The sequence below is a fragment of the Pseudonaja textilis genome, chromosome Z, assembly GCF_049901715.1.
Source record: "Pseudonaja textilis isolate UNSWEBS1 chromosome Z, rPseTex1.2, whole genome shotgun sequence".
Taxonomy (NCBI): domain Eukaryota; kingdom Metazoa; phylum Chordata; class Lepidosauria; order Squamata; family Elapidae; genus Pseudonaja; species Pseudonaja textilis.
Genome location: NC_142008.1, coordinates 38,372,469 through 38,444,518, shown reverse-complemented (window position 1 = coordinate 38,444,518; position 72,050 = coordinate 38,372,469). Strand labels below are relative to the sequence as shown.

Below are 72,050 nucleotides of genomic sequence, written 5' to 3'. Positions count from 1 at the left end.
AGTAACTATGTTACTTTAATTTATAACAGTGGAATCTCTGAATGTGGCCTGTAATAAATATGTATGGAGTAATAAAAGTTAAAATTTAGTTTGGGATTTTGATGAGAATTTCTCTAATAAAGACATATTTCCTTATTGTTGAAAAATATTGTATATAACAAGAGCATGGAACTCTCAGCCCACACTGGAAACTTTCAGACAGGCCCTTTCCTCACCCCAATTGCAATCCTTTTGAAGTGGAAAAGGTGACATTCTTACTTCCCTTTTCAAGAAACACAGTCCTAGTGGTAAAATTCAGAAGAGGAAGGGATTTAGCTTTCTCCAAAATCTTTTAATGTATCATGCCTGTTGTGCTGTGCTGTGCTGAAATTCACTTTGTAATTTCTCAAGGTTTTTTCTTTTGCAAAAGAGGCTGCTGTTTTTCTACTGTATTCTCAAAGTTGTCAAACATTTCTTTCAAACACTTTTCTTGCTGTATTACAGGGTTTATTTTGCTGAAGGAAGCTGCTCCTGATGTTGTTATGCACATTTTCCAGTTTAAAAAAACCCAAGGCAAGTTTCTTCATGTCATCTTTTATTGGGATTTAATGGAAACATTAGAAACTAGGAAAAATGCAACCTCCTGGACAAGAGATTGTACAATGAAAGACAGAACATTTAACATAATTCTTACTTGCCTCTAAACAATTTTAAAAGCAAAATATTTCAGACAAATTTATGTGAAATTCTTACTGAATAAATAATTAAAATTAAATAAGAATTGGGATAAAAACACACAAGATAATTTTTACTGAATATTTGAAATAAAATGTATAAGCAAGTACAAAAAAGAAAATTGAAATAATAAAAATATCATACAAGTAAACAAAAGATTTAAGACATCACAGATATAGTTTTCTAATATATTTTGGAAGTTAACCCACCCCTCTCCTAGGAAAATGAAATATTTTAGGATATACTAAAAAGGCAGAATTTCCCCTAAAAAGAAAAGTAGAAACTAAGAGGCAGAAACTCAGCCCCCCACCTTTGCTAATGGACCATTACTCTGGCCTGGGCCAGTCTATTTTACATAACAAAGCCCTCTACCTATCTCACCACATGGCCTGGGAGGATTGCATCAGCCAGCGCTCAGGTGAAGCCATGTGGTCCAGACAAAGTCTACAAAGTTAGCTAAGATCCCTATCCCTGGGAATCTGACAGCCAATGGGATACATTTCTTACATAGGAACAGGGATCACTAAGGTGGGGCCCAACAGTGGATATAAAACTAAGGGTCTCTCAGCATCTTGGTCCTTTTTTTCTTTCACCCAACATCTTGAAGCATGTGATTGTCCTTTTCACTTTGGAGCTCCAACACATGTGAACCTGTCCACCATTAAACCATCTTTCCAAACAGACTCCATGTTTCCAGTTGGAACTGAACCCAGAAGGATAATTCTTCCAACAACATGAATTAATTATAGGTAGTTAAGTATATTGTATATATTACATATTAAAGCACTAAACAACTACGAATTGTTCTTGATTATGTCAATGACAGTCAGCGACAGCTTATTTCAACCACATAGGCAAGATTTTCTCCAAAATGATTTTCCTTTCAGTCACATGGTTTTTCCAACAGTGTACCCACAACAACCAAGTCCATCCATCTTATTGCTCTTCTTCTGTTTCTTTCTAGTTTTCCCAACATTAGAGCTTTCTTCAAACAACTAGATCTTTATATAATGTCACCTAAGTATAATAAATTGAGCACTGGGCACTTGTGCCTTTTATTGTTATGTATTTTATTGTTAAAGCTTGCAGGAATTTTGCATTTTCATATATGAGTAGGGCAATCAGCATAGCAGAGGTTATTATTATATTTCTTCTAATTTTAAAACCATATTAATCTTTTCTCAGTCCCCTTAATATATTTCAGCATATAGGTTGAAAAAATAAGTTGAGAGCATACTTCTCTCACTCCATTGATATCTTGGAGCCAGACTGTTTCACCATGTTCTTTTCCAGCTATAGTTTCCTGACCTGTAATATATGCTGTAGGTTTTGCATGAGGACAATGAGATACTCTGGAGTTCTCATTTTTATAAGGAAGTTCCGTAGCCTGGAGTGATGGAAACAATCAAAGACCCTTTATAATGAATAAATACTGACTTGGGAGATCTTTTCTTTTTTTAATTATCCTGAAATGGAATTTACTTAAGTAAAGAGTACAAGACCAAGGAGAAATTGCCACTTCTTTGTACAATGATTATTGATCTTTAATGACAAAAGAAGAAGGACCATGAATAAATAGAAAGGCAGAGATTCTTACACATTTTGCAGTTGAAGAGTTAGGGAATCTGAGTAATCTGATTCATTACAAGTTCTTTACGATGTAAGACAGGGGTTAAACAAAAGAAAACATATTTTTCTATTTTAAAATAAAAGCTGTGCCTCTTCACTAGACAAAGGTGCAGAGGATTCAATTGTTAAAGAGGGTGGATCATTGAGATAAGGGAGGGGGGTGGTACTTGATAATGGAATGCCTGTGCTTCTCCCCATTTTAACAGAAGTTCCTTGTTAAAGCTAAAGCCCCCTAGATTACTTTAGATGGAGAGGTGAGGGCTTTTCCATTGTTTTAGCTATGATGGGATTAAGAGGGCTTTCCTGACAATTGGCAAATAATTGTTCTGGAGTTGGAAAGAAATCAAGCAGTATATTTGGGCTGATCCTATTTTTAATTACATTAAAGTAAAAATAAAGTAAAGTAAAAGTTTTCAACTTTATTTTTTTTTTTCCTATTCCAATCCAGTGTGCATAATATTTTGTGTTTCTAGCTTTTTAAAGAAAAGACATTTAGCATCTCCTTTTCCATGTTGGGCTTAATCTACATTGGAGCATCCTGAGCATTATTTGGTAGCATGTGAAATAAGGAATAGAATACTGAACATAGAATAAAGGACCTTGAAGGTCTTCTAATCCAACCCTCAAACAGGATACCCTACCCCATCCTGGAAAAAATGACTATCCAAACTCTTCTTGAAAACCGCCAGCGGAGCACCACAACTTCTGGAGACAAACTGTTACACCAGTGGTTCCCAAACTTTTTCAGTCCACTGCCCACTTGGTGCTACAAACTCATCCTCAGTGCCCCCCACTCGGGTGGGATTCAAATTTCTGTGGGCGTGACCTAATTTGAGGGTGTGGCTTGCTGGCCACGTGACTGGGTGGGTGTGGCCAGGTGATTGGCAAACCAAATACAAGTGGTCCTCACTTAATGGCCAGTTGTTTAGCAAGTGTTCCAATTTATGACTAGCCTTCCCAGAGCTACTTGACCTGTTTTGGAGTTTTGACAGCCATGCACACACTCCCTTCTAACCCTTCTAACCCTGCTGGAGCAGGTCATTGGACTAGAATTGGAAAAGCATCTCTGATTAGATTCTAGTAGTGAATAGATTCTAATCAGAGATGCTCTGCTGATTCTTGTTGATTTGTTTTATTTGTATTTCTTTATTTTATGTTGCTGAATTGCATTGACATGTGTGTCCCTTCTTGTGCACAGCCCAGAAGCTTTTGTGATTCTTTGCAGCAAAAATTACCAACCACTGGCTTTGCTCTACTTTTCAAACGTGCCGCCACTGCCACGTTCTAGGTGCCGGCCCTGCAGGTTCACCCCATTGAGCCCACTGCACTGGAGGGACCTGCCCAAGCAAGTCTGAGGGGAGCAGTGCAGCAAGTCAATAGGGTGAGCTTGAGTGAAAGAGGGAGAGAAAGAGAGAGGGAAGAAAGAGAAAAGGGAAAGAAAGAAAAAGGGACAGACAAAGAGGGGGGGATAGAAGTAAGGGACAGAAAGAAAAAGAAATGAGGGAGGGAGGAGAAAGATAATGAGATATCTATTCTAGTCCAATCACCTGCTCCAGAAGGGCTAGAAGGGACCATGTGTGTTCTCCTTGTAATTTACCAGTACATTTTGGTTCTGCCTTCTTCAGAATTGGCACTGTAATACATTGGGGAAAAGTAATTTTTTAGGGTGGAAGTCTCTCTCTCTCCCTCCCTCCCTCCCCTCTCTGAGGGGCCAGCGCCTTGAACGCATCTGTGGCAGCATGTTGGGAAAGTAGAGCTTCCCAACGTGCCACTGCTGCTGCATTCGAGGTGCTGGCTCTGGAGAGGTGCAACAGTCAGTGGGGTGAGCCTGTGGGGCTGGCGCCAATGCCTCCCTGCCACCTCTTACTGGCTCCCTGCCAGCCCCCTTGCCTCTTAGCATCCCCCTAAGGCAGGGGTGGGCAATTAATTTCTGTCGGGGGCCACATGGAAAATCAGATCTGTGTTTGAGGGCCGAACCAATTTTATAAAAGGCCATTATAAAGGGCCCATTATAAAATGCAGCAAATTACATATAAGATATTATTTATATATATATAAATAATATAATATAATATAATATAATATAATATAATATAATATAATATAATATAATATAATATAATATAATATAATATAAATAAAAACACAACATTAAAACAGCATTCTGCACAAACAGAAAAATATCCACCATCCTAAGAAACCCCAAAGACAAAATCGAATTAGAAAACCAAGGAGTATACGAAATCCCCTGCACTGCCTGCCCCACCACATACATTGGACAAACTAACAGAAGAATAAGTGCACGCATCGAAGAACATAAGAACTCAATCAAAAAAGAAGAAACGACTTCTTCCCTGGTCCAACATCTCAAAGCCACAGGACACGAGATTGACTTTAAAAATACCAGAACTATCGCCAAAACCGAACACTTCAACAGCAGAATAATCAGAGAAGCCATAGAGATAGAAAAACGCCCACACAGCATGAACAAACGAGATGACACCTCCCGCCTACCAGCCATTTGGAAACCCGCCCTCATGAACAGACGAGTACCCAACATGAAGAATGACACCAGACGCACACCCAGGAGAGCCACACAAGATGCCACCACCACACTTCCACGTAGAAAACAGACTCACACCCACTCAGAAGATGAGACACGACCACGGACCAGAAGCCGCACTACAGCTGCATCACTATCCACTTCAAACCCCTCCGAGCCATACATGAAGCAAACCGACACCCACTATGAAGATGCAGCACGACCACGAACTCGAAGCCAAACAGCAAGATCACAGCTCACCAACTCAAATCCCCCAGCAACTAAGACTAACCTGAGCACAACCAAGCCCCCACCTGAACAGAACATGCCTCCAGCCAATCAGAACATGGCCAACCCCCAACCAATCAGAAAACAGCCAAACCCCAACCAATCAGAACACATCCCCACCCAATCAGAACACAGCCAAGCCCCCACCCAATCAAGTCACACCCCACTAGCAGTTAAAAGGAAGAAGCAGCTGCAAGCTCACATCACTCTGAGAAGCACAGAGCCGAAGACAGAAGCCTGAAGATGATGAATGAGACTTCATCGAAACGTTGCCTAGATACTGCCAATCTTACGCGGGAGAAAACCTGAATAACCAAAGATAGATATATATTTTCTGAGAACCTATTCTTATATATAATTTGCTGCATTTTATAATGGGCCCTTTATAATATATATATATATATATTATATATATAATATAATATTATATAAGAAAAAATAACACCGCGGCTGCTCCTGCTACTACTTTCCACGCTTTCCAAACACGAGTCCCAGGAGGCAACAAACAGCAAACCGGGCTCAGGGGCATCCAAGCCCACCTAAAGCTAGGCCGCTGCTGGTGGAGCCTTGCCCTGCCTTGGTGCCCGTTTCCCGGCTCAGCGGTCCTGCTTGGGCGGCACTTTAAAAGCCCTCCTCCTCACATACGCGCCCAATGAGCCGTTCACGACGGCGGATCCCAGCAACCAAGCAACTTCCCAGCAACTTGCGGCTTGCTTTTTCCTCTCGGGCGCTCGCGCCTGGCCCTGAGCCGCATGGCAGAGGGGAAGCCCGGAGCGCTGCCGGGTTGCCTCCTCCAAGCAGCCCGCCCGCCTGCCGGGTGGAACCCTTCCCACTCCTCAGCGGGAAGACGCACCCACCTGCAAACTTTGCCTGTGCAAAGTTTAAGCCTGGAAGCCCGGAAACCCGAGCAACTTCCCAGCAACTTTCGGCTTCCTTTTAACTCGCGGACGCTCGCGCCTGGCCCTGAGCCGTGCGTCGGAGGGAAGCCCGGAGCGCTGCCGGGTCGCCTCCTCCAAGCAGCACACCCGCCCGCTGGGCTTCCCCTCTGCCGCGCGGCTCGGGGCCAGGCGCGACGCCCGCGAGGAAAAAGGAAGAGTTCTGCCCGGAGGGCGGGCGGGCTGCTTGGAGGAGCGACCCGGCGGCGCTCAGGTTTCCCCTCCGCCATGCGGCTCAGGGCCAGGCGCGAGCTCCCGCGAGGAAAAAAGGACGCCGCAAGTTGCTGGGAAGTTGCTCGGGTGCTGGGAGCCGCGGTCATGGTGAGAGGCTCGTCGGGCACGTACGCGAGGAGGAGGGCTTTTAAAGTGCCGCCCGAGCAGGACCGCCGAGCCGGGAAACCAGGCACCAGCAGCGGCCTAGCTTTAGGTGGCTCCAAGCAGCCCGCTCCAAGCAGCCCGCCCGCCCACCGGGCGGAACCCTTCCGCTCCTTGACGGGAAGACGCTCCCACCTGCAAACTTTGCCTTTGCAAAGTTTAAGCCTGGAACCCCGGAAAAAAAGGGGGATCAGTGGGGAATCACCTTCGGAGAGGTCGCACTCGAAAGTGATTTCGAACTCCCAGCCGAGGCCTTTGCAAAGTTCTTCTTTTCTTTCCTACCCTGAGAGCGCTCCGCACTGTTTTTCAGCTTTGGGGGCCACGCAGTGCAGGGCAATACGCCACGCCCAGTGTTTTTTTTTTCAGGGGCAGGCCGGATTGGACAGACCAACGGGCCAGATGTGGCCCACGGGCCGTAGTTTGCCCACCCCTGCCCTAAGGCATCCCACCTACCCCCAGGGAGTGGTACCACCCATTTTGGGAACCACAGTGTTACACTGTTGAATTGTTTTCACTGACAGATTTCTCCTTAATTCTAGATTGAATCTCTCCTTGATAAACTGTAATTTTATAGCCACTTTTATTTGCCTAACTAGCCTCTGCTTCAAGCAATTTATGATTATGTGCTGTTTGGAAGACCCAGTCTGGTTTGAACCAAATGATTCTTTTCTAACAATATCTTGCACAGATTTTAAGCCTTTTTTTAAATATTGGAATGTAGATTTATCTCTTCCTATTTATCACTAAAGGTAGTCCTTAAGTTATGATTCATTTAGTGACTATTCAAAGTTACAACACTAAAAAAAGTGATTTATGACTGTTTTTCACATTTATGACCATCCACATAGTCATGTGATCAAAGTTTGTACACTTCGCAACTGATTCATATTTAAGGTGGTTGCAGTGTCCTGGGGTCATGTGATCATCTTTTATGACCTTCTGACAAGCAACGACAATGGGGAAGCTAGATTCACTTAACAACTATGTTACTAACTTAAAAACTACAGTGGTTCACTTAACAACTGGGGCAAGAAAGGTTGTAAAATGGGGCAAAATTGACTTAACAAGTATTTCACTTAGCAACAGAAATTTTGGACTCAGTTGTGATCATAAATCAAGGATTACCTGCATACCATTTTCCAGATTTGTCACATAGCTTGGTTAAAATCTTTTCAGCTACTGCTTGCCTTATTCCTATGGATATTCTACCAGTTTTTGTAGCCTTATAAATTAAATAAATATAATAATTAAAATATATTTAAACATCTCAATTTTCCATTCTAATAGTTCTTTTTTTTTTAAATAATTTTTTTTTATTTTTTAATAACAAGATAAACATAAACATACATAACAAAATAAACATAAACATACCACAAAAAACATAAAAAGATCCTTCTTCATAAATTTACATACAGTGCATCGATTGGTTTACCACTTTTTTTTGTGCATCCATTTCCTAGTCACCAGTATAATTATATTACATAATAGCTCATATTATCAATCAATAATTGTATAACCTAATATCATCACTAAAAAAAAAAAAATCATTTATAATTTTGTTAATTCATATTTTAATGAGATAACTATAGTTTGCTTAATTTATTTTGCAATAAATCATATCATACCAAATCTACCTTAATAATGTTTTATAAAGATAATATTAAGAAAAAAAAATTTTTTTATGCTAAATCTGAATATTCTATCATTATGTTTTATTATCTAACCATTGATAAAAAAGATCCCAAACTTCATAAAATTGTTTATCTTCTTGTTCTCTGATTTCAAATGTCAATTTGCTCATTTCAGCACAATCCAATATTTTCTTAATAATTTCTTCTTCTGATGGAATTTTCTCACTCTTCCAGTTCTTAGCAAATACAATCCTAGCCGCTGTTAATATATTTACAATCAAATACTTCAAATTTTTATTATATATATCCGGTAAGATTCCCAATAAAAAAATCTCTGGTTTCAAGTCTATATGTGTCTTTGTCATTTTTCCAACCATGTGCGAATTTTAGTCCAATATTTTCTAGCGTCCTCACAAGTCCACCACATATGGTAGTATGAGCCAGGTATCTGATGACATTTCCAACATTTTTCAGATTTGTTCTTAAACATTCTTGCAATTCTTGTCGGGGGAAATGCCACCTGTAAAACATCTTATACAAGTTTTCTTTATAAGCTGTTGACATTGTCATTTTATAATTTTGAGACCACAATTTTTGCCAATTCTCCAAATCAATCCCATATCCAAAATTCTTCCCCCAAACAATCATCGTTTCTTTAACTTGTTCCTCCTCTAATAAAATTTCCAACAAATAAGTGTATAATTTTTTAATCATTTTTTCATCAGTACCTGTCAAGATCCTGTCTAGATCAGTCAATTTATCATAAAATCCCTCCGCTTTAGAATCTATAAGATACCTTGAATGTATTTGCGCATATGAAAACCAATTCATCTTTATGCCTTGTTCTTCTAGTTTTTGCATTGTTTTAAGTTCACTCTTTTCATCCAATATTTCCCCATATCTAACTGTTTGTTCCTTCTCATATATTATAAGATAAGAAAAAGCTTCAATAGTTGATAACCAGACTGGGATTTTCAAATAACATTTTCTCTTAATTTTCTCCCAATTCAACCATAAAGACTCCCTTATATAATGCCTTCTAAAATAGCCCCACGATTTGGTTCCCTTATACCACAGAAAAGCATGCCATCCCAGTAATAAATCATGCCCCTCTAGAGTCAACAATCTAGTCTTTCTTAATGTTATCCAATCCTTAACCCACATTAAATTTGCAGCTTGGTAATACAACTCCCAATTCGGAGGCCAAAACCTCCTCTAATTCTAGCATCTTGCAGGAGTTTTAATTTTATTCTGGCTTTCTTACCTTGCCATATGAACTTCAACACAATTTTATTTAATTCTTCAAAGTAATCTTTACCAAGCCTGATTGGTATGGTTTGGAATAAATATAAAATTCTGGGTAAAATATTCATCTTGATTGTTGATATTCTACCTATCAATGACAATTGTAGATTTTCCCATTTTTTCAAATCAGATGCTATCTGTTGTTTAAGTTTGATATAGTTATTCTCTTTCAATGTAGTACATCTTGGCGTCAAATATATCCCCAGATATTTGACCTTATTCGTAACTTGAATTTTCAATAAATCTGCCAGTTCATCTCTTTGTTTTAATAACATATTCTTTGTCAAGATCTTTGTTTTATCTTTGTTTATTTTCAAACCGGCCATCTCACCATAAATCTCTATCTTTTCCAGTAGCTTTAAAGCTGTTCCTAGAGGATCTTCCAAAATAAAAACCAAATCATCCGCAAAGGCTTGCAATTTAAATTCCTCCTTCTTAATTTTCATTCCTTTTATATTTGGATCCTCTCTAATGTTTCTATTCAGCACTTCCAAAGTCAATACAAATAACAAAGGTGATAATGGGCAACCTTGTCTTGTGCCTTTTCTTATATTAATAGAATCTGTAAAATCTCCCTCTATCATCACTCTCGCCGTTTGTTTGTCATATATGGCTTCTATTGCTTGAATAAATTTTCTAGCAAAGCCCATCTGTTCAATAACAAAAACATGAATCTCCAATTCACATTATCAAATGCTTTTGGGCATCTAAAAATACCAAAGCCATTTGTTTTTCAGGGTGTGCCTCGTAATATTCCAAAGTGTCCAGAATTACCCTCATATTATCCCTAATTTGTCTCCTTGGCAGGAATCCATTCTGGTCAGGATGAATAAAGTTATTTAGATATCTTTTGAGCCTTTCTGCCAAGATGGAAGCAAAGATTTTGTAATCTGCATTCAGTAAAGAAATAGGTCTATAGTTCTTAATTTGTGATGGATCAGCCCCTTCTTTTGGAATAAGTGTGATATAAGCTTCTGACCATGTTTTAGGTATTTTCTTATTTAACATGGCTTCATTCATAACTTCTAACAATGGAATGCTCAACGATTCTTGTAATGTTTTATAAAATTCTGCTGGGAGCCCATCTGGGCCTGGTGCTTTTCCATTATTCTGCCTACTAAGTGCTTCCGTTAGTTCCATCATTGTTATGGTACTTTCTAACATTTTTCAGTCTCTTCAGGTATCTTGGGTAGGTTAGCATTTTGTAGATAAAGCTTAATTCTTTCCTCATCAAAATCCTCCTGTTTATATAATTGTCCATAAAAGTCTTGGATAATTATCTTTTTCTCCTTGTTACCATAACAAATTTGACCTTTATCATCTATTAACTGTACTATTCTCCTAGATTCTTTCTCCTTTCTCAATTTGTATGCTAGCCACCTACCTGGTTTATTTGCATCTTCAAAATAGTTCTGTTTAGCACTTCTAATTTTTGTGCCAACTCCTCTTTCTCCGCCTGACCCATCTTATGTTTAATTATATCCATTTTGAATTTAATATCTTTTTTCTGTGGCATATTCTGCAATTCTTTTTCCAGTTTTTTATAATCATCTTCTAAAGCTTTAATAGTTTGCCTCTTCCTAATATTTTTTCATTCTAATAGTTCTGTTAAGATATCAAAGTATCCTTTTATTACAAATAGCATGAATACTTTATATCACATCCTTCTAAAGTAGGGCTAGACAACTTTTGTAGCCTGATGGGTGAATTTAAAATGTAGATTTTATGCTTGTTTCCTTACTGAAATTTGTGTTAGGACTACCATATTCATGAATTGGATGCCATGCTGGTGCAGCCAGTCACAAAATAGTATTTCACTGAATGGAAACTAATGAAACTATTCTCCACTATCTCTTTAAACATAACTTCTCCTTTGAATGATCTCTACTTTTGCCATTTTTTTTTTGCCACATTCCCTTTAAGCCACAACCACTCTCACGAATAACCTCTTTTAACAACTTTCTTTTGTTACATTTAAAGCCTACACACATACAGGGTTACAAACACCATACATTTAACTTATCTCTTTTATTTTGAAAGAAAGATTTTTCCAGCACGGCAGCTTCACATTTAATATTATTATTTTTGAAAGATAAAAAAGGCAATGACTCAGGAACTAGCAAGGAAAGCATCCATGTGTGTGCTTAATATGGAATTCTACATCAATATTTCAAACACTGAAACATATTAATCTCTTTTTTATATTTGCCCAAATAATCTCATCTATTGCAGTATACAACTATAAAGCTAATTTATACTGATCGAAATCAGTAGATTACAGTGGCTCATTTCCTCGGTTTATATCTTCTATCTATGTTGGTTGCAGCAGCTCTCTACAATTTTCAGCAGAGATTTTACTTACTTCTTGCAGCTTGTCTTTTTCATGGGAGATAATTCAACTTGACATTTCATATGTTTTTCTGTTTGCCAGAAGAGAATGAACTAATAAAGTAATTTATGAAAACAAAAATGTTTTCTTACTTTGAAACTTATATCTCATATACCAGTTGAGATGATCAGATATTCAAACACACTATAATAGAGTGAAACCTGCAAACTGAAGATGGAGTGGAGGAACCTGTGTAGTTCAGCATTTAGTTTTGGATGTCTTTTTAGAAGTGTAACCATGTCAATCTATTTTGGGAAGAACAATGGCAAATTATACAGCTAAGGTTAGACTAAGGATTAGTAATAAAATGGGCTGGGATGAGAGAACAGTTTATGAACCTTGAACTTATTTGATAAAGCAGAATAGAAATGTATAAAATAAATCAAAGAAGAAATCCTCAAATGTTTAGTCCACAGCTAAAGCATCAGATTAAAAAGTAATTCTTCATAACTCGAATCACTTTTTGAAGCAACTCAGTTAATCGTCACAAGCCAACAGCATCTTTAGAAAAAAAATAGAAAGACAATTATAACAATTCTCTAGAACAGTTAGAAAGCATAATGAATTTCCAACTGAATTAATCATGGTTACCTGAATCATGGATTACTGAATTAATTTAATATGCCAGCAGCATAAATTAATAACACTGGTTATCTTTATACAGTAACCATGCTCAATTATCATATAACACGACCCAGCCAATATGACAAATGTTGAAGAATCGGAACTGCAATAATACAGACTTACAATAATTTTTATCATGCCATTGAAGACTGCCATCTCTGAGTAAGCATCAATGCTGCTCACAGAAACAACAGTCATATTCTCTTGCTTTTCGTTTCAGCAAGTATATTAAGATTACTGAAGTAACATTTACCGTATTTTTTTGCACTATAAGATGCTCCAGACCATAAGATGCACCTAGCTTTTGGAGAGGAAAACAAGAAAAAAAATCTGCCTCTGCCTCCCAGCATCCATTGGTATTCAACTAGCTAGCTGTCCTTGCAGCAAACAGCCTGGTCAGCTTCAGCACATTATTGCAGCTTGATTTAGCACGAGTAGCTGATTGGTGGTTGGATCTGGCTCCTGGAATACCGCCGTTCCAGACTGCAGGGATCATCGCCACCCATTGCTGCTGTTGCTGCCAAACACTGCCTCTATGCATCCTGTTTTCGACCTCTGCACTCCCCATTTTTTTGCCTCTGCATGTCCTGCTTTTGGCTTGCTGTGCCAGAATGGTTTTTTCTTCATCCTGATTGGTTGGGAGTCTTGGTCTGTGTTTATTGGTCTTGGAGTTTACTGTGTTCTGCTTGATTGGTGTTTCTAATATCTTCTATCTGTTTTGTGGATCTTTTTGTGTCTTGATTGGCTGGCAACATTGTGTTCCTTTATTGGAGGCCTTTAGTGCAGCTTGGCTCCGAGTAAATGGACGGCTATCATTTGTTAGGAAGCTAGGTTTCATCTGGGTGCCTGGTTGGGGTATGTTTGAGCTGGAGGTATCGGGGGGATCTGTTTGTGCCCAGGTGTTTGCCTGGCTAGTGGTGTGGAGATTTTAAACTCCCAGACCAATAAACACAGACCAAGACTCCCAACCAATCAGAATGAAGAAAAAACCATTCTGGCACAGCAGTAGGCTGCCCCAAATTTAAAACTGAAACGGCTATGATAGTCTGACTCATAGACGAACACAATACAGAAGCCTGATGATGGCAGATGAGATTCTGCCGAAACGTTGCTACAACTTTAAAAGCACAACTACAATGGCGTGGGAAAATACCCAAACAAAGCTGCATACCATACATGTAAGTACCCGCAAAAACTTAAGCATATATATATATATTAAATAAAATAAAATTTTGAAAAATTTTAAATAAAATAAAATTTTGAAATCATATGTGTGATTTATGATCATATCCTGTATTTTTGCTGAGGGGTGACCCCAAGCATGTGAGTCCAATATGACCAAACAAAACAAAAAGCATGTTTCCAAAACAAAGAAGCATCTAAGTCAGGGATGTTAAATTCCTGGCCTGCAGGTTGGATGCATCACGTGCTGGCCACACCCACACATTTTAGCAAAGGGGGAAAAGTCCCGATACATCACGTGACACCAACGTGATGTGAGTCTGACACCCCTGATCTAAGTCAACATTCTTCAATCCCATTGTGTTTAATTATACCCCAAGCAACCAAATTAAAATTTAATTTTAATAGTTTAAAAAGTATGTCCTAGGTCTCCAACTCGGGCTGCCTACCAGCTGACAAGCTCAATGTCTGCTGAGCCATTGCATCCTCATTTAACTTGTGTTAACAAACATGTTAAAGTGGGTGGCATAATACAATAGATACTGAGCATTTGAATTGTTGATAGGCCTTTGACAAAATATCACATCAATATAGCCAAAAGCACAATTGCTGCCATCGATTGAGATTTATTAAGAAAAATTGGACTACGTTGGAAATTCTCACACTGCTGAGATGAGGGAGTTTTTTCCTATGCTTTGGGAGCATACTCTTTAACTTGCATGTAAATGACCTCAATTGAGGATTTAAAGTGAGGTAGCTATTATGCATTTATACATATCCATCAAGCTACTCATTTTTTAATATACATTTTATGCAAAAAGTACAAGTTAGAGAAATATAGTTGGATCTTAATTAGTATGATTAATGAATCTCACAAAATGGTTGCATTATTCCTATTTGCATTATTCAGTGATATAACGATTAATTCTCAGTGAGGGAAATGGACAATAAAAACTTTTAAACATAACTTTTTGTATGTATATGGAATATTTAAGTAAAGGATAATAAGAATATACTTTTAAATTTGTTAACAAAGTCACAAAGTAGTTATAAAGTAAAATAAAAACCAAAAAACTATACCATGGATCTTTAATATCTTTTGTTGTTTTCTAATGTAAAGAGCCTCTTTTTAAACTTTCTTCTGATGGAATCCTTTTCTATTTTGCATACAGAAAAATTAGCATGTAAAATCCCAATGAAAACTTTACATATGCTAATCTTGGTTGCCAACCCGCTAAAGTCACATTGAACCTGAATTTTTGTTCACTTTGAATACAACCTGGTATCAATGAACAATTCATAGTAAATTGAACATTGCTTTATTAAAATTCACACTAATCATGACCTGCCTGTACTAAGGTGAAGAAATTATAAACATGAGATAATACAATGTATTTCTCATCCTAAATTCCATACATCCATACTCTTTTCACATATTGCCTTTTGTGCCATTCCATTTTAAGTGAGTATACTGTACACCATGCATTAGCTTTAGTAGCTGTCCAGGACATGTTGTTCAAGTGTTGCAGGAAGAGATATACAGAATCTCTTTAGAATGGTGTGTGTGTGTGTGTGTATACACATACATCATTTCAGAGAGATTTTATATATCTCTTCCTGTAACACCATTGAGCAATAGCATTGAGTAATGTATGTGTGTGTGTGTGTGTCTCCTCCATGTTCCTTTTTTAAAGCTACCATAGAAAAACAGAATAAGAATTGATAGGGACCCTGGAGGTCTTCTACTTCAACTCACTACTCAAGCTGGAGATCCCATGCCATTTCGGACAAAGTTGTCTAATCTCTTCCCAAAAATCTGCCATACACAACTTCTGAAATTCCACTAATTGTTCTAAATGTCAGGAATTTTTTTTTCATATTTCTAAGTTGGATTTCCCCTTAATTAGTTGCCATTCTTTGCTTCTTGCCCTTCCTTCAGTTGCTTTGGAGAGTTGGTTGATCCTATTTTCTTTGTGGCAGCCCCTTAAATATTGGAAGATCAATTGTTATTCCTAGTCCTTTTTTAAACTAGAGAAGCCCCATTCACATAACTGTCGATTTTAGCTTCCATTCCTAATTTGTTGCTATTTCTGTAGTCTTTTTAAAAAAATTTTTTTGGTATCATGGCAACCGTATGCAATATTCCAACTGTGATCTTAGCAAGGCATTATAAAGCAGTACTTCATGATCTTGAGTCTATCCCTCTATTGATGCAGCCTAAGACTATTGGCCTTTTTGGTGGCTGCAGCGCACAGCTGGCTCATATTTAAGTGTTGCTCCACTTAGAGACAAAGATTCTAGATATGTTACTGCTCTTCAGTCAGCTACCACTTATTCTATACCTTTACTTTTTAAGTAAGTATAAAGCCTTACTTTTCTATTGAATTTCATTTTTTGATACATCCCAGTGTTCAAGTCTATCAAGATCTTTTTCTATCTTGTAAAGTAATAGCTTTAAATTTCTTATAAAGTAGTAGCTATTACTTTATCTTCTGGAGTGTTGGCTATTCTTACAAGTTGGGTGTCATCTGCAAATTTGTTTAATTCCCCTTCTAACCTATCTAATAATCTATGAAGATGTTGAAGACTAAGAACCTTGAGATACCCCTCTTCCGTTCATGTAGATAGTTTCATTAAGAACTACATATTGAGTGGTTGATCAGCCAGTATGAATCCATCTGTTGGTGATGCTGTTTAACCTACATTTTTCTATTTCACCAAGTAGTAGGTTGAGGTCTACTGTAACAAATACCTTACTAAAGTCCAAGTAAATTATGTCCACATCATTTTGCTAGTCCACTAATTTAGTCACTTTGTCAAAAACTGCAAAAAGATTTGTCTGGCATGATCTGTTTTTGACAAACCCATGTTGGTTTCCGATTATAACTTTGCTTGCCTTTAGGTGTTCAGATTCATTGCTTATCTTTTCCAGGATCTTCCCAGGCATTGATGTCAGGCTGATTGGTCTATGGTTTCGGTCTTTTTCTCTTTTTTGAAGATTGAAACGATGTCAGCTCTTCTCTCTGGTATTTCCTGGTGCTCCAGGATCTTTGAAAGATTGTGTTCAGTGGTTCTGAGATCACGTCTGCCAGCTCCTTCAGAACCCTGGGATGTAATCCATCTAGACCTGTTGATTTTAATTCGTCCAGAGTGGATAAGTATTCTATTACTATTTTCTTGACTATTTTGACTTGTATTTTTAATGTCCTTTACAGTACTGTTTTGATAAATTGAATATGGATATAGAAGAGTTATGGAGGCCACTATATAAATAAAAATTTAATAAACTTTTGACAAAAATATAAGCAGAAACACAAATACTAAACAAAATAGAAATCAGCAAAACACGAAAAAAATTGAAGGGAACCTCAACAGGTATCAGGAAATAGGTTTATTGAAAGGCAATCAACTGACTTCATGTTTAGAGCTCCTGTCTTTTTCACTGTGGTATCATATTTTACAGTAATTCTCAGAAATGAGATGAATTGTAATTATTCCGTTGATTTTAAATCAAAACTTATTATGGTGAACAATAATCCATTCTATTAATCCAGCATGTGCATGGAATCACTGAACTATATTAGAAACCAAATAATCTGACAATTACATCTTACATGACAAGATTCTTTACTGCTCACCCAAACAGAATATAATCAAATAAATGCTATTTGCATGCAGCTGTATTTAAAAATTAATCACACGTTTAGTAACCCTATTTGGAGGATCAAATTGTAAATTTAACAATTGACCATGTGAGAGTCCTCTTTTTTGCAGTTCCATGCCTCAAGTTTGCTATTTACATAAATTTATCAGGCAATCAGTAATTTTATTTGGAATGTATATTGGGATTAGGGCTAATGGCTCCTAAAGAAGTCAAGATTAAGATATCAATAAATTATTAACTTGTAAAGCAGAGGTGTCAAAACACGATGACACGTCATCACATGAAGTGGCAACTTCCCCCCTCCTTTGCTAAACCGGGGATTGGCATGACCACCGTGTGACGCATCCAGCCTGCAAGTTTTGACACCACTGTTATAAAGCATCTGATATACAGTTTAAGGGATTAATTCAGGATTTGATTACTCAACCACATATTTTGGGTACTATAAATGTGATAACCAAGTCTGCATACTAGTCATAAAAAAATTAATTAGTCAATGCACCATGTAAGTGTTTTATGTTCATTTTATTATTTTGCTAATTCTGGTAAACAACTTATAAACATCTATGGGAGAAAACTATAAATTTCATGTTAACTGCCTATAAAAATGGTGTTTTTTGTTTTGCAAAAAAGCAAAACTGTCTCTATCCTTTACTGGGTATTTTCCAAACCAAAATAGCTTTCAAAACCTCTTAACTTCCTGTAGTTTGGTAAAGAAAGCACAAGAATATGAAACTATTTTATTGATAGCTGTTCAGCAGTATATACAATAAAATACAATATGCACTTTCAAATCAAAAACAAAATTTTCACTTGGTCCCCTTTGAACCAATTTGCCACAAATACTAAATAAAATGGTTTTACAGACTATATGACGGGAAAAATGCATGCACATTTTTTTGTATAGAGCTACAAAACACTTGTAAATCTGAATAAGTTGCCATTAAGGATCACTATTAACTACCAAATTTTATAAAACATTTGATGTAATATGCAGAAGGCAGTATCAAATGTTTTCTTGTAATAGACAAAGTGAATAGCACTTTTGCTTTCTTCCTTATGCAAAACATATTAAAGTAACCAAACTTATCTCAATAGGATTTAAGTTTTCCACATGTATTAAGTCAAATATCATACATATATTAAGAAAAAGGGGGAAGGAAAAAATAAAATCCAAACAATTATTGTGCTTCATCCTCTGGGCAAGAATGCCAAGTTAATCGTTCTTCATAAAAAGCAATTACAATCTGAGGACATTTCACATTAGCTTCCTTAGCTAATACCAGGTCAGCTTCATCTGAGTCTTTCCTGTTTTAAGAAAGAATGTCCAATTAATATATTTAAAACTATTTCTAATGTCCATTGAAGACACCCTTGAGTCACATAGCCCTATTTCTGTCCTACTATTAGTCTTTACAATTTATTTATTTAATAAATTTGTACAGCTGCCCATCTCACAAAAAACGATTGGGTGATATACAATAATCCTTCCCCTTTAGCCTTATCATTAGCAGCATTTATGACATTTATAATCCACTATTATCCCTAAGCTTTGGTGATCTTATTACTTTAACTAAGCATATGTATAAATTACATATAAATCATGTATTATAAGTCAGTGATACTATGTGGAACAGCTTTTCATTTTTTTAGTTAGAACTCCCTCTAATCATGGCTCGATTGCATGAAATTAAAAACACCACTTGTTTCTCTGGAGTGCTAATCACAAGTACTAACATTTTGCGAATACTGCAGTTTAAATCTGTGCATTTCTATTTCAAATTTCAGGGAAGCAGATTTGAATGTATAAGAGATGCTTTGAAATGTACAACAGCTCCTATGAAATAAGTATTTAAATAATTAAAAACAGTCATGTCTTTTTATATCAATGCTATAGTCTAAAAAAGATGTTGCCTCAATGATTTCAATTTTTATATATTTCAAAGCATCTGCTTTGATGAAATATCAGCTCTGATATTATTTATATAAATAAGACAATTACAAAAGTTTTAAGAACTCCTACTCTAATCATTCAAAATCTGTTAGTCTGTGATGGCTGAGGTATGGCTGATAGCTAACTTTGACTAGATTCTAAATCAATAGGAGTAAAATGGTAATTTATGAGTGGTTACCAATTTTTAAAGATTTAATGAGAATTAATCACTACACAGGGATGTAATGTGCTCCCCCAAAGTAGAAAGAAATTAGGCTTTTGTTGTGTACATCCAGGTTCTTGTATGCCTTACATAAGAACAAAATAATTTTAATATCTATGGACATATATAGTAATATTACAAGTCAGATTGTTTACCTATGATAAAGTTATAATACGTTTTCTGATTTCTTAAGTAGTATGGTGTAATTTACTAAACACTAAAAAAGAAAAACCAACCTAAAAGTATCCCTTAAATGTTATTGGCTAGTTTGTAGTAACAGAAAAAAATAATATTTCTTAAGTTTAATCAAAGCCACATTGTAAACCAAACATTCTAGTGTACTGCTCACCATTTCATAAGGAACATAAGTTCTCCACTGCTATCTGTGGCTCCAATTATTCGCTCAGGATCAAGACCTCGTGCAAATCCCCTGGGTTTATCAACCTGTTGAAGTAAAGAGAGAATTGTAAATCCTTCCATTATTTTCTGATTTATGGGGGAAAAAAATCAGCACATGATCTATCAATACATTCAGAACAGTATAAAATAGAGCTAGCCTATGGACCACATACATTTCTCAAAAATGACTTGCAATTTGCTGCAGATCCTGCCCCAAGTTTTAAGCATCCTGTTGACCAGCTTTTTATTATTTTCATCTTTTAGAGAAGTTCAATATTACCATTCCCACTATCATTCTAGGACTGAGGTATCCTAGTTTCAAATCCTTTCCCAAGAAATTTTCCAGGAATGAAACGACAGTAAGTTAATGGTAATAAAGTATCTTCAGAGACAGGATTGCTGAAGAAAAAACTGGGAACACGGAGAGGGATCTGGCATATGTGTATGTAAAAGAGGATTAAATTTGTAAAGTAGAAGTGCATTATGCCTGTGACATATAACTGTTAAGAATGATCCATGAAAATTGAGCCTTTAACAAGGAGTTAAGATATAACTATTCCTGGTGTACATGGTCCTCCCTTGCCTTTTCTCTATTCAGATCTGAATGTCTGTTTAATGTTTTCATTAACTTACAGAATCCCTCTTTTTCTTTGATTTGCTGTCCTCAGATTCACTATCTGAAAGGGATTTCCTTTTGGTACCTTCTGTTTTTTCTTTACCAGCTTTCTGAGAATTCAGAAAAGCTTCTATTAACTCTGGACAATCCAAATTTTCTTCAGGCTCCCATGTGTTATCAGCACTAAAAAAACAATTTGGTAAGAATAAAAAGTAAAAATCTGAAGGTCTACAAGTCATAGTTACACATGAAATCCAGATTATCTGCTTAATTCCTAAAACAATTCAGTTGTCAAGACTCTGCTTTCAAAACCCATTTCTGTAGACTGGTTCCTATAATAGCTAAACCAAGTTGAAACTATACTGGATAATTATTTCAGTCAAAATGTATTAACTATGTTATAGAATGTCACATGCAATTCCCAGCCAGCGATTTTGCAGTCAACTATTATTGCTAAAACTTGATAAAGGCAATCTTCCAGATTCTGACACACATATACCATTTTCTGGAAAAAAGTGAAAAACATCTTTTACCTAGAAATCCAGAAAAATAATAATATAGCTTTAACAATATTCCTTCAATTCATTCAAAAATATAAATTGAGGCCATCTGGTTACTAAAATGTTGCTCGACTCATCTACAATCTGAACAATGCAACATATGACATGTGGCCTATAGAATACAATCAAATAACAATCCAAGAGAATTTTTAAAAATTAGTAAACAGGAAAATGAATTCTAGAGTATTTACCACTTGTTTTCTTTTCCTGAAATTGCTGCAGTATATTGTAACCCAATACTGTAAAGCATTTACAATCAACAGAAGGAAAAAGTTAGTCAATTCTTACTATTAACTTTTAAACATTTTTCTGCTGATTTGAGTAATTTTATATGCCATAAATGAGCATTATATTTTGATAGCATGAAGTCATTTTTAAATTTCCAAAACAGAATGGGTCAATACTGATAGTCTGAATATTAACATGCCTAATATATTGCCTGCTTTCTTCCCTACAGTTGAAGAGTATTCCTGGAAGAAATATTAAAGCTTTAACAGTACACACTCGAGAATAAATCCTTTGAACAAAACGATGCTGATTTCTTAGCAAACATGTTTAGGATTGCATTGTACACTGAATACTTGCAGCAGACAGATTATTCATAGGCTATATAACCAAAGCACAATCTAGTGGAAAATGCAGCATTTACCACAACTCTACCAATATTAAGCAGGGAAGCCAATTTTATATTAAAATATCCTGACTATTTTCCATACATCCAGAAGTTCCGAGTACAGTATATGAACTTGACTTTTCTTGAAATTGGTGGTAGCAATCTTTTCACACCGTATCTTTGTAGAATTCTTCAATTTAACACTTACATTGAAAATATTTTAGAAAAAAATGTATGAAGTTCCTTACTCAGTAAATCCCTTCCATTTTAAGAAGTATTCCACTTTGCCGTTAACTACACGTCGGTCCAAGACTTTTTCCACAACAAATTCTTCAGGTTCTGCTTCTTCAACTTTTTTACCTTTGCCATTCTGTTTCTTTCCCATTTTATGCTATAAAACAAAATTATTTGCACACATATATTTAATACCCCTGCTGTACCTTTATCTCAACCAAGCAAAAACTTCCATACTCTTTTCAGTACGACCTAGATTTATTTTAAACAAGAGCTTTTGAGGTTTGTACATTTCTTATCTATTTCTTATTCCAGCATCCTAAATATTTTATTCAGAATTGCTGTTAGCCGTTCCATTTTTATGGCTTGTTTAAAAAAAACTTGTTAAACAGAAGGCAAACCAAACAAATTTGGGGTTAATACTAGAAAGAGAAGTTCCTAGAGGTAGCATCCATAGATTGCCGTGCTAATAGCAATCATCAGCAGTTAAAAGTAATTTTGAAGCTTTCAATTGCTAGGTATGAAACATTTATCTTATAATTACATACATGCATCATTTTAACTTTCATTAGACATTGGATATATATTCAAGAGCAATTCTTAACAGAATTTGATTGAAACCTCTTGACTGACACAAACACCTTTTGTAAATTAAATTCCATAGAAAAGCTTTTAGCAGTCAATTATTATTAGATATCAAATTATTACATCCACATCATCCTCAAGCATTCCAACTTCAATAAACACAATTCAGCAAGATGTTATTGTCTGTAATTTGTCTAAAATCAGTTTATTATTGTAATGTTAGAAGTAGTTGAAGTTCTATTAGAAACAAATCAGAGCCTGGACACAACTTTGGATTCAAACCATAATGGATAGTTCAAAACAGATAATACAGTGACAGTATAGGGACCATACTACACCTCACAAATATATGAGAAAAACCAGATTACGAGAAACAATGCAAAGGTCCCCCAATTTCAAGTTTCATTAATTTCAATATAGAGCCGTAATCTTTTCTCTAGAGCTGTTTTCTTATGACATCTTTTGAAAATGAAGATTATCAAAATGTTTTGAAATCAATGATAGCGTCTTTAGATTCTGAGCAACTTTAATAAAGGCTAATACTAAATACTTCACTCACTAATACTAACAAAATATGTATGAGTGATCAACATTTCTAAATAAATATAAATGAAAAAAAGGTGATTGTTGCTTTGATGGGATGGCATTACAATTTTGAAAAAATTGGAATATATTTTTTATCAAAGTTACTTAAAATCTTGGGTATACCACAAAAAAATTCAAAAGTTAAAACATACAAATGGCATTTTACTATATTTTCCCATTCCCCCTCTCTCTACATAACTATATTCCCACTCCAAAACCAGTTATTGCCAGCCATATTTTAGAATTCATTTTTATGTATAGTTATGCAATTTTAATTCTATATTTATTCAAATCTATCGAATTAAACTTGTGTCAAACTGACTTTCAGTATTTGCACTCTTGGCAAAGATTTAGAGGCAACATTAGTGCTCTCTTTTCTAGACTAGGATAATATACAAAAGAATAGGCAGTTTCTATTCTTCATTCCAAAATACAATCCTATTTTCATTTAGTTGATATACCAAAAAATAAAATATACAGGATTACTAATAAAATAATCCTATTTTCTAAGTACATACAAAACGTGAGGTGTACATCATAAGTTTTGTGGAAAATACCATATTTTTCGTTGTATAAGGTTGGAAAGAAATGTCTGTGCATCGTATACAGTGAATGTTGCCGAAGCCCCGCCTACCCACCAGCCCTCACCCTTCAGCCTCTGCCTCCCAGTAATTTTTCTCCTTGCAGCAGCCTGGTCAGCTTCAGCACACCCTGATTAGCACAAGCAGCTGATTGTCGGTAGGATTGGCCTCTGATGGGGCTGAAAATGGTGGGCACGGAGGTGGCAATTGGCAATGGGATCCCTACAGCCTGAAACAGCTGATCTTCAGGAGGCCAATCCAATCGTGCTAATTGTGCTAATCAGGCAGTGCTGAAGCTGACCAGGCTATTTGCTGTTAGGACGTATTCTGAAATAGATTTTGAAATGACTAGACTTGCTTGTCAAGGAATGACTACAATGGACCTCGCTTTATCTTCCTATTTCAAACTCTCCCACCCAATAAACCACAATAATTCATGAAGAATTAACTGCAGTCCCATTTATATTCTTGTGGAATTAAAGCCCTTCAAATAAAAGGAAATTCATACTGGAACAAATTCTAAGAATCAGCTAATAGTTGGGTCCTTGCTCGGTTTTTTTCTTGCAGACATTTCATTACCCAGACTAGGTAATATCATTAGTGACAGTAAGTAGTACAGTTTGTTCGGTTTAGTGGACAGGCTAATGGACATAGACAGCTTGCCAGAATGCCAAACCAGCCAAAAGTAAAGAGCGCAACCAAAGAGAGCAATCCTGTCTATGTTGGTGAGGGGGTGGGTCTTAGACACTCTCTAGTTGGGCTATTTACTGTTGGCTGGTTTGGCAGTTCCTTGATTAGAGTATAATTTACTTGATTTATTGTCTGTTGTTAATCTTGGGAGTTAATCCATGCTCATCTGCGTGCTGATTGCTGGTGGGAAGATGTTTTGGTCTTTTTGTTCCCTTTTTGGTTTGTTGATTGGCTCTTTTGCATAATATAGATACTGCTTATGTGCTTATTGATGGCTAATTTGTCAGAGCGCCAGGCTTCTAGAAATTTCCTAATGTTTTTGGACTTTGCTTGGTCTAGAATGGTCAATTTCCAAGTTGAACCTATGGTTAAGTCTATCCATATATTGTGAAATTAAGGGGTTTTAATTATGTCTTCTGTCTGTTAGTTGATGTTCATGGATGCATTCTGCCAGTTTTCTGCCTGTTTCTCCTATGTAATGGCTATTGCAGCCATTACACTCTGTTGTAGTTGATTCTTGTTTTTTTATTCTGGGGCTGCTGTGTCTTTTAGTTTAGTTGGGATGTTTGAAGGGCTTGAGTTGGCTTGTGTGCTACACTGATCCACGGAGTTGTAGTAGTCAGTGGTTTCTGAGATATTCTTGATGTATGGCAATATTATTATTTTTTAGGCTTATGTTCCTTCTGCTGTATTGGTTTAAGTGTCAGGCACTTTTTGATCAAAGGAACAGTTTTAACTGTGACCATCCTAAACCAAGCCAAGTTCAAAAATGCTAGGGAATTTCTATGCAAAAGAGACAACCAGACAACCAAAAAGGGAACAAAGGAAAACACGTCCCCACTGGCAATCAGTTAATCAGGAATATTAACTTCAAGGTTAACACCAGAAAAACAATCAAATAAACAGTATCCCAATCAAGGAACTGCCAAAGAAGCCAACAGTAAACAGCCCAACCAAAGTACTAGAATTTAAACTGAGAGCAAACCTTACTCCTTCACTAGTAGTGATGTTACTTAATTTAGGTAATGAAATGTCTGCAAGAGAACACCCAAGTCAAAGTGCACCAAAGACCCCTCATTTCAATCCTGAGCTACATATATTCTCCTTTATCAGCTAATAGACCTTGCCCATTGATTCTCGCCATTAGTGATGCTCACTGTTCTAATATATCATTTATAGCCTTTATAATAACTTACACAACTCAGCAGGTAATCATGCTTGGCTGATCTTATTTCGGCTTAGAAACTAAGCGGAATCAGCCCTTAATACTTGAATGGGAAGCCTCTTGAGCTGTTGGCTAAATTGGGAGGTCAAAAAATATCCAAGAGAAAAGGGGAAAACCACTTCTGTCCTCTTGGAAAGAAAACTGCATGGACATTCCACTAAGTTATCAACAGAACTTGAATTGAGATTTCACCTGGGATTTACACAATTTTTGCTTTTCAATATAAGAAAAGCAAATTAGATATACAATCACACTACTGAAACTATTCCCTAATAAACCTGGATTATACACTTTCTCATGCTTTATTTTTAGTTATGCTGTGGAGGAGACATGTGGATGTATTTTTTTTGCATAGAGATGCCAAAAATAAATCTGAAGAAATATGATGGTAAAATCCTTACATATTTTAGGTGGTCAAGAACTTACCAATGTTGATTTATTGGTAGCCATTTTTATTGAAGACTTGCTGAACTTTTACTAGAAAAATGTACGACAAAAGGAATATTGTATTATGTAAAGGAAGACATCTCAATATAAATATAATTCTTTTTCTATTCAGACTAGTTACTTAAATACACAATTAACAAAGGCTGAAGTTGTGTTTCCATTATCCTAGTCATTATTTGGAGTTTGCTAAGACCTACCTTGGCTTTTCACGACCTTGTATATATCATATATGCTAATCTACTACTGAATACAAGTTTATAGGAAAACCTTATTTTCAAAACTGTAAGACAATGTGCTACACTAAAATATATTTTCAAGGGTAAGATGCAACATTGTAGAACGCTGATTTTATTTAAATATTGAATAATAATCATTGAAAGGATTTTATAGCTCCATAATATAGAATGGTGCATCATAAATATGGTAATCATAATACAATTTTAACTTAATATATAAGCCATTGGACGTCCGCAGCACCTCTAACTTCTTTATAATTTAAAATTCGGAGTGATTTTTTTTTTGCAAACCTATAAAGAACATTGAGATTCAGCAAAGTGGGGAAAAAAACCCAAGACGCAAAGCCTGGTGTCTCCCAGAGGCTATTATTGCACGGTCGTTTTAGGTCACTGAGATTCTGCCACCGTGTTTTTCTCTTTAGAATAAATGGACGCCTGATTAAGAGACGCCTGCCGTAAAGGAAAACTGTAAAGGGCGCCCTTAAGCACGAGGCACGCAAGCTAAGACCGGTGGGAAGGAAATGATCCCGGATGAGAATCCCACAAGCCAGGATGTTGGGTCCAGAAGAGGTGGAAAACACCAAACCACCTTGGATCCTTCAGGGCGACTCCCTGGCATTACCCCACTTCGATAAGCTGCGAAAACGCCTCATGCGTCGCCCCACCACCGCAGCCTTTTGAAATGCTAAAAGCCTCGGCGGTTAATCCTTTTTGAAAATTTTAAGTCCACGCCTCCAAGTCCTGCTTTGCCCGCGGCCTGGACCTGGCTGACACGCAGGAAAACGTGGGGGAGGGAAAAGCTCTGCGCTCGCTCGTGTGATGATGGTGCCTTGTTGGTTTCAGAGGTGTTTGCACTTCAGCGGTAAAAAATAAAATAAAATAAAATACCGCGCGGGTTGCCAGTCTCGGAGCTCGACCGCTCCGTCCCCGCTAGTAGGAAACCGTCGAGCAGGGGGAAGGCCCGTCAAGAAGTCGAAAGGGCCGCACTGGGAAACCCCGCGCCTCTTTTCAAGCTTGTCAATGCGCCCGGGAGAGGGAGCCGCGAGAGAGAAAATGGAGGAGAGCAAAACGAGGCCACGCCTGGGCATTTCTCAGGAGTTACATAAACTGTAAGCTCGGCACGACACAGACACACACACACACAAACATGCAAATACAGAGATCCCCCACCAGTTCTCTGCTACGTTACTATTTATCACCGAATTAGGAAAGACTTGAAGAGGGGGAAAAGGAGGGAGGAAAAGATACGGACTTCAATGGTGCCCAACGTCTCCGGTCCCCTGTAGTCTCCTGGCTCCTGGCGCGCTCTGAGGCAGCAGCGACATAAGAGGGGGCGGGGAGAAGGGGGTGGGAGGGCGGCAGAGGCAGCCCCGCCCGGAGCGGCTGCTAGTGCTGCGGCAACCTGGTCAGAGGGCGGGGCGGCGCAGCAAACGCCACCCTCTTTCGTTCCCGCCCTTCGTTGCGTCGCCAGCAGAGTCGTTGGCCGATCGGCGCACTCTTCTTGCCGCCGCCGTTGCGTACGCCGCGCCCAACCGAGTAGGTCGTCGGACAGAGGCGAGCCGGTAGGGTCGCTTCAGCAGCTGCAACGGCCAGAGACGAAAAACGTTTGCGTACTCCTTTACTTCCTTTTATTAATTGCCGGCCGAAATGCCTCGTGGAGATCGGGAGAGCGATTGGGTGAGTGAGGTAACGGACGGCGTGGTTTAGTAATGGCCGACTTCCCCAACATTCATTGTGCCCTTAACGGGTTCTTTCGCGGGCAGTGGGCGGGTAAGTCTTCCAAAGCCAGGAGGAAGAGAAAATGGCGGGCGAGGGGCGAAGGAGGAGGGGGGCTATATTCGATTCTCAACGCTTTTAAAAGCGGCGCGGAAGATTGTGGAGGGAGGCAGGCGAAGCCATGAGTGTTTAATGGCGGCCTGTTGCACGCTTGCTTTAATGTTTCCCTCAGGCGCTTATCTGGCCGCCAGATACAATAAAATGCAAAACACGGAAACAATGGACGGGCGGCTTTTTTCTCTAGTATATTTAGATGTTAAAAAAAATTCATTTATACGTTTACCGTCGATTAGCAAAAAAGGTTAAAGGGAAAGATGGAGTCTTCATTATCCTTAACATTTTGGCGCGATTATTGTTCTCCAATCGTCTGAGGCAATTTACGGGGAAAAATTGGCGATATGCTTTCGTTGCTTTTGGGTTTTCGGGAAATTATTGAAAAGGGTCCAGATGATGAATAATAATTTATTTTCACTGATTTTTCGGCTGTGCTCGAAAGCAGCCGATTGCATCCGGTTGCGAATTCTTGATGACGAGGCAATTTTTATTAATGCATTTTTGATATATTTAATTATACTACATGTTTTTATTGTATATAAATATACGCAAACAATACACTGAAGTAATTTGTATCTGCTTCATAACACTATTGTTTCCATGCATACTATCGGTCTGACGAATATGCATTTATTCAAAATTATATACACGACAAGGTTTCACGTGGTTATAGCCCTAAAATAGGGTTCTGTGAATATTTAAATACGCAGGAGTTAAGGCCGCCATTAGTGATGGAATCGTATTCTGAAACGGCATTACGCGAAACGTGTAGCTGATACAATGTGGAAATAAAGTTCGTAGGGTTGTTACGGAAACGGCTATTTGGATGGCGCGTTGGAGCCTGTTAGGGTACTAAATGCGGCACAATACGCCATTAGCGTAGGATCTAGAGATGACGCATAACTTGTTCGTTGGAACACTTGGTGGCGCAATTGGCGGGACTTGGTGTCTTACAAGGAAGACGTTAATGGAGAGGAAGGTTCTGGAAGGGCCGACGGCCGTTGAGAAAAGGAGGGAACAATTATGGCGAATTCGTTTTTTTAAATTCGATAGAGAGATGGAGTAATATTTTGTTCTACAAACGATGACGGCAGGACAAGGGACTTGGAAGTTCTAAATGAACGCATCTAGGGCGAAAGCGCAACTTTGATACCTCTTTAATACAGTACTACAAAGGAAGGGCTGTGCGCATGCGCAGAAGAGAATAAAGTACTCGTTCTCCTGGGAACGAGTCTCCTCCCCTCCCTCGGTGTTCGTCGGCGCCATTTTCTCTTACAGTCCGCTGAGGACCTCTGGTTGTCGGAACCGTCACATGGCGGAGCCATCTTCAGTTGGGAGGTCTCAAAGTTAACCGCTTCACAGGCCAACCCTACTTTTTTCAAATGGTTTCTTGTCGTTTTAGAATCACACTCAGGACTGTAGCCGGATAAATCGGTATCTACAAATTTAACATTTTAATGTCTGCTTAAGCAGGGAGTAGCATATTAATTTACGCATGATATTTAGTATCCATGTTTTAGTCTAGAAAATTATGCAATGGAATAACATTGTGAGAGTTGTTAGTCTATACTACAAATTCAGAAATCTAATTGTACTTTTTCTATCACTATAGACTCTAGTGATAGAAAAAGTACAATTAGATTTCTGAATTTTTAACTAGTAATGTTTAGTAAAACGCATAAGCTTTGTGTTTTTTATATTTGTTGGAAACATTGTTATGACAACCCTTTGATAAGAATAGTATATGCTGACATCTGAAACTTATTATTTTTGAAACATGTAGAACAAAATCTCCATTCAAAAGTTTCTAGTATGACTTCCTGTTTGATTAGAGAATGGATAATATTCTGCAACAGTTCCTTTGAATCCTTTTTCTGTTAGAATTAATGATAGTGCAAAAACAATATGGCTGAAAAGAACAGCTTAGAATATCTGTTTTAAAACAGAATTGTATTGTCTTTATTTGATTACTTACAATTCATTTTCTGAAGTGGAGGACTAACCAGTTTTCCACATCATCTTGATTACATATATAAGCAGATGCTTTAAAATTTTAGATAATAATGCCACTTAAATTTTATTCTTCGAAAATGTGATGTTAATATTCCAAATGTCAGGTTTTTTTAACTTATCTGTTAGCTACATTGTTGTTTTATTTAACCCTGTTAGTCAGAAGGGCCTACTCACACATTTTTATTCAAATATCCGTCACAAAGACCAACATTTCTCTGCCAAACCTCAAGACATTTGAATTAATAAGTTTCCTTTCAAATTAGTTACATGTTTTGGGAAGGTGATTTGGTAGATTAATAATGGCACCTTGCGATTCAAAAGTGTATAGCAAAACCAACATTAATATTAAACATATGAATATGTAGGAATTGCATTTTTTAAAATTCATTTTACTGTAACCTTTTCATAAAATGTAGGGTGTGTGTGTGTGTGTGTTACACACATGCACAACCTAAGTTTATCTTCACTAAACACCCAAGATGTAGACTATCATATAGTTTAGTTATATTGTTCAACATTTTTTTAAAAAAAAGCTAATACAGTGTATTGTGAAAGGTGTAAAACTTTGAGGTTTTTTTTTTAATCAGAGGGAAAAGGAGCAGTTCCGCAAACTATTCATTGGCGGCTTAAGCTTTGAAACAACAGAAGAAAGCTTGAGAAACTACTACGAGCAATGGGGAAAATTAACAGATTGTGTGGTAAGTTTTCTTTGTGTGGTTTTTTTTTTCTTTTGATTACTTGATTTAGGTTGTCTAGTCCTGTGGTTTGTAGGATAACAATTTCTATTTCTGCCATGTTTTGAAAATGAAGAGGATGGTAAACCAAAATAACGGTTGGTGGTTATTTTAGTATTGTGATCCCATATAGTGATTTACGAATCATGTTTTCTTTGGAGTCTGTCCACATTAAATTAAATAACTCTTAATAATTTTGGGGTTATATGCTGATGGTAGAGCACACAAAAAGCTGCATAGTATCTCCTAGATTTAGTTTAATAGTTCTGAAGAAATGTGGCTAATTAATCAAATAATATTGAGTTACTGGATAGTGTAACATTTTAATTTAGAGTAAAGTCCTTGAGATGTAAACTGCATGGATATGTCAAGGCTATGATAGCACAGAAATTCAGGGCTAATACTCTCCAATTTTCCCCACAAATACAGCCTTGCAAGATAAGTTGGCTAGAGAGGGTGACTCTGGCCCAAGATCACCCCAGTTGGTTTTTCCTGAATTTCTTTTGAGAACCATGCTTATACCCAACATTCATGTAGGCCTTTAGCACAGTTATTGAATTTACTGTTGCCTATTAGTGTAACTGTCTGATACTTTTGCCCCTATAACTTAATTAAATATGGACTTTAATATAAATTTCCGAGTACCGTATATACTCGAGTATAAGTCGACCTGAATATAAGCCGAGGCACCTAATTTTGCCACAAAAAACTGGGAAAACTTACTGACTCGAGTATAAGCCGAGTTGTTCAGCACATTTTTTGTGCTGAAAAAAAAAAAACCCATGGCTTATACTCGAGGTTCCCTCTGAAAGAAAAATGGTGTGGAGCTCCGGAGCTGGGCAGCTGCTTCCGTGTTTCCTTTGCAACTTGTAAGTAGGGGGGAAATCGGAAGCAGAAAAGTTCTTGCATGAGGATATACTGTTTTTTCTTTATTTAACTGTTTTTTTTGGGGGGGAGACCTACCGTCACGTGAGAATGCTCAGACACGAAATCTACCCACCTGAAAATAAGTGTGTGTGGGGGGATTTTAACAGAGGGAAGACATAGGGAGAAAGCAAAAGCGACGGAATTCAGGGGAAACTGAGGGGGAGACTCATCCTTGGTCCAGATGAGCCCCCTTCCCCGCTCCTAAGGAAGCAGAGGCAGCCAGCAAGAGCAGGCAAACCCCGCTTCGCGGACTCCGTCCGTCCTCACTCCCACCCACCCACCCAAAGCCACGAAGTCCCCAATGGCGCAGCCCAGAATTGCCTCCCCTCAGGGGGCAGCACACGCCCAGTGTTTCCTGAAACAAGAAGCTCCGCCGTGCAATGAATGCGCCTGGCTCTAGGCTCAGAAAACAACGCGAGCTGAGGTGGCTTCGTTTCTTCAGCCCCAGCTGCTTTCAGTCCACTCGGGAGGAGGGGAGGTGGCGGCGGCGGCTCGCGTTATTTTCTGGAGCTCTAGGCTCGCGATCTCAGAAAACAATGTGAGCCGAGGTGGCTTTGTTTCCTCAGCCCCAGCTGCTTTCAGTCCGCTCGGGAGGAGATGGTGGCGGCAGCTCGCGTTTTCTGAGATCTAGAGCCCTAGAGCTCAGAAAATAACGCGAGCCGCCGCCACCTCCTCCCGAGCAGACTGAAGCAGCTGGGGCAGGAAACGAAGCCACCTCGGCTCGCGTTGTTTCTGAGATCTAGAGCTCAGAATATAACACAAGCCGCCACCACCACCACCTCCTCCTGAGCGGACTGAAAGCAGCTGGGGCTGAGGAACGAAGCCACCTAGGCTGCGTTGTTTTCTGAGCCTAGAGCCAGGGCGCATTCATTGCACGGCGGAGCTTCTTGTTTCAGGAAACACCGGCGCCGTTGCTGCCCCTGAGGGGAGGGCGACTCTGGGCTGCGCCATTGGGGGACTCCGTGGCTTTGGGTGGGTGGGTGGGAGCGAGGACGGACGGAGTCTGTGAAGCTGGGCTTGCCTGCCCTTGCTGGCTGCCTCTGCTTCCTTAGGGGCGGGAAGGGGGCTCATCTGGACCAAGGGTGAGTCTCCCCTCAGTTTCCCTGAAGGATCTTCCGTCGCTTTTGCCTTCTCCCTATGTCTTCCGTCTGTTAAAATCCCACCCCCACACACACTTATTTTCAAGCGGATAGATTTTGCGTCTGAGCATTCTCACGTGACGGTAGGTCTCCCCCTAAAAACAGTTAAATAAAGAAAAACAATATATCCTCATGCAATAACTTTTCTGCTTCCGATACCCCCATGCTTACACGTTGCAAAGGAAACAGAAGCAGGGAAGCAGCTGCCCAGCTCTGGAGCTCCACACCATTTTTTTTTTTTTTCCCAGAGGGAATCTCACTCAAGTATAAGCCGAGGGTTTTTTTTTTTCAGCACAAAAAATGTGCTGAAAATCTCGGCTTATACTCGAGTATATACGGTAACTATTGAGAATATAATCTACACAGATTAATAGTGAATTGCAAGTGTACACAAAATATCTTTCAATCAAATGTAGATATTACTATATACATTGTTGAGTTTTCCATTTAAAACTTTTTTTCAAAAATTGAAAGTGAATCAATTATTTTTCATTTTAAAAAATGTGGAAGGTTTTATCAATTATAAATAGTATAAATGTTGGAAATGCCTGGCAATATTTCAGTAACTGAAGGAGATCGTTTTAAATTTGTTGTGTTTTAGGTAATGAGAGATCCTGCAAGCAAACGTTCACGAGGATTTGGTTTTGTAACATTTTCATCTATGGCTGAAGTTGATGCAGCAATGGCTGCCAGGCCTCATTCAATTGATGGAAGAGTAGTTGAACCAAAAAGGGCTGTAGCCAGAGAGGTAAGTTTTGAAGAGTGTGGAGCAGCATTACAGAATGCTCTTTTCTACTGTGTCCTTTTATAAAGGCAATGATTTTAAAACATTTATAATAAATGGGGCAGTGTTTTAAGCTTTTCAGATGTTGCTACATTCCAAATTGTAGATAATTACTTCATAGGAAAATAATTTCATTACATCCAATAGGTAAACTGTCCTGATCTTGAAACAAGACTGCTTTGAGATTGAAATATTTTCTATATGATTGGAATGGGAAATGTTTTTCAGATCCTTACCAATGAAACTCCTGATTTTCAAAATCCATGGAATAAATCAGTTTAAAATTTCTCTCCTATACCCAATACCAGAACCCCTTAATTTTATAACACTACTAATTGTTCTCAGGGAGAAAGATGATGTCCCTTTTTTAAAAAATTTCAATATACTATTTTTTTCAAGGAATCTGGGAAGCCTGGAGCTCATGTTACTGTAAAAAAATTATTTGTTGGTGGAATTAAAGAAGACACCGAAGAACATCACCTCAGAGACTACTTTTCAGAATACGGAAAAATTGATACAATTGAAATAATTACAGATAGACAATCTGGCAAAAAGAGGGGCTTTGGATTCGTAACTTTTGATGACCATGATCCTGTGGATAAAATTGTGTGTAAGTATCCAGAAATATTTTAAACAGGTATGTGAGTGAGACATTAAGGTTGCAGTTAAATTGTTTGTGTGTCTGTGTGTATTGCAGCCATTACCAGATGGGATTTTATTACTAAAGTAGTTTGTGTTACAGTTACTAGTTATTTTTAGTTAGTCTGAAAGCAAATTTGTTATCTTGCTACTTGCAAACTTAGGTAACAATCAGAGGCAAGTAATAGAAAAAACACTTTTAACATGAATTGGTTAGTATTCAATAAGAATGTTTCAATAAAGTAGCTATACTTAGTATTTGGAGAATTGATGGGGTGATGCCAGATTTGGTAATTAATTGACAAAAATATTAAGCTTTGCTGGACAGTGATGTTAAGTCAGAGCAGGAAAGGTGTAGAAAACTGGCTTGTGACTTCAGGCCAATATCAAGAAACTTCAGGCATTCTGGATATTCAGATAGTTCTCTACTTACAACCACAATTTAACTCCAAAATTTTGTAGCTGAGGAAAGCATTTGTTAAGTGAGTTTTGCCCCATTTTATGATTTTTTTGACACGGTTACAAATGAATCACTGCAGTCGTTAAGTGAATCATTTGGTTATTAAGCAAATCTGGTTTCCCCCATTGAGTTTGCTTGTCTCCTGAGAAGGTTACAAATGGTGATCACATAACTCTGGGACAGTGTAGCTGTGATAAATACAGGTAGTTCTCAACTTGGAAGCATTTATTTAGTGACAGTTCAAAATAAAATGGTACTGAAAAAAACTCAAGACCATTTTTTATAATTAGCAACTGCTGGAGCATCCCCATGGTCGTGATCAAAATTTGGATTTGGTAAGTGGATCATGTTGGAGTGACCCAGGTTATGTGATCACTTTTTGTGACCAGTCAAGCAAAATCAGTGGGAAAGTTAGATTCACTTAACCATGTCACTAACTTAATGACTAAATTGATTCATTTAATAACTGACAAGAAAAGTCATAAAATGGGTCAAAATTCACTGAACTGCGTGCAATTTTGCTTAGCAATAGAAATTTTGAGCTTAATTGTGGTTATAAATGGAGCACTACCTATACATGCCAGTTGCCAAGCATTCAAATTTGGTTATATGATCATGGGGATACTGTAATGATATATGTCAGACATGTCAAACTCAAGGATGTGGTTAGATCTGGCCAAAAGGCCACTCTGGAGGCACGTGCACAGGAGGCATTGAGCGCACAGGGGCTAGCGTCCCTGGTGAAAGGAAGTGCTGACGGGCTGTGGGACCAGTGGGCAAGGCCGAGACACTTGGCAGATACTGCTGGGCTCCACACGCTGATATACAACTTTGTGGTAGCCACCCTGGCCGGAACACAGCCTGCGGGGCAAAACAGCACAACCCGCAAGCACTTTCCTTTCATCAGGTTGGCTCCTGCCCACCACATGGGGAAGCCATTGCCACCCTCTGCTCGTCCTGTCCTGGGCGGGTGAAGGAAGGAGAGAGAGATGAGAATGAGAAAGGAGGGGAGGTGGGGATGGAAGGAAGGAGGGGAATTGGAATGAGTAGGAGGGAGGGTCTGAGGGAAGGAGGAGGGGGGGGAAATGGAATGAGTAGGAGGGAGGATCTGTCCTCCTCCCCTTGCCCTCCCCTCCTAGTGGTCTCCCATCCTATCGCTGAGGATACTTTGCTTACAAAGCCGGGTCTCTTCTCATGGAGAGGGAGTGGGCCTCCCTCTGACCCATGCAGTTTGCCCTCCCGCACCCACCATGAGCAACCTGGCCAAAGAGAGCAAGCACATCAGCAGCAGCCTTGAGGATGAGGTAAGTGCTCGGGGAAAGTGGGGCTGGGCTGGGCTGCGGGATCCTGGTGGCCTGGGAGCTCAAGGGCCACAGTGGACGCTTACCCTCTGCTTGCCCAGGGCTCCTGACAGCCTGCACTGCTGTCTGGGGTCCTCCATGTGGCCTGAGAGGGACAGCAAGGCTCCTGGTGGATGGGGCTTTGGTGCTCGTCCTGGTCTCACCTTCCTTTGCTGGAGACTGCCAGATTCCCCCCCTCCCAGCCTTGCCTGGCCCTCCACAGGAGGTGGAGGACAGTGCTGCTGTGTGGAAGCACGTAGAAGAAAGGTTGCAGGAAGCCATTTCCTTCAAGTCCAATTTCTGCCTTGACAAATCTCTTGGAGGGCAAATTGCACAATGGGGGAGTTGATTGAGGGAAGGCTGCCCCAACAAGCCAGCATCCTTACCACACACTTATTGGAAACAGGGATTCCCTTTTGAGAAGGTCCAGCTTCATGCGGGACTAGGGAGTGCTGCTCCCCTGCCACCACCTCTTGCTCTCCAGAGATGTCAAGATAGAAATTGGGATTCAGAGGAAACTGCTTCCTGCAAAAAATTTTCCTCTGCACTTCCATATGTAGCAGCAGCAGCAGCAGCAGCCACCTCCTGCTTTGCTGGGAGAGGGCACCAGACAGGGAACACCAATGATATCTGGGATTGGGAGAACACCTCATTTGGCATTCTGTGCACATGCGCGCACACACATTCCACACACACATACCATTCCAAGCTTGGAGACTTAGCTATATTTGAGCTTGCAGACTGCCAATCATGCCTGGGCTTGGGGAGAAGGCCCTCTCCTTTCTCTGTGGATAAAAATCCCCAAATTTAGAATGGCTGCCAGCAGTTTGGGAAGGTGAGAGCCTGTGGGTACCAAATTGTCCTCATGTCAGGTTAGCCAATGTGACTTTTCTGTCCCAACCCAAGTCATGGCAGCCCAGCTGTGACCATCTGGCCACGTCCATCTGGCTACTGTGAGTTGTCATAGTCTTTTGGACTGAATAATTGTAAAATTAACATAGGGGATAGATGCATGAAAATGAAATGATGAGATTTGGTCATCTTTCATATGCAATTATTTCAAAAATCTCTTCAAACTTGATGTAACCAGTGATTCAATTGAATTACATCTTTTGGTTACAATTACATTTTGTTTTGCTAGTAAGCTTGGTCATTACTCTGTGAAGTTAAGTTGAAATTTTTATTGTTTGTCTAAAATTTTATATTTTAACAGTGCAGAAATACCACACAATCAATGGACATAATGCAGAAGTAAGAAAGGCTTTATCAAGGCAAGAAATGCAAGAAGTTCAAAGCTCAAGGAGTGGGAGGGGAGGTATGTTTGAACTGTATTATATTTAAATTAGTTATTTTTAAAAATAGTATTAGAGGTAATTTTTAAAAAACATTTTCAGGTAATTTTGGCTTTGGAGATTCACGTGGAGGTGGTGGAAACTTTGGTCCAGGACCAGGAAGCAATTTCAGAGGTGGATCTGGTAAGTCAGAAAATCACTCATGATAAACACTTTCTAATATCTTCCGTTGCATATTTTTGATCCAGGACTTCATAAGATTAACAGCTAAAACTAAATCCTCGCAGCTAAGCAGACTTTGAATGTTTTATTTGATTCATAATGAAGGAAACTTAAAAATGTTTTTTCCCACAGATGGCTATGGAGGTGGTCGTGGATTTGGTGATGGATACAATGGATATGGAGGGGGACCAGGGGGTTAGTATTCTGAAGTTGAATATTCATAATAGTCATTCTTTGTCTAAAATCTATTGTAGGTCATGCACATATTGTCTAATATAATTTGATAATTCTTCTGTTAATAAGTTCTGTTCAGTTTTATACACGTATAAATACTGATAGAGAGCTAGTTTGGCGTAGTTGGGTACTGTGCTAGGAACCAGAAGGCTATAAATTCTAGTCCTGAATTAAGCATAAAGCCAGACAAATGATTTTGGGCCAGTCATTCATTGTCAATCCTAGGAAGAAAGCAAACTAACCAACTTAAAATGTTGCCAAGAAAATGGCGTGGACTGGTCTAGTTGCTAGAAGTCAAGGCTCATTTGAAATTAATGTAAATATATTATAAATATTGTTATATATTATTACATATTGCAAGTATTCCAACAAGCAATAATTGCATTGCTCATCCAAGGCATAGACACTGTTATCATAAATTTACCTCAATAACATATGAAAAAATTGCGTATTATAATATTGATGTAAATAGTTTAGTATCAAAAGACAGATTTCTGTAACCAACCAGTGGAATATGGATGTAAAAATACTTCAAATAACAATAGATTTGACAGCAAAATTCAAATATGGGGGAAAGAGCACCAATTCAAAGCTAGATTTGCAGCCAAAACCTCTTGGTCAGAAGCTATTCATGAGATATTATTTCTAATTGAAAGCAGGACTAAAAAGACATTACTGCCCACAGGCAATAAATCTATAGCCAGAGAAAAAAGCCCTCTATTTGGAATTTTCCAAATAAGTTCCAAATTGTCTAATTATACTTATTGAGATTAATGTAATTGCTATCTTAAGATGATTTCATTTGTAGATAGCTATACTACAAGCATATTTATGTAGTTTTACATTATAACAGGTGGCAATTTTGGAGGCAGTCCTGGTTATGGAGGAGGAAGAGGTGGATATGGTGGAGGAGGACCTGGGTACGGCAACCAGGGTGGGGGCTACGGAGGTGGATATGACAACTATGGAGGAGGTAATGATTATTTAAACATTTGAAATGAGAATAGTTTCCTAAACTAGTTAAGAAATATGTATTGATCTTACCTAAATTTCAAAAAACATATTGGCATGACTTTTCACAAAACAATGGTCCAGCTGCTGTTGGGACACTTCTCAACTGTGGCAGGCACCATGCTGGCAGCCCATGCTGCTGGCCTAGTGTGGGCTCTTTTACCCTGGCAGGATGGATGGAATCGGGTGTGCCAAGAGCTTGGCCCTGATTGAGGCCACAGGAAAGCAGACAGTGGAACAGAGGGCAAAGCCAGTGCTTTCTGCCCAAACACTTTGCCCAGAAGGAGATGAAGCTTCATCTGCTTGAAAAGGGGACGCTTTGAAATGGAGTGATTAGTTCCATTTCAAGATGTTCACTTTGCATGTAGCCAGAGCTTCATCTCTGGATGAAAAGTGTGCATCAGAGTCAGGTAGAGGCAGAGGCGATTCCAATGCGCGCCCATTCCGTCCCACCAAGCTTACTTGCAGCTGCACTGACCAGATGCCCACACAACTGCATGCCTTGCCTGCTGTCAGTGCCACTGCATGAACCTCCCATGAGTTAGGCAGCCACACAGCACTTCTGGATCACCTGTCTTTCTCCTGCAGCTTCCACATGCCTGGACTTACCGATATTTTCTCTGCATCAAGGGGCCGGCAGGCTGTGGTGGCTGCCAAACATCATCAGCCCCACATGCTCACTGCCTTCCATGCTGGTCACTCCCATCCCTAGCTTATTTTTGGAAAGGGCTTATATTAGCCCACCCCAAAAGATCAGGTTTCTTGTTAAAAGCCGGTGTCTTCGCTTGTTTACACCTTGTATTCACATTAAGGTTATCTTTGAAATGAGCAAAATACTTCTTTATGCAGGCAATTATGGAGGTGGGAATTACAATGACTTTGGAAACTATAACCAACAGCCTTCAAACTATGGTCCAATGAAAAGTGGAAATTTTGGTGGAAGCAGGAACATGGGAGGACCATATGGTGGAGGTAACATAGAACAAAAAGTATCTTCTGATTTCTTAGCATTTGTGTTGATTTTACTACCAAAACAGAACAAATTAGGTAGATCTATTTTTCTAAGCTGCTCTTTTCTGTTAATGTAAGCCAACAGGTTTGCTCTATCTTCTGAAATGAAGTTCCTCCCAAGATTTAAGCAGTCGCCATTCTATGTATATTTTATACCCCTAAATTTTATTCAGTAGGAAATACGCAGAATTCGACAATCCTAAACATTATGTATTGTTATTTTTAATGCTTTGCTTGATTAATTAAAATTATTAGAGATACTTGTGCTTGTTTAGACCATTTAGTTCTAGAAACATATTTGTAGAATTAAATGTTCACATAAAATGTTCATATATCTGGGCCTATGTGATATTTGAAAAGGGAATATTATAATTGACAAGTATCAAAATGATACTAAAATGAAAGTGTATTTTACAAGTTTTGGGTAATAACTTGATTGATCAAATAGAATAAATGGAATGCTTTTTAGCAAGCAGCAATCTGACAATTTTAACAATCTTAGAGATTTGGCAAAATAAATTGTTTAGTGGAAAGTTCTGTTACTAATTGTTTTCTGTTTTTTACTAACTCAGGAAACTATGGTCCTGGAGGAAGTGGTGGAAGTGGGGGATATGGAGGGAGGAGTCGTTATTGAACCTCTGTAAGCTTTTCATGGGTGAGTGTACATTTAATATAAAATTGCAGTTTTTCTTAGTTTTAGCTGCAGGGGTAAAAGCTTTTTAGGGTCATATTATCTTTCCTTTAAAAAGACAATTGGGATAACTTCATAACCTATTTTTTTACTCTTTACTTCTGTTGAAACAGGCTTCACTGTATAAATAGGAGAGGATGAGCCCAGAGGTAACAGAACAGCTTCAGGTTTTCGAAATAACTTTGTTAAGGAAACACTTATCTCAGTCATGCATAAATATGCAGTGATATGGCAGAAGACACCAGAGCAGATGCAGAGAGCCATTTTGTGAATGGATTGGATTATTTAATATCATACCTTACTGTGGAGGAAGGATTGTAAAAATGCCTTTGAGACAGTTTCTTAGCTTTTTCATTGTTGTTTCTTTTTAGTGGTCTTTGTAAGAGTGTAGAAGCATTCCTTTGATAATGTTAAATTTGTAAGTTTCAGGTGACATGTGAAACCTTTTTTAAAAAAATTTCTCTAAAAGTTTTGAAAAGCTATTAGCCAGGATCATGGTGTAATAAGACATAACGTTTTCCTTTGAAAAAAATTTTAAGTACGTGTGTAGAGTTAAGAAGCTGTTGTACATTTATGATTTAATAAAATAATTCTAAAGGAAATGTTGTGTAATTATAGATTTATTTAAAATATATTGTAAATTAAGGCAAGGAGTGGGTAGTAGAAGGTCCCACAAATACTATAAATTTGTTGTTGTACATGTAATATGTTGGTTAGATAATGTTTTTTGTAAATTACCAGATTAATACATAGATAACTTAAGGGATATCTCTGCAAAGAGAAACACCTTTTTAGATCTTTTAGATGCTGCTTCTTCAATGGCAAGTAAAGGAAATATCCCCAGCGAGGTACTCTTCCAGGGACACAGGTCTAGTGCAAAAGAACTCTTGAGAACGGCAATTAAGTTCAGCCAGTCTTAAAAGCTGTGCTGTACTTCTCCAAAACTTTAACTACAGTAGTTTTAAGGATGCCAACGAGAGCTGAGGGTTCTAGAGAAAAATAGTTCTAAGCTTCAGTTAAACCACTTTAGGTAAGATCTTATTTACTTTTACTTTTTTTAATATTCCAAAAACAAGAAACTATTACTATATGACAGTGTACTGTTTCAGTATAGTGGTTATATTATCTAGTTTAACATAGCAATGAACCAAGTTAATAATTGTGCACTGGAAAAATTTCTTGTTTTGATTTGGGGGTTTGGGTATTTACTCTGTTTTTCATTTGTTGGTTGGTTTCAATTTTTGCTGTTATATTTTGATTTATTTTTAACTTCAGCTGCTTAACCTATCTTTTCCCTACTGGAATCTAGCTTTATACACCATGGACAAGCAATAGACCTGCTGAACAAATGAACCAGCCAAGTGTCTAATGATTTGCAAGGGTTCCATCCCTGCTATGGGTAGTTAAAATGGTATGTCGCAGCTTTTTAAAATGGTACAATATCTTGTTTTACCCATTATATATTAAAACCTGAAGTTGAAAACTATGGCTCTTCAGAATAGGACAATTGCATATCTGTTCTTCGGTACAACATATTTTAGTATCACAGAATTTGTGTTTGAATTTTATGTGTGAAAGTGAAGTTTATGCAGAATTTGCATACAGAGTTCTTCCCCTCACTGGTCTTGTCAACACTATATAGCAATATGAATTTAGAGAATTGAAGTGTCATGTGGTATTCAAATTCAGCTAGCTTACAAAAGTTTCCATTGCGTATATTCTAACACTGCACAATGTAAAATTATTCTGTTATTGAATGCTGTAATTACCTTCAATACGATGGACATGGAATTTTTTTTTACTTAGAGGGATATTCTGTTTAATATAAATTAAGGTTTTAATTCCAGAATCTTCAGTTTTTAAATACTCTTATATTACCCTTTTAAAAATTCTATTTTGCTTTGTACAACTTTTGCACACTTAAAAGCCTGGCCTTGCCTCATCTATTTTCTAGCCATTTGCTGAATTTTTTCCTGTGATACAAAGAGGCTTCTGATAAACTTCTTCAGATACTTTCTTTTTCTTTGGCAGGAAGGTGCCAATGCTGCAGGTAACTAATGAAGAAGTGGTCAACCACAGAAACTTCAAGAAATAAGATATTTCTTTTCTCTTCACAAAATAGTTGGTTTTGCTGGTTTTTATTAAACCCTTTATAGTTTATGGTTTCAGTTGCAGCCTATTGTAATTTAGTCAAAGCTTTACAAAATGAAAGGTACACTTTTTCTAAAGTTCAGACTCACAGGAAATCAAGAATAATGTAAATATTTGACTTTTATAAGTGTTATAATAAAAACTTTTGTTTAAAAATATTCCTAGTCTGATACAATATTACCATTTTATGAACATCCCAAATGATTAAAAAAACCAGTTCTTCAATGCAGTGTGGACTGTACCAAATTACATACTTGCGGCATCATTGTGCGTACTATTATACTGCTATAAGAAATGGAAAAATAGCACAAAATTGGCACTAAGAAGAGAGGAAATACTATGCTTAACTACAGAGTTTTCGGGATCGTATCTATCCATTTATCTTCCTTTATGCCCAGTGACTGCAGCATAGTATAACCTAAGCATAGAAGAATGAAGAAACAGCTGTAGAAATAATTCTATAAAAGTCAAATATAACTGGGAAATACTACAGCATCCTACAAAATGGGACATATTGTCCCTTAGCATCTTAAGGCAGAGGTTACTTTTTTAGCATCTAAAGAAAAATACTGCCAATACTGCTGGGGAAAGCAACAATATTCTGAAAAGGTGCTTAAGAATTCAGTGAAAATCAATAAACTGTAAGAATCTAGTTACAAAAATGAGTTGGGCAAAATGGCTGGTAATTTTATTTGTATCCTTATGTTTAGTACATAATACAATATATACAATAGCAACTGCAAAAACATTAGGTGTAACGCATGGAAATACCAGTGTTATTAAGAATGTATTTAGCTGATAATTCTGTCTTCCATCACTGTTTAAGAACTAAAAATTTAAATCAGTAAGATTTGTAGAAGATAATACTTCCAATTTTTTCAGTACATTTTGAAGTATGGGATTCTTATGGATAGGAAAATAAAATAAGTGGAATATAGTTAATTTGGTCTTTGAAGGTAATGATAGAATAATTGCATACAGTAGAAGCTTCTGACCACGACCAAATCGGCTTCCAACCAAAATGTTCACAAAATTTTTGAATCTGGTCATGAACAAATACTTGGGTGATGATCAAACACGACCCCTGACCCAGAAATTCCTGAAGATGAAACACTAGTACACAAAGAAATCGCCAAACTTATGGAACAAATTATGGTTGTGACCAGAGGCTCTATGTATGCCCATTATGAACTCTAATTCTTAAGGCATATTTTATTAAAAAGACTGAAATAAATGGCTGTATTAACATTCTTAGGTACAAGGCTGGTACTTGACTTAAGATAGTTCTTAAGATTGGATGCTTTTGCAACTGCAACAAATATTTTAAAATTGGGCACATTCATAAGATGACTTGCTTAACAACCAGCATGACTTAATTTGTGAGCTCAATTAAGGTCATAGCTTTGTGTTTTATATAAAATATTTTCTCAAACAATATAGGAATCTTAAGCAGATTGGAAATGATGCTTGCAAAATCATCAGTGTTTTTACCAGAGATACATTTGTATAAAACAGCTAAACCAGTACAGCCTAGGTAAATACTTATTGGTTCACTGGGCTATGTATTAACAATATTATACAAATTAACATTGGGATTAGGAAGGAACATCCTCCCCCCCCCCAACAAAAAAAAAGTAATAACATCTGTAAATTTGTATAAATTGTATAAATACAGAAGCTCGGTTTTCTGTAAAAAGTAATTCTGTGCTGTTTCTTGTAGTTTATTTTATTCAGTATACAAATACAAGCTCTTGCATTTCCGTGCGTACAAATTCATGCTCATGGAATCTATGGGTAGAATTGTAATGTTAACATCTCAGGAACTTCCCTAATGTAAAATACAGTGCTATGTATGCTAATGTATAGAAATATGACACATATTGTAGTATGTGCACTTTGTTATGATAACGCTTCCAAATACCGTATTTTTTGCACTATAAGATGCACTTAGCTTTTGGGGAGGAAAACAAATCTGCCTTTGCCTCCCAGCAGTTTTCCTCCTTACAGCAAACAGCCTGGTCAGCTTCAGCACAGCCTAATTTAGCACTAACAGCTGATTGGTGTTTGGATCAGCTGTTCCAGTCTGCAGGGATCATCTCCACGTGTCCCATTTTCAACCTCCAAACATCCCATTTTTGGCTTGATGGCAATAGCCACTGCTTGGAATGGGCCGAAAATGGGGCACATGGAGGCGGCGGTGGTGATCCCCACAGCCTGGAATAGCTGATTGTCAGTATGGGAGGCCAATCCAACCGCCAATCATCTGCTCATGCTAAATCAGACTATGCTGAACAGCAAGGAGGCAAATTGGAGGCCGAGGTTGAAGGGTGGGGACTGGAGGGTTGGTGGGGCTTCAACATTTGCTCTATAAGACGCACAGACATTTCCACCCACTTTTTGTGGGGGGGAGAAATGCGTCTTATAGTGTGAAAAATACGGTAAGTAGCAGATGTAGCATTTAGGCTATAGCATCAATTGGGATTGGAAATTCTGTTACTGAGTGATGCAATCCTAAAGCATCATAACACGAGGATTCTTCATGTGTTAAGCAATGGCATGATTGCTGGGGGACACTGGTGCTGCATAGTACAGATGGGTGAAGTAGCTAGAGGGAGTATGGAATGTTGCAAATGGCAATTATATGACCATGGATCACCAACCATAAGTACATGCCAGTTGTCAAGTGGCCAATTTTTGATAACATGACCATGGGATGTTGTGAGGATTATGTGAGGATTGGTCAGAGGTCACTTCAGTGCTGCTGTAACTATAAATTGCAAATTGAGGACTGTCTACACCCTGGAAATGAATAATACACCCTTGATTTGAAAAATTATCTATAACCAACTCTTGTAAAAGTGAGACTTAACTAGCTGAACATGGAAAGTAAAGCAAATATTTGTCAGAAAGAGTGGGAGTCTAGCTCATATACCTCAGCCCCAACTGCCAATAGCTAGTGAAGGCCTGCATGGTTACTCTTAGGAACACCCATTGTCTTGTACATGAAAAGCAGTGATATTTTTTATTTTTAAAAGCTCCCTTATCTGCAACTAGTGAAATTGCGGGTGATATGATTTTTTGTGGTCATGCACATTAACATCCGTATTCATGCGCAAGCTGAATAAATTATACTGAACAAATATAAAATGGGTTTAGTCTATTTTTAAAGTTACCTAGGTTGAAATTCTTTAAAACAGTAAAATTAGGCAAGGAATACAATTCAAGTTTTTCTTCTGGCTTCTTACAAATGCAATCCTTAAGCACGATTTTAAATTTTCGCCTATCATAATTGTTTCAGTTTGGGGACTCCTGGTTGATTTCTGTTTTAGGTAAGAATAATATAGTACAATTTCCACAACACTGAAGGGCACATTGGCTTGTATTAATTGTTCCTTGGTCATCTCTCAATTTACTGAAAACGTTCCAGCAAAGATCATTCAGTTTTTGTTTTATATTGCGAATTGACCTTTTGTATTGTGCTTTCTGTTTCTCAAGCTTTTCAGTCTGCTTCTGAAGACGATACACTTCATCTTTCAGGTTCATAATTGCATCTAGTTTACGTTTACGGCAGTTTTGAGCAGCAACTTTGTTTTTTCCTCTTCGTCTTATATCACGAATGAGTGACCGTTGATTATCTGTTAGGTAGTAGTTTGATAACATGCTATTAAAAGATGCTACAGGCAAGGTCACTATATCATAAACAGAGAATGGAATTTTCAGGGGGTTTGCCTGGTATTCACAATTTTGATTTGTATCATTTTCATTTTCAGTTCTTTTGGATTCTTCTGGCCATCTTAAGTAATCCTCTGATACTGAGAATGTCAGCTGTTGTAAATCCTGATTGTATGTATGATCATGGAATATACCTACTAGTAATTTTGTCCCATAGTCATAATTGCTTTGATGCTTTGTATGGCAATATTGTAAGCAACCATCTCTTACAGCTACTGAATCATTTGATATGCCAAAGTTGGCATCCTTGTCAGAAGACAATACAAGGGATGCATTACTGTAATTTAAGTCTAAAGAAAGTCCAGAATCTGAATCTCGTTCTTCAAAATGATAGGTTTCTGCAAAGTCAAAATTTCCTTCCATGGTTAATGGCATGAAATGTATTTTCTCATATCCATTTTCATTCAGGCTGAAAAAGAAATCTTGGTTTGTAAGACTTGTGCAGCAATGATCATTTGCAAATAATTCTAACATGTTGGTCTCGTTCATTGGAGATGTATTTAAGTTGGGTAAAATCTCTAGCCTGTCCACGTCTGTTACATTAGTGTGATCTGATCCCATCACTGTGGCATCGTGAAGGCTCACATCATGACTAATCGCTTGGGCTAAATCTGTAGGGATCTGATGAAAGTTTGTCAAATTCACATTTTCACTGTTGCTTGCTTGTTTCTGAAAGGGTGTAAAAAAAAGTTTGTTAAAGGTGAATCATGTAAGTCATTTGAAAAAATTACCAGGTTGAACATAGGTTCAAAGGTGTTTTAGAACAGATAATCACAGTTATTTTCAAAGGAATCCTTGGTCTATTACCACGTCTTTGCTACAGGACTGCAGTGTATTCAAGATCAACAAACACAAAACATCGTTTTTTTTATTCTCTTGATGAAATTGACATGCCGTATTTGTACCTGTCGTGCTGAAATTGGTCTGTATTGGGGACTGCATTATGACCAGTATTCAGCATAGCGACTCTTCGGCTCTGGCTTCTGCAGCAAAAGATTGTCGTGAAAGCAGGTGTTGGCAACCCACGGCTATGGAGCTGCATGTGGCTTTTTAATTCGTCTGCTGAGGCTCCCTGTTGCTCAAAATGTGCCTCAACTGTCAATGTGCAACACGATTTACTGAGCTTTCTAACCCCCGGTCGGCCAACCCTGCCTGGATAAATCTAAGGACAAAAATTGCAGAAGAAAATGTTTAATGGTACACGGGCAGATCAGATCCATTTGCTTTCATTGCTGATGAGACTGGTTCACCAGTATACTTAATACGTGGTGAGAAATTGGCAAACAAAAAGTCAAATGGTTCAAGACATTTCCAGAATAAAAACAGCCTTTGCTGAAAATATCAGGATGGAGATGAGAAAAAAAAAGCCATTTTGGAACTGATGCGGAAAGTTGATCTGAGCAAAAGTTTCAAGAAATGGATGAAATCTGCAAATTCAACTACATGTGCTAATTTGTTGGCTGCTCAAAAGATAGGCACCGGAAGCCGTTCACAAATGGAGATACATAAAAGAATCATGATTTCAATACACCCACTGGACTTCAAAAACGAGTGAAATTGTGCAGAAAAATAGATATGCCTCTGCTGTGTTGAGGTTCAGGAGCAAAAATCACATTAACCCACCAGTGTGCATGATAAAAGGATGATGGCACACAGAAATGGACAGCATTTTGTTTGCTGCAGGTGGATAATTTAACTTTGGCTTTATTTCATAAATATGAGGACTCAAATAGACATTGAGTATTTTATTTCAAAGTAATCTTCAATCCAGTGTCCTTTTTGGGGTGTTCAAAATGTTTTTGTTGCATGCAGAAATAAAAATTTGTTTACTCTGCAGTTGTGCGTTGATTTCATAAATATAATTTTATACCTAGCATAAAGGTAGTGTTAGAGTAAAAGTTTTAGATACCAAAAGGGTTTTGTGGCTCCCAGTGTTTTCTGTGGGAAACAGTCCAAATGGCTCTTTTGAGTATTTAAGGTTGCCACACCTGGACTAAAGGATTTAAAGCAGTATGTGTCACATTCCTCTGGTTAAAAACATTGGCAAATAAATGACCATGACTTAACAGGTGCAATTCGGGGAGCAAAGTTTAACTTATAAAATTCCTCAAGAAGGGTTGCGTTTGTTGAACTGTCCATCTCCAATTATGTCTCACTTATGGAAGTGGGATCAGAATGTAGGAAGGTATCCAGAATGTAGGTATCTCCAGATCCCCTGAATCAGGATTGCCATCTAATCAGTCCAAGGAGTGCTTTTTATCTTATAGCATCTCCCTATTTATAGGATAGCCCACTCCTTGACATTCAGGTAGCCCTAGAGCAGGCACTTTGCTGAAGTTTGGATCTAGGTAATGGGTAAGCCTATTTATTTAGCACAACGGGCTATTTGGGTTTGTTTTTAATGGTTATTGAATGTTAGCAGCCCAGACTTCAGTGTCAGTTAAGTCATTAAGTCATCCAACACTTCGTGACCCTCTGAACTATAGCACACCAGAACTCACATTCTTCCACTATCTCCTGGAGTTTGTCCAAATTCATGTGCACTGTGTTAATATTAACCATTACATTCTCTGCCATTCCCATCTCCTTTTGCCTTTAATCTTTCCCAACATCAGGGTCTTTTCCAATTGCTTATTTGTTGGCGGAAATATTTGTGCCATTAGTCCTTCCAAACAGCCAAGGTTGATCTTTAGGATTGTTTGATTTGCAGTCCCAAGGAGACTGAAGAGTCATCTTCACCACAATTAGAAAGCATTAATTCTTCAGGAAAACCATAACTTCGTCTATCAATTAGATGGCCATAAAATTTAATTAAAAAGACCTCCATATTTGGGGCATGAACACAAACTATAAACCTCATTCTGCCTTTAGATCCCATATGAAAAGGAAATAATGGTAATAGTGGCAGCTAATTTTAATACAAAATTTTCCGCCTATCAGGATCAGCTAGACAAAACAGTTTGATCCAATGTAATAAGAATTGTTAGACAAAGAATTGTTAGAGCTTTGGAAACTGCTGCTTTCAACTAGCATATATTAAAATAAGTTACATAATTGTCTTTGAGATACTTCATAACATTAGGCCCTAATTTTCACATTTGTTCCAAAGTAATCTCAGGTATATTAACTGGAAAATAACCTAATGAGTAAAAAGAGTCAATAGTACTGTGATTATGCAAAACAAAATGGTACACACCAAAATTGCTATGTCTCCAAAAATAATAGGCTGCTTAAAGCTGAAATGAGAATAGCAAAAGAAAAAACCCTGTTGGGGCCAATATGCTGACTAAGCTGCTTAGAACTGAGAAGCACTTTGAAGCAGTACATAAGTCTAAGTGCAATTGCTATTATGCAAAGCCATAGGTTTCTAATTTTTGGCTTGGTACGAAATAAAAGCCTAGCGACTGGGATTTGAAATATTAAATGAATCCTGCTGATGTGCAAGTTTCTTAAATTCACTAGCAATGAGCATGTTAACTAATGATTTATAATGTTTTATTGCTTTTATTGTTTGTATTACCATTTCATCTTAAATATATATTACCTGTTATTCTGTTAGGGACTTAACCTGAAAACAATTCGCTTAACAGACTAAATGAATTCAATCTCATTAGCAACCTAGAAATTACACAACTCATGTAAAAAATTATCACATCTGTTAGCTATTACACAATATATACTAAGCCACTGGACAAACTGGCTATTTAATAAATAAACATCACTTTCAGAAGAAAAAGCAGGATGTAATAATCTTAAAGCAATAGAATAGGGACAAATGTGCAGACTAGAGATTCTCAGTTGTCCAAGTGCATCCAAAGAAATGTCTGGCTGTCTGCAAGGAATATAAATCTTTCCATCCTCCACCATCCAGTCAGAGCTGAAAAAGCTTAAATGAGTGAAAAATTTAGAAGTCCATTTGCCTTCTGAAAAAGCACTTTGGGACAACAGGGACAAATGTGCTTGCTTTACAAAATGCATCATTTTTAAATTTTAGTTAACTTGGTTATTTAAAAAAAAAACAATACAAGATTTTAAGCCAGCTACTTGCAACATTTTAAAAAATGGTTAAAAGTTAATATAGAAGAAAAAAGAGAAGTACATTTTCAAATTATTTAATGCCCCTTTTATCAATTATCTTTTTTCTACTTTCCCTTTTCTATTATGTTTCCCTCTCCCGAAACCGTGCTGGAGATTAGCATGCAAATGCAGTAATATTTGCTATGATAAATTGCAAGAAGGAAGAATAGGGTTATTCCTTATTCTCACCAAGGAGATAGAAGTGAGATTCTCCCTCTCCTTCCAATTAACTTGTTCATTCTTATCAGACTCTTCTTGTTTTTCTTCCTCTTGAGTTTCTGAGTGCTCATTTTTCTTTGGTAACAAATAGCAGTATTCCAAATATCCCTGGCCTCCTTTTAAATCTAAAACCTATAAATGGAATAAAACAAAATTATAAAAGATAATTTTTCAGCACTGCAAATCTGATTATCACTAATACTTGAAAATTAAAAGTATAATGTGCAGTCTCCTTTAAGCAATAGTTTACTAATTCTACTGACCATCCCTAACATTTTGGTTAGAAAATTAAAAAGTGTTTTATTTAATAATGTTCTTTATATAAAAGGACCCAGACATTTCATATATTTATGGTGAGTAATCTAAACTTTAAAAAGCCTTTTACATATCTAGATCAGAACTTAACGCTTTTTTCATGCTCTGCACTAATTAATTTGTTGACTCCATAATTAAGAAAACTTAAGGAAAAGTATAGCCCCTGACATCTGTTAAGATGCTAGAATGGCTTCCTTGTCTATAGGTATTCAATAGACTTAATATGGCTCTTCACCTACAAGAGATATCCATGGTATGATACCCTACAGCTATTGTGGGCTTTTAAAGCCCTAAAGAATAATCAATTGGGCCACAATAAGAAAGTTTTCTTCTAGGTATGCAGAAGTTCTGATCTCCCTGTGCTGTCCAATTAGGGATACGTATCAGAATTCCTTTAGCTGCAGCTACCAAATCATGGAGTGCACTTCTAGAGCTTCAAAAGAACAATGTGACAAAACTTGGTTCCCTTTTGCAGGAGAAATAAAACTATTATTTTTTATATTGTTAGGATTTCCTATGACTTTTTAACATGTTCAGCTTGGAAAGTAGGAATATTTAAAATTAACCAATCAGAAAATATAATTGAATTGCTTTTATGTATGTTTTTTGATAAGAATCTGTATGATCGAACAGAATGTTAGAAGCTATGTCTCAAATAAGCAATGAAGATTTTCTATCCCTTTTTCATCAGTCCAGTTTAAATTCTCATGAAAAGTTGGTAGATGGAAAAATTACTCATCTCTTTAAAAATTACTCATCTCTTGCACCACTTGAAAGATTGCTGTAGATTAAAGTGGAGAAACTTGTTTTACAGCTTACTGTAGAAGCAAACCGAGCCAAGTAAATACTTGTTCAAATGTCATTACATCAGGTAAAAATGTTTTTAAAAATAGTGTACAATTTACATAAAATCTTTATAATTTAAAATCTACATTAATACTTTATACTAAATCTACATTAATACTTTATACAAAATCTGATTTCTTGGAAAGTTCCTATAATATATGATTTTTTAAAAAACTTTGGAAATTGGATTTTCTTTATTATACTTGAAGTAGAATATGTGTCAAAATGTTTAAATGGGATGGAACAGTACAATGTAAAAGCAATATGTCTTAGGGGACTTTTGCATGACTATTTTCTTGGTAAGAATTACAATAGCTAGCCTAATGTATAATTCAGTATAAATTCAGAACAGAACATAAATGATAAATCTATTACTGATGAAAATGGTTTTAGGTTTACAGGACAACTCAATAGAAATAAAAATAAAAATTCAAAGCTCATGTAGAATGGTCAAATATTTGTACAAAATTACTATACTGTACATTTAAATTTAAATATACATTTAAATATAAAAGATTACAACAGATACCAACCTAGAGATATGACAGACATTCCATTTTGCACTAATGGATGACTGAAATTACACTGAAAATACTTTTTTCCCCATCTACTAAACAGCCTTTTATATTGTAAAGATTACTTTTTGAAACCTTACTAAATAAAGCATGCCCCTTTGTGCAGAAAAATTCTGCAAACATTCTGAATTCTTTTATCAAGAAATTAAATAGAACTAAATAATAGGGGCAAATAATAGCCAGATTTTGTGTTTATTGACTAGTTGATTCAAACTTCTGATGGTGCATTCATCACTATTCTTGATAACTTTGCCTCAAGATTGAAATAAGCTGACATTGCAACCTTTTTATCTATTCTTTCCTATTGTAGGTCTAGACAACCAAAACTTAGAATCACACACACATAAAATCGTTAATATTACACATCAGATAGACTTGCGTGTTACAACAGTGGGTTTCTTTATAGAAATCTTTCAGACCTAGCAACTATACAGCTTTTTTAAAGCCCATTTTAATATTCTATCTCAGGCTTCTTTAATAGTGGATTTCACAAAATCACGTTTAGCAAGATAAATTGTCTCTGTGGCCAGAGTGAATCTCAAATCTTAGTGTACTAAACCTTCAATGAGATCTTACACCATAATATATCTGTGTACCAATTTCAATCAGAAATCAAATTTTATTTTTTTATCATCATAATCCTGGTATTCTAAACATACCAAATTCTTATCAGCACCTACTGCTCTAAGAAGATTTAAGATGTTGTAATCTTGGAACAATATCACATTCTTTCGTCTTAATTCTATTTTTATCTAATTTGTTTTGTTCTATTTTGTCTACTGTTTATTTCTGTAAATTTTAACTGCCAGGTCTATATAGAGATTTGTTCATTTTATTGTGTTTTTATTGTTACAGCTATTTCACTTATCATTGACCATAGATAAATACAATTTCAAAATAGCAGGGAAGGTAGGAGGTCATTTTTTTCTGGGGGGAAATGCAAATAAAGAGACTGACTGTTTCCCATGTTACTTGTTAACTTGGAAAAATAAGCATGTGTAAGAATGTGCCCCTAACTTGAAAAGGCAGTACTTGGCATTTCACATGTCCTTGAAATGCATTGTTCTGGCATCTACTGGTTTATAGTATAGAATAGCAAAACCTGGCCCAATTTAAAAGATGGTTCATGTTCTGCACAAGTTCTTATTTTTAAATATCAGTCTCTCTCAATTCCAAACATGATTTCATTATTATTTATTCCATATAGTATCTTTCCATTGGAAATAAATATCTTAACTGTGGTAGAATTTATTTCTGCAAACTTATAAAGGATTTGTTTGACTCTAAAATAGGTAAACCTGGATTCATGTTTTCTCTAAAACAAAAGGAATGCAGGGAAAAGGAAGTAAAGATGCCCCTTTGACAGCAGGTTTCAGCACAGAGACACTTGAATGTAACATCCAAAGTCACATCTAACCATTTTGGCATCACTCTGATATATTTCAGGCAAATAATAAGTTGCCACACCACTTTATCACAAGCACATTATAAATTCAAGAATCTCTTCAAGACCTAATCCTGAATACAGCCCAAATACATGTCAGTGAAGGAAGAACAGCTTCTGAACATGTACAGACTAGCCTTAACAAATAAAGGAGTAGAGTAAGTTGCTTCATCTCCAAGCCTTCAAGACAGGATAAATTTTCAAATCTCATAATCAACAGGTTGCTTGTCATTCTCAAGTTGCCTGGAGGTAACAGGAAACCTGAAAGCTGGGGAAGGCTGGACTAGGAAGAGCAAGTAGAACTGCCTCCCACACTTCTTGCAAAAAGAGAAAGAACTACAGCATATAACAGTTAGCTACCTAGGAATTCTTATACTATCTTTTGTTCCAGACTGTAAAAAGGTACTGAAGTATTTAATCCTATCAAGTCCCGATAAAGCCTGGAGACCATTTCAAGGAATACAACCTTCAAGATGAACTGCATCCCAACCTAAGCAAGGACACTTCAGCCAGGTCCGAAGAAAAAGTTAAATGTTGCTGACCACTTCCTGTTTCTGCCACTGAATTGATTTATGTCCTTACTTTCATTTATTTTCTTGGATCCATGTATGTTTGTCTCCTTTTTCACACAAAAACCACTTGCTTTGCAGCAAGACACAATCACATTTAATGGAAACCTAAATATTAATCCAAAGAATAGGACAGCATTGCTATAAAATGAATATATAAATAACCACCCTGAACCTGGATTGTTTGTATCTGACACTGGTCTTTCTACTTTCAAAAAGTGGAAATCACTGTCTCTTTAAATTTGAACTATTTCCCCTGCATATGTAAAATGAAAGAAAGAAAAGCTTCTATTTCCTGTAATCATATGCTATCTATTTATTTACCCTGTTCTACATTAAAATTAATAGTTTTCTTAACAATAAAAACCAACACAAACCATGCAAGTATTTGCAGTCCAAAATTCTAAATCATCCTTCAGTTGGATGATTGGCAGAAAACTGTTGGCAGAAAACTGTTTCTTGGGAAACAGGTAATTTCTCACAAACAATTGGATTTAGAGACAAAGGGTAACCATGTCCTTTGCTAGTTCTCGGGGTGCTCTGAGTCAGGTTTGGGGCGAAAGTCATGTTGACAAAAGGGATTAGGAAACCCTCTCCATGACCTACATAGCACTCTGGTTTTTATTACATTTCCATCCCGTGAAAATATGATTGTCATTTAGAAGAGGGGCTAGTAAATTATGGTAAACCAGACCTGATTAAGCGCGGTGCCTTTCAAGCTTGTAATACACCAGTGATTAGCACTGATGAGGTTTGGGTAATGAAACGTCTGCCAGAAAACAGGCAAACTCACGAAAGCACCAAGGAGCCCCTCATTTCAACTCTGAGCTACAAATATTCTCCTTTATTGGTTTAATACCTGCGTTGCGCTCTATTTCTCCAATTTCTTCCTACTTCAAGTGGTTTGGCTAGACGCGCTCATCCGCCCTTGATTTACCTTCGGATTGAAGCCTAGCTTTTTTTCTCCAGGGTCAAATGAGGCGACTTCTGCTTCCAGGGTCTCTTGGGGCGGTCGCAGCCACCGGCTTTGCCCCTGGGCTGCCAAGAAGAGCTCGCGTGCCTCCCGACAGTGCCCATTCCCACGGTTTGCCGCGTCTGAGGTGGGGGACGCCGGAGCCTTGTCCTCCTCCTGCGCAAGCCGAGGAACCACTCGCGTGGCGGGAAAGCTTCGCGTCCCCTGCGCTTGCACATCGCGGAGCCGGAGGCATTGCTCCAGCAGTTTCGAGTCTTCCTCGTGAGAGAAGAACGGCATCCTCGAAGGAAGCTTTCCCCGGAATGCCAGAAGGGCGAGGCTAAGCGGGAGAGTGTCTTGCAGCCAATCTTCTTCTGAAGTGTGGCGTCAACTCCCACTCGGGATTTTCATCCCGCTTTCCTGCACCCGGTTTGGGACCGGAGTGGGGCGTGAGTGCGGAAGCCGTCCGAGGGGAAAGCAACTCGGAGCTCGGCTGTCGCAGCTGTCGTGTCCTCCCTTTCTAGCGTTTTTTGCCTGTTTCTACTTCTGTGGCCGCCGCGAAGGTCTTCCATGGGGCGGAGAAGTGTCCGGGAGGCGGAAGCTCCCAACTTGTTCTTCGTGGCGGTTTCATCCTCAGCCTGGACTTTTTCGCCATTAGAATTAGACGGGGAGGGGAAGCAAGAAGACGAAGATCGGAGACCAACGCGCAAGTAAAGGGGAGTCAAAAGGATTGGGGGCAGATGGTGATGGAATAGAGAGGCTCATCGGGCTTGCTAACTTGTTTCCCTTCAGACGTGTGTTAGATTTCCTTGTTTCCGAACGCCACAATTCCCACTAACTCAAAGGGTTTTCCGTTTCTAGAAGAGGGCTGTGCTGTGCTTGCCAGCACTGTATTTGCAGTCTTCGAAGCCGTTTTCGGATTTTAAGGGGTAGGGACAGGAGCGCTGAATGCCAAATTAGTGCCTTTGCTACTGAAAAGACCCTTTAAAGCCCAAATGGAGGAAAAGACTAAACATTTCAATCCCACCCAATCCAGTGATGTCATAACGATGACAGTGTATGACAGACTCCTCTTATGCATCTCTTCTCTGGAATCTAGATGCATGCAGATGATTTGTTACACACCATCAAAATTTAGATAAGCTGTAAAGCATTGTGCATCTTGTGAAATTTGAATGTAGTATAAAGCAATTGACACAATGTGTGATGGCTCCTGTGAATACAATTTCAACCTGGTACTACAAACAAGAAAGAACTCTATGGATATGTGCCATATTAGGAAATACTGGGGAAATCTTCAAAAAGTGGGCTAAGAATTTAGGTTATAGTATACAGATGAATCAATATGTGGTTAAATGGATTAAACTTTTCATTCTATTATTTTAAAAAGATTTTTTTAATAAAATGAGGTATCCTTGGTGTGTAAATATTAAAACCAGAAACTTTCCTTTAAAGATTGATAAACAGAAAAAAGCCATGAAACATTATTTCAGTATATGATTACTGTGGCAAGAAGGAAAAAATGGTCAGGATGCTCCTAGTGGAATGGCAGGTAAAATTGTAAAGAGAGCTCTGACATCATTCCTGGGATTGGTTTGTTTGACCCATTCTCTCAGCTTAGAAGTCACAGCCTTGATTTTTTTCTACCTTTATGTGGATCACTTTGGCCTTTACTTTCCACATTCTCTCCAATTCCTCTTTCAGCCCCTGATACTTTTCTAGTTGCTCATAATTCCCAAAGTCACTTGTCACTCCTATATCTATCATAACTGCTGCCTTCTGATCTTTGTCTATTATCATGATATCTGGCCAGTACCTGCCTGTCTGTCTGGATCTGGAAGTCCCAAAGCATCATAGTCCTCTTATTTTCCAAACCATTCTGTGGATCTCTCATCAAGGCTTAGGAGGATCTAGGCCACATTCTGTAAAGATATTGTGCACAATGCCAGCTACTTAGTTGTGCTATTCAGAGTATGCTGGTCTTGTTTGCATCTTACACTCTGCCACCCTATGTTGGACTGTCTTTGAGGCCTCTCCGTATAGTCTGCACCTTGTGTCCTGTCTAGTGTGGTAGACCCACTTCTGTGGATCCTGTGCTTAATGCCTGTTCTTGGGCTGTTACAATCATTGCCTTGGTGCTGTCTTTTAATCCAGCCATTTCCAGGCACTGGTAGGATTTCCCAATGCCTGCTACCTCAGCTATTAATGGTACATCCCAGGTAGGGATTTATCTTGCCATGGCATTTCCATTGCTTGACCTTTCTTCCACATCTTCTGCTGCTTCAAGCATTCCCTCAGCAGATTGTCTTTAAGAGCTGTCTGACTAATGTACTCGTAGATGCTCTGGGTTTTATCCATGACCAGTTACAGGTACCTTTTTATCCTACAGTTACATGGAACATGATGAGAAGGCAAAGAAGACAGCAACATCCAAGTAGATCCTGAAGAGCCAGCTCAATGGAAAGAAGATCCATGGATGCATGGCCAGTCATACCCTGCCAATATAGTGAACTGGACAAAGAAGGACATAGAAACTCTGGCTTTGACATTCACCAGATCCCAACAATCGTCCTTCCATCTGGTATACAGTCTCTTGGACTTCGAGTGGAAATCTTTGCATATAGTGAGGAGCTTCTGAGTGTTCACGTTGGGAGCTTACATGTCCATGTGACCCACTGGTAATTCCATCCCATTAGTCTTAACTTTTCATCTCTTGATTACCATCTGACTATACTTCTCTAGTTGAATGACATCCTGATGTTCCCACTATAGATCCACGTCAAGTGGGTCAGCAAGTCGAGTTCTTGTTTATTCTTTGCATACAATTTGCTGTCATCCATGATTGATGTTAGTCCACTCTTGAACTTGTATCCATTTCCAATGTTTGTGACTATCTGGGTTTAAGCATATGTAGAAAACAATGGGAACAGTGCGTCCCCTTGGTTTATTCCACACATATTATATGCCACATAGAATCATAAATTTGGAAGGGACCTCAGAAGTCTTCTGCTCCAAGCTCCTGTTCAAGACAGGAGCCTTATGCCATCTCAATTAAATAGTATGTTTGATCAATCAAATCCAGTGTATTTTTGATGTGATGGTCACTTGTGTGAATTATCTTGATTCAGCTTCTAGTTTGTCTTCCACAGTACATTGAGTTCCTGAGACAAGTTTTTACTCTATTGTTAACTTGGTATAGTGGCAGGCCTTCATAGATCATGTGTGTGTGGCATTGAATCACAGGCTTCTCCTTTAGTCAATCCAAGCTGTGCTCAGATTGGTTTGTCTAGATTTTGATTCTTGGGAGACTTCTCTATTTATGAGCAACTGGTATTTTGAGCTGCTTTAATGTTGGTCCAAAAGCCTTTTTGAACTGTGCTTGTATACTGGCCAAGATGGTCCTGTAGCTGTCTGTTACTATGATGGTGACTGATTCTAGGAGATTGCTATGGTCTGTTCTTAGATCTTGCAGCCATTTTGCACTGCTGTTATAGGTCTTCTCTTTCTGCCATATGTCCTTCTAGTACTGTACTTTGGCTGTACTGTTACTATGTTATTGTACTACAATTTTGAGTATATCTTGGATGGTTCTTTGGGGAACAAGGCTTTTATTTTCTTAGTCCCTGCTTCTCTAGTGTATTTCCTTAGCCTGGTACCCAGTGCCTTTGTTTAGCAGTCTCAAAGGCTTCAGGTGGAGTTAGACCCTTGGATTTTTTTAGAGTGATGTCTTATCCCCAATCTTTTTACTCCTTTCTATAATTCCACCAATTGACTAACCTCTCTATGATTTAGATCTGTATCTCCAGGATTACAGAAGCTGTGGCATACATAATTGATCTAAGTTATCTTGGTAGTACAGATTATTGAGGGGGCTCTATTGGCATCTTTTAATATATTATCTGATATTACTTCTCTACCAAGCCTTGGTAACTGGTCTTGTGGGTTGATTATAGCTAGTTTACCACGGTTTTATGCTTCATATCAGCAACTGTGCTCTGTAGTTGGAGAGGGTTATAATGCCCCATCCTCAGGTGTTGCTGCACATCTAATTGTTCTTTCAGGTTTTCTTGAGTATGGGATGTAATCTGTAGTTGGTTCTTCTCCAGTTGTGATAGCAGCTTTCTGTTCACTGTGTTGAAGCATTGGATAACTAGTTGTTTCTCAGTTACTGAGGTTGCAGATATTCTGTCTCACCACTATTCTTCCATATGCTCTGTATATCCCTCTCATGTCTCATTGTATGTCACCTGTATGTAATGGGATAGAATGTACAATAATATCATTTTATCCATTCTAGGCTGTCTTGTCTCATTTATGAAAGGTTTGTTCAAATAGCCCACATATAATCAGATTCTCTTGATTCCTCAACGTTTGACACAGATTGAGTTGGGTGATGCCTCAGCTGGCATGACCATCCTAGTTTATGTCTCTCATATTTTGAGGCAGCTGAATATCTATATCATAGATAGATAAAATTAGATAAATAGATAGATAGATAGATAGACAGACAGACACACGAACTGTGTGGGGGGGATGTGTGAAATGTAGTTTTCTCTATAGATAATTGCATACCTGAAATCTGCAGAGAAAAAGATAAAAAAAAAACTATGGACATAATACTTTAAAAAGAGCAATTTTCACAGCCTCCTAATGCAAATGACTTTCAGTCTAAAAATTGATAGCAGGAAATTTGAGAGGAAAAAGGCAGGAGATATAAAAGGAAAGGCAGATGGAGGAAAATATGTAGGCCCCTCAATAATAACTATGTGGCCTTAGTTCTAACATGGAATTGTTACTTGTGAAATCCTTCCAGGGATGATTATTTCCCAGGAGGCATTTCTAAAAATTATGATTGCTTCATACTGTTGGAGAAGTTTGGAATAAAAAGACAGCAGGAAAAAATTAAAATGTTGCCTTCAGAGAAGCAGGGAGTGGGATGTGGCTTAAAGAGCACTTAGCAGCTTTTTGATTCTATATTTTGGAATATGAGAACAGAAAGATAAATAGCAGACATTCATGGATGGTTTGGAAGGCAAGAATGAGAAATTATGCAGGAGGAAATAAAATTCTGGTATAGCATTTAATTAAAAGTCATTCTGAGCTTCTGAATAATAAATAATCTCTTCTTAAACAAATCACTGCGATGTAAGTACCTATGTTTACTAAATTATGAGCTTACCTTTGGGGCCCTTGTTGCATGCAGTCAGCATTCTTAAATGTAGAACTTTCACTGTTTAGCCGGTTACAAAAATATGAAAATGTATTAAGTATTTTTTAAAAAAATATATGAACCTTTTAAATAGTTGGTACAGCAAGAAGTCTAGTGGTTTCTAGGAAACTGTTTGTACATACCATGTTGTAGCTCTCAGATATAAGCAAAGGAAGTATAATTTTCAGATTTGGAGGGGAGGAATGGATGAAGATATGTATTATCAATAAAGGAGAAAATAAAGACATATGTTTAATGACAGTCAGCAAAAGACTGGCTGATAGGTAAGCACATAAGATGTTTTGCCAGAGACAAACTACTCAAATAGAGAATGCACTAAAGCAATATATTGGCAGAAAATAATTTGTGGTGCAGAGGTGTTTACTTAAATATTTAGTGTAACAAATCAATACTTGCAGAAGTATAATACTGCCAAAAATATTTTGCATCTCACTTCCCATTTCAGTTTGTCCCCAAATAAATGTTAATAGACAACAATGGTGCCTGAAATCTGCAATCTAGGCAATCTACAACCATTTGGCGCATTCTTTGTCAATATTTATTACCCAAAGAGATAAATAAAATGAGCAATGAAAAAAACAAACAAACACCCAGAGCAGAAGTGATTCCAACTTCCTGCTGGCTTCCATATTGCCTTTGCTTGTAGGAAGCTGGCAGGGAGCATTAGAAATCATGTTTATGAGATCATAACTGTCCGTGGCAGCCTTGCAGGAGCCACAAATTTGTGGATACAACTGGTTTGAAATTTCAATTCCACGGGAATGATGGGTCATAATTTTGTACACATTCTTTAAGTTAGTGTAATTGAGATACTTTAATTCAAACATGTTGCTCCATGGTGCAAAATTTTGGCTAATTGAAAATAACGAACAGATAGGAAAGTGTTAGTAGTATTTGGCATTTACTAGTATATAGATTTTGATTTTGGTAGGCAATAAATAAGATTAATTCTAAGCCAAACTGTAATGCAATGCAATTTATTTACATATGCTTTTTAGTAAAATCTTAGAGTATATCGTAGTAGAATATAAACTTTATTGATTTAGTCATTTGACTGTATCAGAGTATAAAATGAATACAAATATACAAACAGATGCAAACAATAGAATATGTTCATAATAAGAATAACTATATTTAACCCCAATCTGATCTAAATATACTTTAAAATGACCTTTATTATAAAAATTGTGATCTTCCTAGTGATATGCAGTTTCATTTCCTGCACAAAGTAAGGAATATCTCCTGGGTGCTCTAGTATTTTTTTAATTTTTAAAGAAGAATCTAAATAAGCAGCTTTTTCTAAAGAGTACAGTTTGCAATCAAAAAGAGTATGCCCAAAGTCTTCAACAGCTGATGTTCCACAAATGCAGTTTTCTCTTCAATTGGAACTTGGTCATATCTTACCATGGAGTTTAGTTGTTTGAAAAGAACTCCATGAAGAATTTGTGGAGTTCTTTTCAAACAACTAAACTCCATGGTAAGATGGAGATTTTGAGATATTGAAGCATATAAGTTGTTAAATATTTTCCTAAATGGGAGGATAATTTGTGTTGTAAGACTTGTAAACTTAACATATTTAAGTGCTGCAATATTATCTTGGGCAGCCACGTCAATAACTCTTTGTTTCAAAGTTTTCTTGGCCATCAGATCTGATTGGAAAGGAAATTGCTAGCTCTTATAAGAATTTCCTATTCATCTACTTTTAGCATGATCCACGTACCTCCACTGATCGGGAACAGGGTAATAACAGCATCTTATATTAAATAGTTGCATTAATAACCATCTTGAGACTCACTGAGACCAACAGAAAAGTTTATCATTTAGATAATGAAATTTCAGAATATTGATTAGCCATGATTTGTTTAATCATGATTTTGGATTAAAATGACTAAAGATTTATATATTTCATTAAACCATAAGGGTTGCTTTAACTTAGCTTGTGTTATACAAGTCATTATGGTTTATGACTTTACAAGTCACTTTGGTTAGCAAATTGGGTGGAAGGCAGTTTTGATTTATTGAGTAAACCATGATTGCATTGTAATACATGTGAAGCGGATCAGTTATACATAATGATTCATAAACCACAATGACTGAGTTTGCAGTTAGCTAAAATGAAGAAATCACATTATGAACCAGCAACTTATGGGAAAATTGTCAGATCTGTATGTTCATTAAATTTTACATAATTATGAAACCATAATGGCAGATGTTTCATCGGTTGCTTTATATTGCCTTGAGCAAGAAGAAAAGAGAGTTAGGTGAAGAGAAAAACTTAAAAAAATGATTGCTTACTGGATTCACACATTATGTTAAAAAGAAACAAACCACATTAAAACTTAGCATGATTTGTGATTTCTTAATTAATCACTTTTATGATTGTGTAAAAAAGAAAGACTATAATATTCTATATTTCTTAAGCAAAATTATTAAATATTACACAAGGATAGGAAAATTTCATTAAGTATATTAATAAATGCTTTTAGGAAATTGTATAGCTAAACTAACACTTGGTTTTCTATTCAGCTGAGCTAACTAAAATGATTTCTTCCAGAAAGGCTTCTTAGGGAACAACTTTTCTGAAAAACAGAAAGAGGATAATATGGCAAGGTTTGTGTAAAAGCTAATGACCTAATTCCATTTTATTGTAATCCGATTTGACGTATGAAAGTTCTCTTTATTGTTAGAATATTTTGGGCTCCTGAACTGCATTTTTGACAATCTCTTTTTATAGGATTTATTCCAAAGCTTTTAGCAGGCACACCATATTTGGGATGCCAAAAAGGAAAAAGTGTTTGGAATCAAGTCAGAATTTACTCTCTGGTATCTTCATGGCTGTTAGATTATAATATATTAAATCAAAGTAGATAATGAGTAGGTCTAACAGATTGGGGCTACAAAAACCTGGCAAAAAGTTAACGGCTAAGAAGATATCTTTATTTCTTTTCTGTATCATCCAGATTTCTGCAGCCCAGATATAGCATGCTTGCTATATTAAGAGTTGATTCATCTCTATTAAATAATATCAATACTTCAAGCTGAGTGTTTTAATTTATAAAGCACTGTATGCCTACAGTGTGTTCCTTTATTATGTTTTTTGAGAATTGATCAAGATTTAAACAATACAGCAAAGTCAAGGACTTTAATGGAATATGTGGATGACTTTGGGAATGAGGAAAAGAGATACTATCTAATAAATGATCAGATAAGAAAGCATCCTGCTGTCGCTTAACAGTCAGAGAAAGAATCTTAGTGCAGCTGGGAAATTTGTACCTTCAGACTTGCAAGATTTTGTTAATATAGCTTTGCAAAATAAAATAGATTTAGCTCATCAAATTATATTTCCTGTCTGCTTTACCTGGGAGTGCTAACAAAAATTGCAGTATAAATGTTGGATTGTTTATATCTTGTAGGGTAAGGGCAGGCAATCTAATACTCTTAAGATGTTTTCAATTATAATTCTCATATGGTCTTTGCTATATTAACTGGCATTTAGTCTTGAACATCTGGATGATATGCAAAGAAGAGGAATGTTTGTGTCTTAATAGTGTTTTTTTGTACATTTTAAAAATAAGCACCAGAGATTTAGTTATTTTTATTTATCTATAACCTATTTCATTTCATTTAATATACCATCCTAATCTAAGAATTTCTGCACAATATAAAAGTAAAAAACTCAGGTAATCACCATACAATATAATTACCTTAAATGGCCGACCATAGCATACCTCAAGAGTCCATTAGGACAAAGTAAGTTTTACCGCTTTTGGAACATCAAGACTGGGGCCAGAATATTTCATAATGTGGGAGACCAATTGCAGATAATAAACCAAAACTCATTTTGGGGTGCATTTTGGCATTTAAATTCTCAATTTATCTTTGAGTACATACAATAATCATGTGTTATTATTGCCAGGACTTACTGCTGTCACTGTGGCAGTCAGCTTAACTAAGCTGAAAAACCTAGTCCTGATTAGGGTCTGTCTGTTTTTCTGGAGGAGTTGTGAATTCAGGAGATCTCTCAAATCACGAACCTGGGGAAGTACAACCTTGTCTAGAACAACTATTAGGACTGAATTTTCAGAAGACCAGCTTCTTTATTTTGCTAAAAGTTAATCTGCACTTGATTCTTCCCATCTACCTAATACTGCTTCCATACCAGTGGAAGATTTCTATAGTATCTTTGGACTGGCCCAACCAAGAATGATGCTGTGCATTTACCTGGGAGCCAGAACCAAGCACGTGAGGACTCCTGGGAGGGGTGGGATGGGGCAAGGCAGGGCAGCTTGTCTTCAGAACTATCAGTTCAGTGAACTAGATGTAAAACTAACATCTGGTTCGCCTGAACCAGCCCGAACCAGCTGAATCCCACCCCTGTGTGTAACTGAGAATCATTGGTTTACTGATAATACCTCTTTCCAAACCAACAGGTGATCTCTTCTAGTATTTCATATAGTTGTTTATTAGGGAAGAAGATTAAACCATTGTGGCATTCCATAGTGATATAATCATGTTCTTGTTTGCTCTTCTTCCTTGACAATTGATTTGAATAATCTATTCTGTTAGGAGCAGAACCATATCAACTTGTACCCTTAACTCCTAGATTTTGCAAATGGTCTAGAAGAATATCGTGGTTGATGGTACCATCAGTACCATCTATACTACTAGGGCAATAAGAAGTTTAATAGGAACAGGGATAAATGCTGTTTTTATCTGATGTCCTGGCCCAATTCTTAACTGAAAATGATTCAGTAAACACACTTTTAGGATTCTCTGTAGTTAATTCATCATCATCACCTCAATCTCAAGCTACTTTACAAAGTTTAGTGATATAAATGGGTAGGTGTGACGGACAGATTTTATAATTCCGATATAGATATAATAAATACATGATTACTTTGTACCAAGTTTATCATTTGGGAAACAATTGTATGGAGCATGTATGTATTGTACAGCTCATGCCATTGTTTTGTCAGATTCAAAGTTAGTTAAATTTGTATTGTATTCAATATAAAAGAAAGAGAGACCTCTACTGGTTTACATTAGTTATCACATCTATGAATGTTGCAGACAGATGCATGACTATTCTTAAGTATGTGTAATTAGTCCCTTTGAATGTTGGACATATTTTCAAGTAAATATGGACACCAACTAAAGGTGTTGAAGAATGCCAAGTTACCAAAAAAACAGTACAGGTAATCCTTGCGTTACAACATTTCACTTAGCTACCGTTCAAAATTGCGACATAACCCCCCAAGTATTTATGACACAATACCAAAGATATGAAAGTTGCAGCACCACACTAGTCATTCACCTTTACAAATGACTGCAAGGCACTGCAACATTTGCCCTACTTATTTCCTCCCCTGTCTGGGTCTCCAGAGGCACTGGGCCTGTGGATACTCAACTTACAAAGATCTAGTGAGCCTTTGGCCTGCTTCACTGTTTCAGGCTTTCAGTGCGTTCACAGAGAATGGAGGCCTAAAGTACTGCATGATCTCGCAGTACTTTAGGCCTCTGTTCTCTTCAAATGGAGGCCTGGATGAGATCTGTGGCAAAAGGCTTGGCAAATGAAGGGAAGGCCTGAAGCCTTCCTTTCATTGCAAAGCCTTTCGCCATCTTTGCTTTACTGCTGAGAATGGAGGCCAAGAGGAGCATATGCCTCTGGACCTCTGTTCTCGGTGGCAAAGGCCTTGTAACCACATTCACACACATTCCGTAGGGGCCACAATTACTGTAGGGGAACATCCATTTCTGTAAGCTTTTCTAGAATTCCAGCAGATGGAAGTCACATGCTTATCCAGGAAAATCTTATTCCAGGGACGTAACTAGAGGGGGAGGGACTTTAATTTGAAATAATTGAAGATCTCCAAATTTATTTTTTTAAAATAAAAAGAACTACTAGATGTGGTCTGCAAAAATTGGGGTGACCATTCAATTGCAGGATTTTCCGGTACTCTTTGCTCCCCTCTAGAGATTCTTTGGATTTCTGCACCTGATATCTGATAGCATACTTCATATTAATTGAATTGTGACAGTGTTCCCCAATTTTTAGCTCTACAATCTACAATATAGATTATAAATGTATGATCTGAGGTTGACCATTGTTTATCTCTCCATTTTATCCAGTTTATATATTGCATTGCTTGCGGGTGATATTCTACCATATGTAGCCGTTTATTACTTGCTTTGAATCGTTGATGTTTGTAGTACCTATTGATATTTCATTTTCTTTTCCCCTCCATTTTCTCCAATCATCAATTTTTCAATCTCGATAGACTTACACTTTTGACTATATCATTACTGTTTACTTTGTAACAATATCCATGCTTTGCTTTTTTAAATATACAGGTTTAATTATTTATCAAGCTATTTTATCTCTATTTGACATTGGATCCAAGATTACACAACAAAATTGAATTAAACATGCATAATTCCCAACAGTTAAAATCCCATTCATATGATTGAAAATTAATTAATTCATATTCTAGAATTGCAGGTATCCCAAATCAATGATAATTTTCAGGCTGTTTTCATCAAAATGTACTAAAACAAACATCTTTTAAAAAATATTTCTTATTTACTTTCCAATGTACACAAAGATACTGAAATGTGAAACTAAACAGATTGAGTCAATTGATGACATTGGAACAATGTCAAAGAATCTGTCTTGAAAATGACTGGCCAGTAAATCTGTTGGACAATTTAATTGGAATAATTGATAAAATCCATATACTATAGGAGGAAATAAATAAAATTACCCTATACAAATCAGGTTAAGATTTAGATTAGAAATTTCTGGGGCAACTCTGTTTTATGCAGATTACATTACTGATACAATCCCTTGAATTACTTTATCAGCAGTATATTTATTTCACTTATATGTCAAAAACTTTTAAACTTAATTGCTACAGTATGGATTTTTCTGCCATATAGAATAGAAGCACTTCTACTCTTGCTTATGACATTTTTGACTGGCCTTCCATGCAAAGGTGTGTGTGTGTGTTTGTGTGTAGGTATGTATGTAGGTATGTATATATGTGTGTATGTGTATGTATGTATGTGTAAAACTCTAGTTTTAACTAACTTTCCACTAATTCATTATTATACTCATTGTACTAATGACAACCTAAAAGTGTTGGCACTAGGTTCAAATAACATGCTGAATCATATTTTGTTAATATGGTTTACTGAATAGTAAGGTCTGGGATTAAAAAATATTAAATAATAAATCATGATTGACAAAGTACAACTTTATTTATATAATATGTTAAAAACAAACATTCTATGTTATAATGTGATCTGTCAATCTAGCCATTGGATCAAATAGGGCAATTCTAAAGATAGAATCATTTATAGCTTTATTGTGCTTAAATTTGCAAACTTGCAAACTGAGTCTCATGGCACAACACAACAGGATTCAGAACAGTAAGCAAGAGATTTAAAATTTAATTCTACATTCATCTTTTTTATCAAGCTTGGTCCAAAGTTAGGATTAACTTGATCTAAACTGTGCACTTTTGGTCTGACTCTTAGATTTGGGCTGTGAAAATTCAACCCAAGATGCAAGATTGCTTTAATGAACATATGGAAGAACCATTCTAGGCAAAAGGGACTAAAATATTTTTTAAATTCAGAACAGCATGATTATATTCAGAAATGGCTCAAGCAGCTGTCTCCTAACTCCAAATTATAAGATGGAGAAACAGCATAATCAGAGCTGAAAAATTATGTTGTCATAAATAATGTTAAAACTAAACATATTTAACCTTCCTCTCACAATCTTCTTGTGGAGTTAATTTTCTGGTCTGATCTACTTAGTAGGGCTGACAGCATCAGGCATTAAATTGCTTCTGTTGTCTTCTTGCGTCTCTGCTGCTATCCCGACTTTTTTCAGCCCAAATATGGTTATTCCAGTTTGGGAGAGCAGACAGATGGGAAAGAAAGATAGGTTTTGCATGGCAGTTTAGTACTTCACCTCTGGCATCTTCAAGTAAGAAGAATAGGTTTTGCATGGCAGTTTAGTACTTCACCTCTGGCATCTTCAACATCAGAAGTAGAATCAAAACAGGTCTTTCCTCAAAGTAAAACTCCTGTCAAGAAGGATACATGGGACGATTTTCTGCATTAAGAATCCTCCCCCCAGGACACTGGTGGAACAGCTGGGATGGAAAGGAAAACTAGCAGAAAAGATTTTTGGGATAGCCCATGCATGCCTTTCTTTCTCATATTTTAAGAATAACAAACTATTATTTGATATGACCCAAATAACAATACATATAAACTTAATATGTTGTGTGAACCCAAACTTTGTAAGTTAATAAGTTGAACAAATGTCTAGACAACTACAATTTATTCCATACCTTTCTTACTGGATTCTGTCCCTAACAATGTTGCATTTATTTTAGGGCTAATACTGCAGGCTTTATACATTTCTAGCTCAAGTTGTCAGGAAATCATGCCACCGATTATGCCCTAAAAATGCTAAAGGTAGTATATACATGCAGCATATATGCATACATTTTTTTAAACAAAGATTTTATTTTTTACAACAAACATACAAACAAAACATAAAAACATAAAACCCTCTTTCAATTATATACATACAGTGTGTCAGTTGGTTACAATCTTTTGTGCTATCCTTTTTTTACCATTACTCACAAGTTATATAAATTCTCACCTTATCAATCTAGCTTGTGCTTATGTAATATCAATTATTAAACATTCATTTGACTAAACTATTTTCCATCATTTTATATGAGATATTCTAATTTTCATTATGATTTAATCTTATACATTCATCCAATGGTTATATATTTTATATTGTATTTTATATCAATCTATTAACTTTTATTGTAAGGCTTACTAATCTATTTCTTTACCATGTCTTTTTATCTAACCATTGATAAAATAAATCCCATATCATATAAAATTGTTTATCCTCTTGTTCTCTAATTTCAAATGTCAATTTACTCATTTTCGGCACAGTCCATGATTTTCTTAATAATTTCCTCCTGCATAGGTATTTTTTCATTTTTCCAATTCTTAGCAAATATTAAATATTTCAATTCTTTACAATATATTTCTGGTATAATTCCCATAAAAATATCTCAGGTTTAAAGTCTATGTATTGTTTTGTCATTTTTTCCAACCATGTGTGGATTATAATCCAATATCTTTTTGCATCCGAGCATGTCCACCACATATGGTAATATGAACCAGGTTTCTGATGACATTTCCAACATTTATCCAATTTATTCTTGAACATCCACGCAATTCTTGTCGGGGGTAAGTGCCACCTGTAAAACATACAAATTTTCTTTATATGCAGTTGACATTGTCATTTTATAATTTTGAGACCACAATTTTTGCCATTTATCTAAGTCAATCCCATATCCAAAATTTTTCCTCCAAGCAATCATCGTTTCTTTAACTTGTTCTTCCTCTAATTTAAACTCTAGTAAATGTCCATAAAGTTTTTTGATTACTTTTTCATCAATACCTGTCAAAATTTTATCCAAATCAGTCAACTTATCATAGATGCCTTCTGTTTTAATATCTTTATCAAATCTAGATTGTATTTGCAAATATGAAAACCAATTCATTTTTACACCTTGTTCTTCCAACGCTTGCATAGATTTAAGTTCACCCTTTTCATTCAATATCTCACCATATCTAACTGTTTGTTCCTTTTTATATATTATTGGATGGGAAGAAGCTTCAATAGTAGATAACCATAGTGGAATTTTTAAATAATATTGCTTTTTTATCTTCTTCCAGTTTAGAAACAATACTTCTCGAATATAATGTCTTCTAAAGTACCCCTGCGTTTTAGTTCCCTTATACCAGAGGAAGGCATGCCACCCTAACAGCAGGTCATGTCCTTCTAAATTCAAGAGTCTAGTATTCCTTAGTGTTATCCACTCCTTTACCCACATCAGACTCGTTGCTTGGTAATATAATTCCCAATTGGGCAAAGCAAATCCTCCTCTTATTCTTGCACCTTATAGCAATTTAAGTTTTATTCTCGCTTTCTTCCCCTGCCAAATGTATTTTAGCATTATTTTGTTTAAATCTTCAAAAAATTCTTCCCTAATCTGATTGGAATTGTCTGGAATAAGTATAAGATTCTAGGCAATACATTCATCTTAATTGTAGATATTCTCCCAATCAGTGATGATTGTAAATTTTCCCATTTTATCAAGTCTGTTGCAATCTTTTGTTTAAGTTTAAGATAATTATCCTCCTTAAGTGTGCTACATCTTGGTGTTATATGTATCCCTAAATACTTAACTTTATTTGTGACCTGGATCCCCCAAACTTCCTCCAATTCTTTCTTTTACCTTACTAACATGTTCTTTGCTAAAATCTTTATCTTTATTTATTTTCAAACCTGCTACTTTCCTATACTCTTCTATCTTTTCTATCAGTTTAGCTGCTGACTCCAATGGATCCTCTAATATAAATACCAGGTCATCTGCAAAAGCTTGTAATTTATACTCTTCTTTTTAAAATTTTCATTCCTTTTATTTTTTTTCTTCTCTGATGTTCCTATTCAGCACTTCCAATGTTAACACAAACAACAGAGGCGACAGTAGACAGCCTTGTCTAGTCCCTTTTCTTATATCTATAAAGTCTGTTAACTCTCCATTTATCATAACCTTTGCAGTTTGTTTATGATATATCGTTTTGATGGCTTGAGTAATTTTTTTACCAGAGCCCATTTGGTCCAATTGTAACAGCATAAAATGCCAATTCACATTATCGAAAGCTTTTTGTGCATCTAAAAACATCAGAACCATTTGTTTTTCAGGATGTGCCTCATAGTATTTCAGTGTATCTAAAATTATTCTCATATTATCTTTAATCTGTCTCTTCGGCAGAAATCCATTTTGATCACCATGAATAAAATTATTTAGGTATCTTTTCAGTCTTTCTGCCAGAATTGAAGCAATAATTTTACAATCTGAATTTAATAGTGATATTGGTCTATAGTTTTTAACTTGCTGTGGGTCTGTGTCCTCCTTCGGTACAAGTTTGATATATGCTTCTGACCATGTTTTGGGTATTCTCTTCTTTGTCATAACTTCATTCATAACTTCCAATAAGTGAAGATTCAATGTTTCCTGGAATGTCATATAAAATTCCACTGGCAAACCGCCCGGAGCTGGTGCTTTTCCAATGTTTTGCTTTTTTAAAGCTTCTGTTAATTCCATCATTGTTATGTTACTTTCTAACATTATTTCAATATCTTTGGGTATCTGAGGTAAATTTGCTTCCTGTAAGTATTGTTGAATTCTTTCTTCCTGAACATTCTCTTGATGGTACAGTTTTCCATAATAATTTTGAATAATCTTTTTCTTTTCTGCATTTCCATAGTATATATGTCTTTGTTCATTTATCAATTG

At 37.1% G+C, this 72,050-nt stretch overlaps 3 protein-coding genes across 13 annotated transcripts; 1 reads left to right on the top strand and 2 right to left on the bottom strand.

Moving 5' to 3' along the window:
* Positions 1-14,224: 14,224 nt before the first annotated feature.
* On the bottom strand, positions 14,225-27,514 carry CBX3 (chromobox 3). Of its 7 annotated transcripts, none has more exons than XM_087917994.1 (6): positions 27,376-27,514; positions 25,949-25,999; positions 21,871-22,013; positions 20,467-20,632; positions 19,784-19,878; positions 14,225-16,741 (listed from the first exon to the last, which is right to left on the bottom strand). In XM_087917994.1, exons 2-6 carry the CDS (start codon positions 25,970-25,972, stop codon positions 16,567-16,569), a joined length of 603 nt encoding a protein of 200 aa, XP_087774120.1. In that variant the 5' UTR covers positions 25,973-25,999; positions 27,376-27,514; the 3' UTR covers positions 14,225-16,566. The 7 variants fall into 7 exon arrangements, with proteins under 7 accessions (XP_087774120.1, XP_087774119.1, XP_087774123.1 ...); XM_087917993.1 differs by having other exon boundaries at positions 27,458-27,514; XM_087917997.1 differs by lacking the exon at positions 27,376-27,514 and adding an exon at positions 27,094-27,358.
* Positions 27,515-27,615: 101 nt separating this feature from the next.
* Positions 27,616-48,249, top strand: HNRNPA2B1 (heterogeneous nuclear ribonucleoprotein A2/B1). 5 transcript variants are annotated; one of them, XR_015740380.1, is made up of 13 exons: positions 27,616-27,882; positions 30,636-30,746; positions 33,450-33,596; positions 34,032-34,242; positions 37,285-37,386; positions 37,466-37,546; positions 37,718-37,780; positions 38,673-38,792; positions 39,680-39,802; positions 40,414-40,496; positions 41,328-41,562; positions 41,842-41,943; positions 42,564-48,249. XR_015740380.1 is itself a non-coding variant. In XM_087917991.1 (11 exons), the coding sequence occupies exons 1-10, from the start codon at positions 27,853-27,855 to the stop codon at positions 40,473-40,475; spliced, it is 1,050 nt and encodes a 349-aa protein (XP_087774117.1). In that variant the 5' UTR covers positions 27,616-27,852; the 3' UTR covers positions 40,476-40,496; positions 41,842-48,249. The 5 variants fall into 5 exon arrangements, 3 of the variants coding, with proteins under 3 accessions (XP_087774117.1, XP_087774118.1, XP_087774116.1); XR_015740381.1 differs by lacking the exon at positions 41,328-41,562; XM_087917991.1 differs by lacking the exon at positions 41,328-41,562 and having other exon boundaries at positions 41,842-48,249.
* On the bottom strand, positions 45,742-57,212 carry NFE2L3 (NFE2 like bZIP transcription factor 3). Its single transcript, XM_087917149.1, has 5 exons — positions 57,060-57,212; positions 55,398-55,799; positions 50,687-50,843; positions 49,512-49,596; positions 45,742-47,121 (listed from the first exon to the last, which is right to left on the bottom strand). The coding sequence occupies exons 1-5, from the start codon at positions 57,210-57,212 to the stop codon at positions 45,978-45,980; spliced, it is 1,941 nt and encodes a 646-aa protein (XP_087773275.1). The 3' UTR covers positions 45,742-45,977.
* Between the last annotated feature and the right edge of the window lie 14,838 nt (positions 57,213-72,050).

What these genes read in the sequence shown, in the direction of transcription:
- NFE2L3 (XM_087917149.1), bottom strand. Translation starts at nt 57,212, where the DNA reads ATGATAATAGACAAAGATCAGAAGGCAGCAGTTATGATAGATATAGGA. An exon ending in CCAAAGTGATCCACATAAAG is followed by an intron (nt 55,800 to 57,059) that starts GTAGAAAAAAAT and finishes AGTGGGAGTTGA; the next exon opens with CGCCACACTTCAGAAGAAGA. An exon ending in GAGATTACTTTGGAACAAAT is followed by an intron (nt 47,122 to 49,511) that starts GTGAAAATTAGG and finishes ATGACTTACATG; the next exon opens with ATTCACCTTTAACAAACTTT.
- CBX3 (XM_087917994.1), bottom strand. Translation starts at nt 25,972, where the DNA reads ATGGCTACCAATAAATCAACATTG. An exon ending in CTACCAATAAATCAACATTG is followed by an intron (nt 22,014 to 25,948) that starts GTAAGTTCTTGA and finishes TTTGTTTTATAG; the next exon opens with CATAAAATGGGAAAGAAACA. An exon ending in CTTATGTTCCTTATGAAATG is followed by an intron (nt 16,742 to 19,783) that starts GTGAGCAGTACA and finishes TAAAATCAACAG; the next exon opens with GTCTAGATGGATTACATCCC.
- HNRNPA2B1 (XM_087917991.1), top strand. Translation starts at nt 27,853, where the DNA reads ATGCCTCGTGGAGATCGGGAGAGCGATTGG. An exon ending in CAATTTCAGAGGTGGATCTG is followed by an intron (nt 37,547 to 37,717) that starts GTAAGTCAGAAA and finishes TTTTTCCCACAG; the next exon opens with ATGGCTATGGAGGTGGTCGT. An exon ending in ATATGGAGGGGGACCAGGGG is followed by an intron (nt 37,781 to 38,672) that starts GTTAGTATTCTG and finishes ACATTATAACAG; the next exon opens with GTGGCAATTTTGGAGGCAGT.